Here is a 72089-nt window from a genome sequence, read left to right as displayed (position 1 = left end):
GAGCTGGAAAAATGCAGAAAAGGGCAACTAAAATGATCAAGGGGCTGGAGCATCTCCCCTATGAGAGAAGGTTACAACAGCTGGGATTGTTTAGCTTGGAGAAAAGGAGGGTAAGAGGAGACATGACAGAGGTCTACAAAATTATGCATGGTGTGGAGAATGTGGATAGGCAGACATTTTTCTCCCTCTATCAAAATACTAGAACCCAGGGACATCCTATGAAGCTGATTCGTGGGAGATTCGGGACAGATAAAAGGAATCACGCTATGGAATTCACTACCACAGGAAGTAGTGATGGCCACCAGTTTGGATGGCTTTAAAAGGGGGTTAGACAAATTCCTGGAGGAAAAGGCTATCAATGGCTATTAGTCTTGATGGCTATGTCCTACCTCCAGCATTAGAGGCAATGAGCCTATGCACACCAGTTGCTTGGGAACATGGGTGGGAGGGTGCTGTTGTGCTCATGTCCTGCTTGTGGGTTCCTGGTCGACAACCGGTTGGCTACTGTGTGAACAGAATGCTGGACTAGATGGACCCTTGGTTGATCCAGCATGGCTCTCCTTATGTTCTTATGTTCTTACCTTACAACTATTGCCCAATATTCTTGGTGCTGATCCATTGATTCCTCCCCACATTATTTATATCTGCACAGTATGTGATGTCCATAAGCTTCAAACCAGGCAGGCAAATCATCATGAGATCAGCATGCCAATCAGAAACCCATCTCCCTCTGTTCGTAATTACTGTGAACACAGTTGCTTGGGGGACAACTGATGTTTAATCATTAGCTATTAAAGTATTAGAAGTAGCCTTCCACCAAGGGAAGGAATTACTGCCCAGTGTGAACAAGTCTTAAGATTAATGATTCATTTAGGAATTAAAAAGTAACTCTCTTTTGAAAATACCTTTGTCCTTTTTTGATAGAACATGGAAGGATATATTTTCCTTTCCTTTCTTTATTTCCTTATTTCCATGGACATTTCTACACCACCCTTCTAGTGCCTATGAACTACTCAGGGGGGCTTACAACAATTTAAAATAGCTTTATAATAGAAAACAATACATTCAATAAATATACAATAGAGGGAAAGACCACAGATAAAAGACCATCTTTAAATCAGCCTTTCCCAACCTGGTGCCCTCCAGTACACATAATCCCATGTCCTACAAGACCAGGGATGTACAGATTTTCTAAAATCCATCCCATCAGCATTTCACTGATTGTCAGGCACCTTTCATTCCATCATCCGCTCATTGATGAAATTGGATTTTTTCCCCAATTTCCCGAATTTGCACAAATTTCCCTGTGCACAAATTTGCACTTGCAAAAATGCACAAACCCACCCACACCCTCAAATGCTCATTTTCATGCTTTAGCCTCTGGAGGGAAATGAGCATTTGCAGCCAGTGCTTTTTTATTTACGCATTTTTCTATGACTAAATTTGTGTAAAATTCTGGAAAGTAAGAAAAAGAAAGAAAAAAAAAAGGTGCACAAGTCCATGGTATCTGTGCAACTTGGGAAAAGCTGGTCCTCTGTGGAATCCATGGGTTGGATTCATAGAAATCCAAACTCATTTGATTCTGTTGTGGATTTCTCTGACATCCCTATACAAGACTGAGGTTCAGCCGTGACATTGGGGACTGTATCTGAATAATTTAGAGGTCCACCATAGAATGACCATCTCTTTCTATCCTAAGCAATATGCAAGAGGACTCTGGAGCAGAGGAATAAAATCTCTCTCTCTCTCTCTCTCTCTCTCTGTCATACACACACACACACACACACACACACATGCACACTTTTGAGTATTTGTATAAGAGAACTGCATCAGTGACAGAGCAAGCTGTTAGTCTACCACTAATTAGCCAACAGCTGAACTGGCTTGGCAAATGGTGCTACATCCATCCACACACACAGTGTTTTTCAGCAGCATTTGGAAGCAACATTTGCATCCCATCAACTTTTTGGGAACAGCTGCATTTCTCCTTTTATTCTCTAGAGGCTGTCTCCACAATCCCTTGCCTTTGGACACCCCCCCCCCCAACACCCCTACTAAAATATAATTGGCTGCTGCTATCAGGACAAAAATATTTCCCTTTGTGGGGCTAATTAATGCCTCTTGGATGGACCTCACAGCGCACTTGCTCAGAACTCCCAGTGGAGTTTGTGGGACTGTCATGTGAAAAGGAATTTGCTGAAGCCAGCAATCCCATTTCCAGCCATAGTTTTCTTTGTACTACTTCATGGTTTTTATTATTTGCAAGAAGTCGTTTGGATGAGCTGAGAGAAAACTAGCCTGAAACCAACGCAGCGCTAACACAGTCAGACTCACTGCTAGGAACCGAGAGGAGTGTTACACTCGACCTATTTTCAGTGAATAAAGCCATGGTTGGTTCGTATCCTGGCTTGCATTGCAGCAAAATGTCAGCAAACTGGCATCACAGCAAATAGGTTAAGCCAGTGTTTAGTTTGCAGATTGGCAAACAGATGAAGATCACTGGTATTTCAATTATTGGTGATCCAATGGGCCCCTGTGGATATGAAAGAAGCAGAAATGTGTTCAGGCTTGGAAAGCACAGTGGCATTATAACATTTGCTTGGAATGATTTCATGTTTGAAAGGATTTGTGATGGAAATGAAGTTGGCAAATATCACCCTACCATTTTTCCCCCCATGGTCCTTGTAGCCTCTTTGATTTTTCGTAAGGCCTGTATGGGCCAAAGGGGACTTAAAAGTCACCTAGCTTATCCCCCTGCACTCAGGTGGGATCATCTGTTCATCTACACATCTAGCAGAATGCTTTGTATCATCCTGTATTATTGTATACCAGAAGCAAAGAGCAGAGACGAGCCTGGGAAGAAGCCATTGTCCTACACACTTAAAATTGTGATGAAGTATATCACACTCTTAAAAACTATATTTATCTAAATCAGGGATAGGCAAACATTATGGGCCTGTGGGCGCATTTGAGAATTTGACGAACAGCCCTGGGCACTACCACATAATGGGTGTGCTGCAGGTAAAAGCATCAGCCACCTTCTATCTTCATTTCCTATGGATGGATGCCAATCATCCATCGTTTAGCTATGTGTGATATGTTTCCCTGTGCTTGAGTAAGCACACATGGCCCCTATTCAGACTGGAATCATGGAGATCTGGGGGGGGGGGTAAACCTTTGTCCCCACCTATTCCTCCCACCTATTCCCCTCAGAATGCCACCCTCCTGCAAGGAGGTTAAAAATATACGGTCAGGGCCAGAAATATTGGAACAAAGATAACTGTTTTGGCAGTTGGCCTCTGTATACCACCACACTGAAGTTGAAAGGAAACACACCCAGATGGGAGCGAAGTCAGGACTTTCAACTGTAATTCAAGGGGTTTGACAAAAGTGGGGCACTAACCATTCAGGAAGGATAGCCAGTGGCATACACACACACCTATCGTTGGTGGCTCATAAGTAATGGAATGAATGGCTGACAAGCAGCTGCATGGCCAGGTGTGGCCTGTTTCCTGGGTACCCCATGGCCAATCAAGCAGAGAAAAGGCCTGGAGGTGGTTCTGAGTGTTACATTTGCATTTGGTAGCTGTTCACTGGAACTCCCAACATGAGGTCCAAAGAGGTGTCCATGTGAGTGAAGGAGGCCATCATTAGGCTGAGGAAACAACATAAACCCATTAGAGAGATAGCAAAAACAGTGGGAGTGGCCAATACAACAGTTTGGAACTAGGGGTGGACGAAAGTCACTTACCTGTCCTCGAAGCTTGTTCGCGGTGGGGGGGAGGTGCTTCGCTGCTCCCCCTGCGAAGTTCAGGCCAGGGGGGGAGGCTTCCCGCCTCGCCCGGCCGAAATTCAGGCCGGGGAGGAGGCGCCTCGCCTCGCCCGGCCGCAAACTCAAAAGTTTTTTTTTTTTTTTTAAACGCCCCCGTGATAGGCTACGTGACGATTAACGTAGCCTATCACGGCTAGATCTGCAAAGTCAGCCGTGATAGGCTACGTTAATCATCACGTAGCCTATCACGGGTGACTTTAAAAAAAAAAAAAAGCGCGTACGCAAATGGCGGCCCACATAGGGAACCGCCATTCGCGTTCCTTATTTGGTCGCTGTAGTCTACGTAAATCTTTACGTAGACTACAGCGACCAAATAAGGAACGGGAATGGCGGCTCCCTATGGGGGCCGCCATTATCCGTACGCGCTTTTTTTTTTTTTTTAAGTCACCCGTGATAGGCTACGTGACAATTTACGTAGCCTATCATGGCTGACTTTGCAAATCTAGCCACGATAGGCTACGTTAATCATCACGTAGCCTATCACGGGGGTGTTTTTGTTTTTTTTTCTTTGATTGGAATGGCGGCGGCGGCAGCCAGTCGAAAGACCGGCTGCCACTCCCGCCCCGGACGAACACCCGCTGAACCGCCGGCCGGACCCGCTGCCGGGAGGGACATTCACCAAAGGTAAGTCCCGTCCCGGGGGGGGGTGCGGGGTGCAGGGGGTGTGTGGATAATTTCTCCCCGAAACTTGTTCGGGGGGCCGAACATGTTGGCGCTCGGCCCCCCGAAGTTTCGGGGAGAAATTCTCCGCCATCCCTATTTGGAACATCCTGAAAAAGAAGGAATTAACTGGCAAGCTCAGCAACAGCAAAAGGCCTGGAAGACCATGGAAGACACCTAAAGTGGATGACTGAAGAATTCTGCTCATGGTGAAGAGGAACCCTTTCACAACATCTAGCCAGGTCAAGAATGCTCTTGAGGAGGTATGTCATTGTCAACATCTACAGTCAAGAGACAACTTCATGAATGTAAATACAGAGGCTTCACAAGAAGGTGCAAACCACTGGTAATGCTCAAGAACAGAAAGGCCAGATTAGCCTTTGCCAGCAAACACCTAAAAAAGCCTGCCCAGTTTTGGAATAAGATTCTTTGGACTGATGAAACTCAGATTAACATGTACCAAAATGATGGGAAGAGAAAAGTATGGAGATAGAAAGGAACAGCTCATGATCCAAAGCATACCACATCATCTGTCAAACATGGTGGAGCGGCAGTGTTATGGCATGGGCATGTATGGCTGACAATGGAACTGGGTCACTGGCGTTTATTGATGACCTGCCTGCTGATAACAGCAGCAGGACGAATTCTGAAGTGTACAGGGCTATACTTTCTGCTCAGATTCAGCTGAATGCTGCCAAACTGATAGGATGCCACTTCATATTGCAGATGGATAATGACCCAAAATATACAGCAAAAGCTACCCAAGAGTTTCTCAAGGCAAAAAAGTGGGATGTTCTTCAATGGCCAGGTTAGTCACCTGATCTCAACTCAATAGAGCATGCTTTTCACTTACTGAAGACAAGACTGAAGGCAGAAAGACCCACAAACAGGCAACAGCTGAAGGCAGCTGCAGTAAAGGCCTGTTAAAGCATCTCGAGGGAGGGAACTCAGCATTCGGTCATGTCCATGGGTTCCAGACTTCAGGCAGTCATTTACTGCGAAGGATTTTCATCCAGGTATTAAAGGCGATCCTTAAGTTTGGAACGATGTTGGTTTGTTCCATTACTTATGTGCCACCAATGATGGGTGTGTGTGTATGCCACTGGCTGTCCTTCCTGAATGGTTAGTGCCCCACTTTTGTCAAACCCCTTGAATTACAGCTGAAAGTCCTGACTTCGCTCCTATCTGGGTGTGTTTCCTTTCAACTTCAATGTGGTGGTGTACAGAGGCCAACTGCCAAAGCAGTTATCCTTGTTCCAATATTTCTGGCCCTGACTGTATGTGTGTGTGTGTGTGGGGGGGGGAATCAACTGGAGTCAATGGAAACTTCTCCTGGTTGGACTTGATGGTCTTATAGGCCCCTTCCAATCCTCCTCTTCTATGATTCTATGATTCTACGATTCTTTTCCTTTTTTTAACCCTTCCTTCTGAGGAGGGGGTGGAATTTCAGGAAAAAAAATGAATGAGAGAAAATGTTTAATCCTTCTTCCCAGATCGCTGTGGTCCTGATGTAAATTGGGGCCATGCACACTTACGCCAGAGTAAACAAACCATATCACATAGCTAAACTATGGTTACCAGAATATGTCATTTGGCTCAGAGGCACTGTCAGTAGGTAGTTCCTAACTCCGGATGAGTTGTATTTAACCTGTGTTGGAGGCTTGATCTCTCGAATCTGATCTCAGTTTTGATCAGGTCACCTCCCTTGTGGACTGTGGGAATGCTGTGGACATAATATACCTCAACTTCAGCAAAGCTTTTGACAAAGTGCTTTGTCAAAAGGGCCTTTTCCATGGTGACCCTCTTGGTTAGGGAATGTTCTCCTCAGAGAGCTCATTCATGCCCAAATTGTTGCCCTACTGGCAGCAGTCTAAGACTTTATTCTTCCCCTAGACCTTTTAAGATCTTTTCATTTTAGTCCCCTTGTTTCTGATGGTGGTTTTAGCTCCTGTACTTGCTGGTTGCATTTAATTCCTGTGATTTGTATTATTATTATTATTATTATTATTATTATTATTATTATTATTATTATTATTTAGTTTACTGCATTGGTATTGTGTGTTTGGGTTTTGCTGCTAGATTGGATTTTTTAATGTGCAATTGCTGTCTTTTAATTGACTTTGCATGATGCTACAAAGCCTGTTATATAAAGCATTAAGTAAATACATACATACATATGCATACCTACATAATCACCTTTGAGTCAGAAGGACGAGAGCCTCGTGTGGTGCAGAGTGGTAGGTGGCAGTATTGCAGCTGAAACTCTCCTCACGACCTGAGTCCAATCCCAGCGGAAGCCGGGTCTCGGGTAGCCGGCTCAGGTCAACTCAGCCTTCCATCCTTCCGAGGTCGGTAAAATGAGTACCCAGCTTGCTGGGGGGAAAGGTATTCACAACTGGGGAACGCAATGGCAAACTACCCCGCTATAATCTGCCATGAAAACGCCAGCGCAAGTGGCGTCCCTCTAGGAGTCAGCAACGACTCAGTCCTTGCACAGGAAGAACCTTTCCTTTTCCAGAAGGACGAACCATTCCAGCGTAGTGTGCTCCAGCACCTATGCATTCCTAGCAGCACTTCACACGTACATTGACATTTCCCATGGCAGCTGAAGTTCTGAACCAGTGCGGAGAGGAATGTGCTCAGTGGAGGCTGGTGACTCTGATTTCAGTCGGGCTGTGGATCCATTCCAAGTTTCAGTGAGAACCAGACAGAACTCTAAAGGAGCTACCCAAGGTGCCAAACCCTATCCCCCAAATAGGTCCAACACCTTGGAAAGCTCCTTTAGAGTTCCGACTGAAACCCAGAGCAGATTCATACCTCCGCCAAATTGGAGCCACCAGCCTGCACTATTTGTCTTTGGATAGCTTTCTTGCTTCTGTTAGGCACGGGAGAACAAGTGATGATCGATCTTGTCAAGGCTCTCCTTTTCCCATCTTGATATTAGTTTTGCCTTGTTCTCACCCCCTAACGCGAGTGTGGTTTGTTCTTTGTTTTTTCCAAACATGAAAACTGTGTGCTTTCAAGTAGGAAAAATGCAAATTTTTCCAAGCATGCATCCAAATTTGCACTTTCCCCCCATTGAGTAAACATGAAAATGCATTGTTTTTGGAAATGTGACTTTAAAACGCACATTTTTCAAAACGCATACTTTTTCTGAATGTGATCACCAACTTGAGAATGTGCAAACCTTTCCTGAAAAATGAGATTGCTTTTGTGTGATTGCATTCATTTGGAGTTGAAAGTCAGGCATTTTTGTCTACTTTTCGATCAATGAAATTCTTTTGGTGGGAACTGGGAATGTGGGTGGGAGGATGCTGTTGCACTCGTGTCCTGCTTGTGAGTTCCTGGTTGACAGCTGGTTGGCCAGTGTGTGAACAGAATGCTGGTCTAGATGGACCCTTGGTCTGATCCAGCATAGCTCATCTTTCATTTTTATGTTCCTGTGTCCTTTGCTCCCTTTTGTACATGGCAGGAACAGAAGTGAAATGCAAATTACACAAATTATATATGCTAACATAGTAACTCTTATATGCAAATCTGATTTGCATAATTTGCAAATCTGATTTGCATAATTTGCGAATCTGATTTGCATAATTTGCAAATCTAAGAGCTGCAGCTCATTGCAGGAAAACAACAAGAGACAGGAGGGACAACCCCTCTACCCCTAATATCGAGATGCTTACTTTGCTCCTGATTGCTTGTGCTGAATCACCATTGGGACTACACATTGGGCAACGTATACACAACCAAGTTGCGAAGCTGCATAGAAATAGTTGCACATTTTCAGGGTTTTAATCCTCCATTACAATATGTTTTCTGTTTGAAACTTCAAATATTCTGGTGATCTGCACCCTGGAAAGTGTTTCACCTTACTTGACAGCACGACAGACAAGCACATTGATGCTCTTATCAGAGCATATGAATTCATTAAGTGAACTTGACAACTGGTCTCCTTGTCAGATGGCTGTTCTGTTTTCACACTGAGCTGCGGTAGAGTTGAAGTGGGCAACGCTACCGAGGAAACGCGAGACGAGTGTCTGATGGGCTACAGGAGTGGAATTTGAGGACTGCTACAGTGTCCAACATATGTCAATGTCTCTCTCTCACACACACACACACTCACACGCACACACTCCTGACAATCAATTGTAAGAGAGTAGCTACACGCAAGTATTATGTAGCTGTATTGTGCCAACAAAGCTCAAGAAACCAAACTGATGACCTGGAAAGAACATTGTATATTGATATAGGCCGTGATTCAGCAGAGGTTGAGGAGTACTTAAGAACTCTGATGGATTGAATTAATGTGACTTGTTCACAACCCATAGACAGCAGAATATATTCCCTGCTGAGTTGTACCTTTAGGCCCAACAATCTATAGGGTGGGCAGTCACCTTCGCCAACCCCATGTGAGTATTCTTCAGGAGCAGCTGCAGATCTGGCAGGGTTACTCAAGGTACACAGTGATGATGGTTGTAAACCATTAAATTGGCCTAACTTCTAGATACACACGCTAAAGGTGCACACATTCTGTTGTTTCCAAACAACAAAAAAAGGTTTGTTCTGTGTTCATTATATTTATTGTGAAGTATAAAATGAAAATAATCACTATAAATGCTCTTGAGATACACTACTGTTCTTGCAATGTAACCTTGAGGGCTTTTGGACTTTGCTGAAACTCTCACCCCTCCCCACCATAACGTTTTTGAACGCAGTCAGACACACTCCTCCCAAAATCTGAAATGTTTCTTCATTATAGTCCCACTGAATTCAGTGCAATGTAAACGCATGCAAGAATGAACAGGGTTGTAGCTTCAATTTAGAAGAGCAGTGCTAATAATACATTTACCTTCCTCATTTAGTACACTAAAGGAGCAATCCTATGGCTGCTAGACAGTGTCTGGACAGCCCTAGGATTTTTCGGTTTCTGGAAACTGAGCTGGGAGCCAGGGTTCCAAGCTCAGTTCCCAAAATCCTCACTCCCCATCTCCTCCCCCCTCACCCCATAGGCAGTGCCGTTCATCCCCATCTCTGTGCTCGTAAGTGCGGTGTGGTGCAGGCAAAAAGGGTGCGTTCTGGGGGGCGGGAATGGGGGGAAACTGCAGAAGCCTCATTACGATGCTTCGTATATGTCGTCTGGCCTCCCCCATGCCGCTCTGACACGCCCCGGCTGGACAGCTGAAATCAGCTGCCTAACCGCAAATGAAGGGCAGCCACAGCATGGAGGAGAAGATCCCCTCTTTGCTCCACCTGCCCTGCACTGGGTAGTCAGGCTTGTTGTTCAGAGGCAGCCGACCATCCCTATAGGATTGTGTCCTTAGGGTGCATCCTATGCATGTATAGACTGATAAAAGTCCTACAACTCTCAGCATGCCACAGCCAGCAATGCTGACTGGGGTATGCTGGGAATTATAGGACTTTTCTTCTGTCTAAATGCATGTAGGATTATGCCCTGAGTTATGCATGGACTGGGTGGGAAGCTTTAGCTATATCTCTCTCATTCTTTGTTTGTCTTCTATAGAATGGGGATATTTTTTACATACTACAAAGCTGTTGTAGGGAATGTGTTGTGCATTCAAATTGTTTTCATAAATGACTGAAAACCATAAGTAAGCACTGTCTCAGTTTGTCTCTGGAAAATTCTAATTTAGCATTGAAGTGCATAATTTCTACTACCTATTTTGAAACTGCATGATGAGGAGAATTTCTCTTTATTAAAAAAAATACAATTCATATTTATTCTTTTTACAGCAACTGTTCTTCAGTCAAAGAAGTACAAAGCTGAAATTTAAATTGAGGAAAAAAATATCTCTGGAAATTGATTCCTTTCTGCTTATGTTGTACAAGAAATCTCTCATGGTTTTCAGTACTCAGGGCCTTAAAATGGGGGGTTGTAAGGGGATATCTCCCCAGATTTTTCTTTTATCATCTCTCCAATATAGGGCTGCCAACCCCACAGCCAAATTGCTACTACTGTTCATTTTGTCTTTTTAAAGGGTCAGGTAACTTCCTCCCAATCTGAAATCCTTGCCATTTATTACCTTGGAAACAGCACAGCTCCGTTTTCTACCTGGGTTTTTGACAAAAGTCATAATATAAGCGTCCCTAGAAAAGGAAAATCTTTTAGAAATTTGAGGGATGAAGTAAATCTCCCCCCGCCCTGATAAATATTAATCAACTCACTTGCAAAATCAGATGGAGAACTAGATTAGCAGCTGATATTATGTACGCTGAGAGGAAAAACTATGGGGAATTTAAAACTTGGCAGTGCCGATATTGTAACGTTTAAGTGCCAACTCAATTACTGTTAGGATTCAACTGCAACTCTCTGCAACACTTCATATTTAATTATTCCAAAGTGCAGTAGGAGTGAGAGAAATCTTTATATTTCCATTCAGTACGCAAACTCATTTTCCCCCTGTTGTGGGCCCACTGATTCCACTTTCTTTTAACTGTCATACTGTGTCAATGCTGAAAATGAAATGAAGAACATTGGCAGCTCTGGGTATTCATTATCAGGAGGTTTTGTTCTCTACAAACCACTCTTCATTGTAGAAGTTGTGGTACATCACAAACCGCTTAATAGCACAAGCCTATGCAATGCATGTCAACTCAAAATTAAGTCTTACTGAAAGCAAGAGGTGTTTCTCCATGGTAAGTGTGTATAGGATTGCGGCCTTAATGACAGAGGGTCACGGCACCTGGCTGGTCTAGTGGAGTGGCTAAAGACATACTGTAGGAAGACCCAGCTCAAACCTTATTTAGGACATTAATTTTCTAGGATGTCTCGGGCAAGTCACTATCTTCTGAGCTTCAATCCACCATCTGCAATATGGGAATAACAAGTGAGACTGCAAAAAAAATGTTGCAGGGTGAATTGCACCTGTTCAGTATTCCAGTCAGCCAGCCATACCCTCCCCCATGATACACCATCCCTTCCCACCTGATTTTCTGGTCTCCACCACCACCACCCCTACTGAGCATATTTAATCCTCATTGGGCTGTTGTGGGTGTCCTTCCTAGGGGTTTCTCCTAAATAGTTTTTGTACTTCTGCAAACCTTGGGGCCAACCGAACTTTCCGATACCTCCCTCTTTTGTATTTTGGCTACATAAAGATCAGCCCTTGCTATGGAACTTTAGAAATACAGCCAATGCTGTTGTATAGTATAGAGAGATGATGTATACATGTAAAGCACTTTGAGCACTTGAGAGACACTGATATTGTTATTGTTAATAACAATAACAACAACTATGTACACTACATGGAGACTGCTTTAAACTGTTCTACGTAACAACTGTTATCATGTAGCAAGCCATTTGTATGGTTAGAGCAATTTTCTCCATCTGAGCATAATCCTTTCCTTCCTTTCAGATATTTGTGCTGATGTGAACTAAATTGTCCCCAAGTGAGAACAGCAGCCATGTAAGAACTAGTTATGTTGCCGAAGTTTGGAACAACTCATAATGTTCCAGATGCATTATCAATCAAGCATCGTTTCTTGCCTGAAAAGTTCTTTGTGCTTCAGAATGCAAACACGACATTCTTCACATGTATTCGGTGCACTTCGAGTCTATTTTTTGTCCATGTTCCGGACACTAGAGATATCAGAGAAATCCACAATGGATTCAAATGAGCTTGGATTTCTATGAATACGAATTGCAGATTCTACAGCAAGTTGGCTTTTTCAGAGTCATACAGACTTTTTTTACGGGGGGGGGATTTGCACTGATGTGCACTTGTGCTGATGTGCATTAGCACAAATGTGCATTTGCTCAAGTGGAACGAAATTCTCCTACATCCCTAAAAAAGATACGATTCCATCAATGAGCAGATGATGGAAGGAAAGACACTTGACAACCCACAAAACACAGACAGAACGGATTTACCAAAATCAGTACAGCCCTACTGAGCACTAATCACACCTTAAACAGAGCTGAACAAACAGCCCCAAATGGAGATTCTGAAGGCTCCAGGGAACTGTGGACAAGCTGAGAGAAGCTCCAGAGCTTTGGGAACAAGGGCACTGTGCAATCTCCAGGCTTGTATAATCAAGCATGGGGCTTGACCCAAATGATCTGCAGCTTAGAGCTTCAGTCAAAGAATCTAATTTGAGTCTTGGTGCAAGTAGGGTGATCATGTGTTCTGTTTGAAGGGCTGTTCAGTCGGAGAGTGGGTTAAAGATAAAGAACCAGAATGTCCTACTCTGCACCAAGTCTTGGCTCTTTGCAAGCAAATACAGAAAGCGATGCAATAGAATAGTCAAGTTGGCAAACAGATGGTCAAACAGACAGGTTTCAGTCCAAAGAGGTTTAGGCTAAGGCAGGAGCGGTCAAAATCCAGGCAGAGGTCGGAAGAACACAGTCAGTCAGTCAGTGAGGATCAGGTGGCAGCAGCAGCAGTCAAGGTAACAAGAAGAGGTCAAGCACACAGTAAATCAGTCAGGTACATTACACAGTCCAGAAGCTGGGTTGTTAGGCAGTCCGGAAGGTCAGTAAACTGAGCACCAACCACAGAGCACGATTCAGGAGGCAAGGTCCACAGCAGAGGCTGGACAGATCAAGTTGTTCCATGGATCAGGTTGTTCCAAACTGGCTGGGTTTCTAGCTGGACCCTACCCAGAGCTCAGCTGTAGTAAGCAGAGCTCCCTTTCCAGAGCCTTACTCCTGAGGATTCACTTTCTCCAGAGGAGACCTTTTCTGTAGGCGAGCATTCCTTCACACAGGAGCCCCACCAGCCTGTTGCTTGAGGCAACAACCCTGTTGGGGGTCAGGAATGTGGTGAGTTTGGTTGAAAACAAGGTGCAAGATCCAGGTTGGAATCTCCCATCATATAACCCCCTGCCAGTTATCAATAGAATAGTAAGTCCCAACCTGCTCACATTTCTCCACTCTGCAAGATGCATTTCATAAAACCCACTATAGCAGCATTAAAATCACCTCCTAAAAATAAAAGTTCTAAGAAGCCCAATGAAATTTTGTGGGCACTTGAAACTGGCAAGCCAATATGATAAGGCTGGGAGAAAACTTTCAGGAAGAAAGAGCTTAGGGGTGGGGGGTACAGTTCCCTGAGCCTACTCCAACTTGAGCAGGGGGTGGGGGTGGTTGTCCATCATGAATAAGAATTGCTTCCAAAGGGATTGGGTTTTGAGCAGGGGTGAGCAACATTTGGAGGTTGGAGGCTGCATTGGCCCCCTGGGACAATTTGCTGCCAAACCTGTGGCAGCATGGAGGTAGCAAAAATGTGGGTTGTTTGAAAACAAGGTGCACAGGAAGTGTGTGCCTTGTCTGGAAGCAAAATGGGAGCAGGATTCTGCTTGCAAAAAAGGCACACGCTTCCCACATACCTTGTTTTCAAGCAAAATTGCCACATTTTTGCTGCTACAGCAAATGTTACTGCTACAGCACCAAATTTGATGGCAGCGGCAGTGGGGGGAGGCAGTGAGGCCTGACAAAAGGCTAGGGGGTGGGTGGGATGCAACCCATGGCCCATGTGGTACCTACCCCTGGTTTCTAGCAACATCCACATGTATGACATGTAATCAAATTCCGATTTGCTTCTGTGTAACCCATGTTACATCCCATCAAGATGTACCTAGGAGATGTTAATAGTGAAAGTGATCCATATGGGGTTAGCTGACTTCTAGGAAAATGTCCAATTTTGAGCCAGAAGGGGGGGGAAATCTTCTTGATTGAATCCTGAAGCAGCAGAGTTTATTTATACCACAAGATTTAAGTTTCACTTCTAGAGCAGAAACAAGGGAATTAAATGCTGAAAGCACAATTTTAGTAGATTGGGAAGATAAAATGCCATGGCAACGAGGAAATGAAGTTCCTGCAGGGATGTGTGAATCCCAGGTTAGAAAAGAAGTGGAACAAAATGAGGCATAATGAACAATGTAGGTGTGGGATGTTGATTCTGATGGAATATCTCCAAGGACACAAAGACTAAGAAAGCAGTCCTAAGGTATGAACTGGTGCATTCTCCACCATTTCCAAAGCCCTTCCAGCCAGTGCCAGCTAGGGCAAATGGTGGTGGACTTAGATTTTGTTTCCTTCTGGCTGTTCTTCTTCCCTCCTGTTGCTTTCAGTGGGAGAGGAAATGCCTACGCAAGCATGAGACTGGCATAGGCCAGGAGCCCAACTTGGAGGCCTTCTGGGAGTAATGGAATGGCTTTCGACTGACTGATTCCGAATTAGGGATGGCAGACAGAGTGGGGGGAGAAATGTGTTTGGTTTACATTTTAATATAATCCAATCTAATTTACACTTTCCAAACTTGTACAGAAACTGGAATGTGATTATCCTTCAGTTTTGCACTTCCCCAAATTCTGTGATGCCAGTCTTTGATGAGAAAATGCATACAAAAATGCATACATTTGGGGAAATTGTGTACAAAAGTGTATATTAGGGGAAAGTGCTTTTTTTTAAAAAAAGCATGTACTAAGGAAAATGTGTACCAGTTTCCATATACGTATACAAATATTCATGTGGTCTTTAATATATAAACCTACATTGGAGGAAACATGTGCTTGACAAAACGTGATTATAGAAATTAGGGATGTCAGCCATGTGGGAATCCAGCCCTAGGGCCCATCGGATTCCCTTGCTGCCCCTAGCTCAGCTTGCCCTTGTGAGCCAAGCCAGGGGTCCGCCCCTGAAATCCAGGAACTTGCCTGGGTTTTCTTCCCCCCCACAACCCAGAATGTCTGCACATTCCAGGTTGGGGGCAGGGAAACCCAAGTTTCTGCCTCTGCTGCCACAGCACAGTGGCCCCTCATACTCTTCCGCTGCCATAGCAGGGTAGAGGGAATGTTGTGGCAGCAGCAGAAGAGCAAGGGGGGAACACTCCCCTCATACTATTCTGCTGCATAGTGCAACATTCCCTCTGTCCCCGCTTGTGGAGTTGGCAGCAGCACAGCAAAAGAGCAAGAGGGGAACATTCTCTTCATACTCTTCCACCACCATGGTGCAGCACGATGTTCCCTCTGGAGAGCCATCCAAGGGAGTTGGAATTGCTCTCAAAGGAGGATATCAACAAAATATCTGGATCATGTACATAACCTATTAAATAGCACAGTTGTCAAAAAGGTGTGGAAAGGGGGGAACTCCAGCAACCACACTAGCCTAGTATCTATAAGGATGCAATGTGTCACTGCCATCAGAGAAGGGTTTACTGGTTGTGATTGTTGGGACACCTGTATTTAGTGGACAGGTAATTGACTTATGTTATATTTAAGATAGGTGACTATCGATTACTTTTGTCACTTTTAAAAGCAAAAGGGGGGAGACAGAGAGAGAGTTATGGGAGTTGGCTAGAGTTAGCTTGTAACAAAGAGCAAGGAGGCCATGGAGTACTGAAGATTTGTCAGTTCTACAGGTTGCTATACTCAGAGCAACATGCTGCATTTATAAATGTTTGAGCTGCAAGTTAATTATTTCTAAATTATGATGTAGTTCACCATGTCGAACCATCTAATGCCTCTGTAAATTTCCTAAAGCAATTTCATGGCTTCATTGAAAGGGGAGCCATGCTGTAGAGGTGTAAAAGACACTGTTAGCGTTCAGGCCTGGGAGACATTTCACCCAGTATTTTGTATGACAGGATACTGTCACTTTAAGAAGTTCAGCCTGGCACCCCATATAGAGATGGGCCTGTTGCATCTCTGGCTTGATGGGACAGTTTGCATCTCTGGCTGGATGGGATAAGCACTGAGCAAGCAATCTTGTCTTGAGGGCATTAGTATTGGGTCATGTACCCAGGATGGAAATTGAGCTCCATGATTCAATCTGCCACACTAGATCGACTGCCTCACAATTAGATTAGGCACAGTAATCAGAAACTAGGCATGAATACATGCCAGGCACAGAGTGGAAAGTTGGGTACTTGCTGTGAAATTCCATTCCAGTTTGGTTCGCAGGAGACATCCATCATGGGTTAACTCCTCCCGTTGCCCAAGACAGGCATGGAACACATGAGTAGGATTTTTGCCTTGAGCCTGGCTCTGTGGCTTCTCCCAGCCAGTTCTTTTCTAGCTGAACTTTTAGATGGAGTAGTGATTGAAGAGCTGGAAACAAAGAAGGCAGAAAATGCAAAAACAACTGAAGAGACAGAACAAAAACACACACATCTCTGCGGATTCTGTTCATGGTAGGGGGGAGGCATTCTGTCCCTCCCCCCGGAATCCTCGATGGGGGGGAGGCGATCCGGTCCTCCCCCCTGGAATCCTCGATGGCTGGCTGTGATCCACGACGGATCTGTGGAGCAGCTGGCCAGGCCCAGGCCAGGGCTGTCCGCAGCCGGATTTCCAGCTGTGGAGGGCTCTGGGTAAAAAAAAAATGTATATTTTTTATAGGTAATGCCAGCTGCCTAAAACGATAGAAAAATACTGTTTTTGCTAGGGATGGGGGAGAATTTCTCCCCGAAACTTCGGGGGGCCGAGTGCCAATGCATTCGGCATCCCGAAATCGGTGGTGAAATTCTCCCCCCCACCCCGGGATGGGACTTACCTTTGACGAATGTCCCTCCCGGCGGCGGGTCCCGGCGGTGGTTCGGCGGGTTTTCGTCAGGGGCGGCAGCCGGTCTTTCGACCGGCTGCTTCCGCCGCTATTACAAGTGAAGTAAAAAACAAACAAACCCCGTGATAGGCTACATAACAATTAACGTAGCCTATCACGGCTAGATTTCCAAAGTCAGCCATGATAGGCTACGTTAATTGTTATGTAGCCTATCATGGGTGACTTTGAAAAAAAAAAAGCACGTACGCAAATGGCGGCCCCCATGGGGTGCCGCCATTTGCGTTCCTTATTTGGTCCCTGTAGTCTACGTAAAGATGCTTTACGTAGACTACAGGGACCAAATAAAGACTACCAAAGAGTAAAGACTACCAAAGAGGAGGGTTCTGTGTTCAGTTCTTTTTTTGGGGGGGGGGTCCCTGTTTTGCATAGCTCCAAGTTTTGCTAATAGATTTTTTGCTAGTTTGGGGGCCTTTGGGCCATAGTTTGCATGTTTGTCTTCTTTTGGGGAGAACAAATAAGTACTTGCTTTGACCATGTCTCTTCTTCAGTTTTTAGTACTGCAGCTAGCCATTGTTTCTGAATTAGGTTTTGGGGGCTAGAGGCCTGGCTCCTAAACAGCTTGATTCAGCTTTCTCCAACTGTTTTATTTACTCACTGATGAGGCTCAGACTTCAGAACATTCTCTCCACTGCCTACCTGAATTAGTTTTCCTATCTGGACTTGGCTGAGTCCTACATAGGGATGGGTGGATTCTCTACCTGTCATTCCAGGGGGGAATCCGCTCATGGGGGAAGTGATCTGCCCCTCCCCCCCGGAATCCTCTTGAGCCAGCACCGCTCTGCGGCGATTCTGCAGAGCTGGCCACTGGCTCTGTATCGCCAGCAATATGGCCAGCCGCCATTGCCGTTCTGTATCGCTAGGTTAAGGGCGGACTCTGGCCGCAAATCGCGTCCACTACACCATTTGCGGCCATAAAGCTCTTTGGCTAAGATAAATGCAGCTGTAAATATTGATATCCTAACATTGTTTTCTAACAGGCTTTAGCGAGAGTTAAACTGTAGTGTATTTTGCATAGTGTACACATGTATTTTCTGTGTAATTGTTGCATGTTTTACATTCTACTTCTGTATGTGATGTTCATTTGCATTTACTTTTCTCTATCACCCATTCATATCTTAAGACTTCCTGTGTGGCATGTTTCATTTGTTTAACAAGTTGAAAGAGTATTCACTATTTTCCTAGTTAAGTTTTCAAACATATTGAAAAGGAGGGCTTTTTCTGTTGTGGCACCCCGGCTCTGGAATGAGCTCCCTAGTGAGGTTCGCCTGGCGCCTACATTGTACTCCTTTCGGCGCCAGGTGAAGACCTTTTTATTTTCCCAGGCATTTTAGCTTTCTAAATTTTTATCTTTGCTGTTTTAAATCTGTATTTTAAACTCCTGCACTACTGCTAGGTTTTACTGCGGTTGTATTGTTATATTGTGGTTTTAATGTTCTATATATTTTAAATTGTTTTATTGTGTGTTGTTTGGTTTTAGTTTTTGTGAACCGCCCAGAGAGCTTCGGCTATTGGGCGGTATAGAAATGAAATGAATGAATAAATAAATAAATAAACTTTTAAATAGCATTACGTCAGTTCTGGTTGCACTCTCTTGCCATTGGGGCAAGGTCAGAACCTCATTTTCAAGGGGGAGTGGAGCATATCTGTGACCTCTGCTGATGGAGCTAAATGTGTGGCAGTCGGTTCTTGAGAGGGGAGGTGAAGAGGTCAACCTGGAGTAGGCTGAAACGATGGAAAGCTGCTAAAACAAAATCTTCAGAGTCCATCCCTTGGATTGAGGCACTGTTAGGCATGGCGGAGAATTCTGCCATGGATCTCGGTGAGGCCGAATGCCAGCGCATTCAACCCCCTGAAATCCGTGGTGGAACGAAGCCCCCCGTCCCCCCACCCCGTGAAATGGGCCTGGAACGGAGCCTACCTTGGTCGGCCGTTCCGGTGCTCCTCGAATGGCGGCCATGTCTGCAGCCGCCATTCACGTCTTTCGAATGGCCATGATAGGCTACGTAAATACTTCAGTAGCCTATCACAGCTAAAAAAGGGAACGCAAATGGCAGCCGCCGTAGCCGCCGCCATTTGCGTTCCCTTTTTTTTTGCTGTGATAGGCTACGTAAATATTTACATAGCCTATTATGGCTAAAGCGGGAACGCAAATGGCGTAGGGGATGCCATTTGCATCCCTGCTTTAGCCGTGATAGGCTACGTAAATATTTACGTAGCCTATCACGGGCCGGCGTAGGGACGCAAATGGCGTCCCCTACACAGGACGCCATTTGCGTCCGCACCAGCCCGGCAGCGGCTGGAGGCCCTGCTGCGGGTTGGCCCGGCCAGCGGCTCCGTGGCCTGGCTGCGAAGCGGAGCCAGCTGGGCAGGATTCCGGGGGGGGGGAGGAATGGATCTCCTCCCCCCCCGTCGAGGATTCCGGGGGGAGGAATGGATCACCTCCCCCCACCTACAGAACCCGGCGGAGCCAGGTAAGCGGGGTTTCGTACACCCCTAGGCACTGTTGGCTTAGAAAGCTGTCCTCTGTACTGAGGGTGCCATGAATGTGCTGTGCTTTGCCCAGACGAGGAAGGAGGAGGCCTCTCTCTGATGATTTAAGTGCTAAGGCTGCCGTGTTGTCTTTTCTGACAAAAAATGGGTGGAGCCTATGTGCAGAGCAAACTGTTTGATGGAGAGATGAATTGCTCAGAACTCCAACCAGTTTATACTCTGGCAAGCCAGAGACTCTGGATGGGATGGCCCTGGCAATGAGCCTCCATCCTCCAGGCTGGCATCTGTGAAGTAAGGCACTTTTCCCTAGATTATTTAAGAGGGCTGTCCCTGTCCTTGGGATTCATGGCTCCCGAGGGTAAGGCTGCCACAGGAGCATTAACCAAAGGGCACCTTAAGTTCTTCTATAACTCTCTGTAAAGAATAGTATCTCTGTGCTATGTTGGAGCCTTTCCTGCTTTGGAGAGGGGCATTCCATTCAGCTTTAACCGGTTTTTCAAAAGATGAAGGAAAAGGAACCTCGTGATTAGCTGGCTTCTGCTCTAGAAACAAGACAACACTACTAGAAGGAGGCTTGGCTGGTTCTTGAGTGAAGGAATGAAACAACCTTACATTATTCCATTGAACCTGAATCAGACTATTCCTAACTGTGCTTCTGCATCTGACAAAACAGGTGAATCTGAGTCTGAAAGGCGCTCATGTGAAACCCTGTTAGTCTTACAATGCTTCCTTTTAGTGGCGTTTTTGGTAAGCCGAAGGTCTTGAAAGATGCCTTATGACAATTCAGACCACTGGTCCATCCAGCTCAGGATTATCTACCCAGAGTGGCAGCAGCTTTCCAGGGGGTCAGGCAGAAAAGGGTCTTTCCCAGCCCTACTTGGAGGAACCGGGAATTGAACCCAGGACCTTTTGCATGCAAAGCATGTGCTCTGCCACTGAGCTGTGGGCCTTCCCCTGATCTTGGGATGGGGTCCTTGCCTAGCCATTTGCCTTGAGGAAGCGGAATGGGCATCTGAAGAGGCCTGCTGTATCTCTGTTTCCTCCCCCAGGGTTGGCTGAGTATGCTTGAGAACACAAGCATTACAGGCTGGGAAAATGAAGGTGATTTTTGGCAGGAAATGGATGGGCCAAACACAGCCTCTTGCCACTCTGAGGGGCCCCAGAATTGCTTACATGCCCTGTTGAGGACCTCTGGGTTGATGTCTGGATCAGTCTTAGGTGAGGCAGGAACAGAGGAGAGGAGCAGAACCCCACATCTTCCCATTCCACAGGGAATCTGCTGTGATCAGCCTCCATTTCCTGCATTGCATGAGGGTTGGTTGCTGTAATGGCATTGGCCTAAGCGGGGCACAGGTGTTAGTTTTTGCCTGGACACAACACCCCCCCCCCCCGCATAGAATCCTCATGATCTGAAGAAGTGGTGACCAGCAACTCTTCTGATTCAAGTGGGGGAGATGCTTTATGAGCAGCAGTTTTGGTCCAGTCAACTCTAATGTGAGTTACTTACCTTACTTTTTCCTTTCCAGATTTGGAGCTTTTCTTGTTTGTTGGAGCCATCTTGTAGCAAAAGAAGAAAAAGCCAAGAGAAGGAAAAATTAAAAGTTCTCTCTCTTGTTCTCTCTCTCTCTCTCGTGGAGAACAGAACAACAGGAAAAGGAGAGAAGACAAACTCAAAGGTTTGTAGAGATAAGCAATAGGAAAAGAGAATAAGATAGTAAGAGGCCTGAGTAGAGAGCGTGTTGAAAGAGAAACTAGAACAAGGTCTGTCCTGGTGGATGCAAGGAACAAACTGAGAGAAGCCACAGAGGCTGAGAGACCAAGGCAAAAAGCCTGGTCACATGTTCCTTACCTGTCCTGGATAGTGGGGGGAGTTAACCCATGATGGATGTCTTCTCACACTGGATGGGAATAGCATACCTCCAAGGTGTTGCATAATTAGTTATAGGTATGATGATCAGTCAGAGGTTCCCTCCCATTATGCATCACAATCTCAGAGAAGTACTGCCTTGATTAGATTTAGCCTGTCCTGAGCAGATAATTGGGAAAAAGAATCCATCCAATTGAAATGGCTGTTTGCTGTGCTCAAGAATCTTCTCTCCCACTTTTTTCTTATCTACGTTGCATGGCAAATCTTTGTTGTTTTGCATTTGTTAAATCCTTATGGTCACCTAGAGCTTCGACACTTGGTGATCCTGGCCTTTTCATGAAGTCTGGCAACACTTTGCTAAAATCACTCATGAAATGACTTGGTTCCTGGCCTACCCTGACATCTGGTACCATAGGCTCCTGGTGCATGGCAAGTTCCATTGTTCTGTGGCCTCATGGAGGGTCGATACCCCACACTTCCATTGCTTGAGAAGTGCAGGGTCCTGGTTACATTCATTGGCCCAATGAAATCACTTTTAAGCCACGGAACCGGGAGTTCTGTCCCAGTCTTGTCAGACCTTTTCCCCTAGAGCATCCACACTTGCCACCTAGGTCCCTGCTGTAGCTGGTGGCTAGGCTTTTTCTGCAGATCTCCCATTTTGTGCAAATGGCAGCTGTAAATAGGGCCATTTACACAAAATTACAGCCATAATTGTTCTAATTAGCCCATTTACACCCGTACGTTAGCATAATTGGCCCTACTGATGGCCACTATTTGTGCAAAATGGGGGATTTGCAGAATGAGGATAGCAGCCAGCATTTTGTGCAAAATGGTTGTTGCCGGACTTTCCGTCACCACCTGCCAACCCCTCGTTCTCTCCTTGGAAGAAAAGTGAGTATGAGGGGTTTGCAGGTGGCAGCAGGAAGAGTCCCCATCACTGCCCACCAACTTCTCATTCTCTCCTTGCAAGGAGAGTGCGAGGGTTGGTGGGTGGTGGAAAACGGCGAGTTTGCCCAACTTGGTGTGTGCCGAGTTGGGCAGGCTTGGGAGTCCGTGAGCTGGTGTCCAGGGGGCCAAGGTGGTGGTAATGTGCCAAGCTTGAGCCCCAACTGGACTCCGCCACCATCCCTTTTCTCCATACCACATCACAAACTGTCTTGTTAGGCCTGTGTGTCCCACACACAATCTGTAGTTCATCAGAGACAGCAGTGGTCCACATGGCCACACGAGTTTTGAGCACACTGAATAAGCACATTGACCCCTATCCTCAGCTCCAGTAGATGCAGTGTGCCCAAAGAGAAAGCCTTGCTGACCTCATAAATCAGGTCATGCACACAAATGAAGCATTTACCAACTCCTACACTATCATCAAACTTATAATCTTTTTTAAAAGCTTCCCATCTCTATGCTTTTGACTACTGGCAAATTAATTTGTTAATGATATTGTGGAGTTGCCATTGAAAAATAATTTCCAGTAGTGGGGCTCCACACTGTATTGGTAATACATGGAAGCTCCAGTCACATAGGTTGCAGGAGTACATGATAGTTTCCCATGACAACATGAGTAATCCTGATGGAAGGATAACTGATGCTGGTGATGGAAGTAAGTAAGTAACAATGATATGGGTTACCAATCTGATATGGAGCATGGAGGCTCATGAATGTATGAAACTGCCCAGAACGTCTGTTCCATAACAAGGTCTCACTGTGTTCTGACATAAGGCTGGTGAGTATCTGGAAGAGGGTCATTTTGGTTGTGGTTTCCAAGGTTTGGAATAGAATCCCAAAAGAATGTTATTTGACCCCCTTGCTGGCTGCTTTTAAGTGGGTGGTGAAGACAGGTCTTTTTTTAGGTTCCTGATTTTTGTGGTGTCTGCTGCTGTTTATAACTGCTGTTTGCTTTATTGTTGTTGACTGTTCTAAATTAGACTGTTTAGGCTGTTCATATTTATATAAACCATCTTAAATACAGTTGTAAAAGGCCAAGATAGCAACAACAAGAAAGACAGATATTTCAGCATCATTATTCTGTATAGCTAATTTATTAATTGGGCCACTATCTCTTCCTTGTCTCCTCTTATTCCATGTCTTCTCCCTCAGCTATTGACACTTCCCCATTATTTCCCGCTTCCATTTTCATTTCTTCTGCCATAGCCATTGTTCTTTTTGCCTCCTTTCTATTTGCCAAGCCATTTCTCTCCCTTCCTTCTCAATATGTACTTCTTTAATACAGTGTTTTTTTAAAAACACACGCACACTATTGTAGCCTCACATGCTTCCCTAGACCTTCTTCTCCTACAGCCTTATCTTCATATTTCCTCCCCAGTACTCATTGTGGATCTCCAGCCTCTTTCTTATCTTCTCCATCTAATGTGGAGTCTACATTCTATAGGTCAAACCTGTGCCATGTCTTGGTGACTATTACTGTTATCACTATAGGACTACTACTGACAGTTATAGTAGACATAGTAGACACCGCATTGAGTTTCAAGTTCTAGGATCCTACAGACCCAAACTCTATGCCAATCCCTCCCCCTGTAAATAAAGTTAGAGATCATTTTCCTACTTCTTAAAGAGTTTGCCTCTTAAGTTGATCTGTAACTTATGCTGAATGGATTAATTTATTTGGTACTGAGTTTTAACACATCAATTTGGTTTTGAACTTCCCTCTAGAGACCTGATTTTCTTCTGGTATATTAGAAAAGATCCCCTCCATTTTCAGAAGCAAATGAAAAGGATTATGGCTTTAGTGGGGCTATTAAAACAAATGGCCATAAAACTCCCAGAATTACAAACATAATACAACACATATTTCCCTGGTATCAGGATACAGAATTAATTACATCAAAACCACTGAGGTCCCTACTTAGTAATAAAAAAGATGAAATAGTGATTCCTATAGGAGTTAGTTCCAAATATTGCATAATTTAATCACCCACTAGGAAAAAAAGAGAGATGTTACTGCAACACAAATTAATACTTGTCTCCAAATGACTGATAAATAAAATGAAGCAATTCAAACTATACTTAGGGTTTTTTCTTCATTATACATATTAATTATATGCACCAAAGATGTTGGCAAGAGCGATCAACATCCAACTCGAGCAACTTGAATGCCAACTTCACAGAGTAATCAGGGTCTGGTGGGATGTATTATAAAATATGCCAGACTGGGTCATTATAATGTACTTTTGAAGGAATTATACATATTCATTCTCCTCATTTAGCAACTGAATGACAACAAGCAGGTGAGAACATCAGTGTGATACATCAAGCAAGACAGTTGCCATTATGAACAAAACATAAAAGAGTGTGACAAGGGCTGAAAAATGGTAAGACTGTTCCGTTCATCCCTCCCAGGCATTGTTATTCTTTGATAGTTAAATGAAGCTTGCTGGGGAGAGGGGTATGTCTTATTGTCATCACAGCTAACACTTTCCTGACAAATTACATGGAGTACACATTTTCTTATAAAATTCACCACAAGGGTTTTTTGTTTTTTTTTTAAAGGAAAGGTATTGTAAAGGTAGGAAACCTACCCGTTTTCTTCCAAGTGCCTTTGTTATATGCCAGAGATCTTTTCTGTGAAATGGAGAGCTTGATTAATCACTAATGAACTCCAAACCACCACTTTCTCTTCAAATAATGAAAGGTAAAATTACATCATGACATTGCTGAGTGACAAAAAATCAACCCTCTTACCTAATTGTATAATGTGCTCTTGGATGGCAAGTGATGCTTTATAGCAAGACAATAGATAGCTAAAAGGTATTTTATGAATCTTACCTTTCTTCCCCCCACCCCTCCTCTGTGTTCCTCCGAAGTGTAATATTGACAAGATGTTGTTTGCCATTCCTAAAGCCATGGTCTATCACAATGACAAATCATATCCAGCCATCACTCAAAACAAAGAGGACTGCCTTTTTGAAATTAAGACTTATTGCTTTATAACAAGAATAAATGTGTTAGACTCAGAGGCAGGGATGAAGGTTCACAAAATGTTCAACATAGGACAGCAGATAAAGGAAATTTTAAGGAGTATCTGGGGTGAAATCATTGACATTTCTCATATAGGAAGATATGCCTTGTATCATGTAGAGGTGACCAGCTTGAGGAAAACACAGATGGCTAAACTAAGATATATAATAGCAGCTCTCCTCAGTTTACAGAGCCAGCCAGAGATTCTTATAAACATCAGATACAGGAAAGGACAGATTATGCACTTAATCTAGAACGATACTTTTGGAGAAATGCTAAAGCATGCAAGATTTTGAATGACCTTCCAGGTCGGCTTGGAGCCCCAAACTTACTGTTTATTTTCTTCCCGACATCCTTTCTATCCTCTTGTCAGCATGGGCTGCCCAATACCACCTGTAAAGACCTTCCATCTCTGAAGTACTCAGAGATGGGACACTTAAGTCATCTTTATAGGGATGGCTTTACCTTGTCTCCAAGAAACAAAATAAATGCAAAAACTAAACAAAAGCAACGAACGGAGGAAGCAAAGTCTGCCTAGAGTTCTCAGCTAACCTGCACCCAGGACTGGCCCTGCCTTTAGGCAGTGAAGCACCCATTCCAGGCAGCAGATGCTGGGGGCAGCTGAGCAGTGGGAAGATATTGGACTACAGAGGCGCGTGTGCCATGTGGCTCATCCTGCACCTTCTACATTAGGCTCCTTCACTCAGGTGCACCAGAGGATGCTGTCCAGTCCCACTGTCAGTGCTGAGCGGGGTGGCAATCTTCTTATTGCTAGAAAAGATGATTTGCATTACCCAAACAGTGGACACTAATTTCCGTATACTAATATATATGTAGAGGTGCAAATTTATAATTTGTTGTTGTTGTTGTTCAGTCGTTAAGTCGTGTCTGACTCTTCATGACCCCATGGACCATAGCACGCCAGGCCTTCCTGTCCTCCGCTGTCTCCCGGAGTGTGCTCAAGTTCATATTCATTGCATTGGTGATGCTATCTAGCCATCTCATCCCCTGCCGTCCCCTTCTCCTTTTGCCTTCGATCTTTCCCACCATCAGGGTCTTTTCCAGTGACTTTTCTCTTCGCATTAGGTGGCCAAAATATTTGAGCTTCAGTTTCAGTATCTGTCCTTCCAATGAGCAGTCAGGGTTGATTTCCTTTAGGATGGACTGATTTGACTTCCTTGCAGTCCAGGGGACTTGTAAGAGTCTTCTCCAGCACCACAGTTCAAAAGCATCAATTCTTCGGCGCTCAGCCTTCCTTATAGTCCAGCTCTCACAGCCATACATTACTACTGGGAAAACCATAGCTTTGATTATACGGACTCTTTTTGGCAAGGTGATGGCTCTGCTTTGTACTGTGCTGTCTAGGTTTGCCATAGCTTTCCTCCCAAGGAGCAAGCGTCTTTTAATTTCATGGCTACAGTCACCGTCTGCGGTGATCTTGGAGCCCAAGAAAATAAAATCTGTCACTGCTTCCATTTCTTCCCCTTCTATATGCCAGGAAGTGATGGGGCCAGATGCCATGATCTTAGTTTTTTTAATGATGAGTTTCAAACCAGCTTTTGCACTCTCCTCTTTCACCCTCAACAAGAGGCTCTTGAGATCCTCTTCGCTTTCTGCCATTAGGGTGGTATCGTCTGCGTATCTGAGGTTGTTGATAATTCTCCCGGCAATCTTAATTCCGACCTGTGATTCATCCAACCCGGCGTTTCTCATGATGTACTCTGCATATAAGTTAAATAAGCAGGGTGATAATATGCAGCCTTGTCATACTCCTTTCCCAATTTTGAACCAATCGGTTGTTCCATGTCCAGTTCTTACAGTTGCTTCTTGACCCTCGTACAGGTTTCTCAGGAGACAGGTAAGGTGGTCTGGTACTCCCATCTCTTTAAGAATTTGCCACAGTTTGTTGTGATCCATGCAATCAAAGTCTTTAGTGTAGTCAATGAAGCAGAAATAGATGTTTTTCCGGAATTCTCTTGTTTTCTCTTACAGACCAGTCAGTCTGACATCAATCCCTGGGAAAATTCTGGAGCAGATGATAAAGGAATCCATATGGAAGCACCTTGACAACAATGCCGTGATTACTCAAAGCCAACATGGATTTGTCAAAAACAAGTCCTGCCAGACAAATCTGATCTCATTTTTTGATCAAGTAACCTCCCTTGTAGAACGTGGGAATGCTGTAGACATCATATACCTCGACTTCAGCAAAGCTTTCAACAAAGTGCCCCATGATATCCTGATTAGCAAACTACCTCAAAGTGGGCTAGATGAAACAACAGTGGATCCACAGTTGGCTACAGAATTGGACTCAAAGAGTGCTTATCAATGGGACCTTCTCAAACTGGGGAGAGGTAACAAGTGGGGTACAGCAGGGCTCAGTCCTGGGCACAGTACTGTTCAACATTTTTATTAATGACTTGGAGGAGGAGGTGCAGGGAATGCTGCTGATCAAATTTGCAGATGACACAAAATTGGGTGGGATAGCTAATACTTTGGAAGACAGAAACAAAATTCAAAGTGATCTGGATAGACTGGAGTGCTGGGCAGAAAACAACAGAATGACATTTAATAGGGATAAATGCCAAGTTCTGCACCTAGGAAAAAGAAAGCAAATGCACAGTTACAAGATGGGGGATATGTGGCTCAACCACACTACAAGCGAGAAGGATCTTGGAATTGTTGTCGATCACAAGCTGAATATGAGCCAACAATGTGATGTGGCTGCAAAAAAGGCAAATGCTATTTTGGGCTGCATTCATAGAAGCATCGCTTCCAAATCCCGGGAAGTACTAGTTCCCCTCTACTCAGCACTGGTTAGGCCTCATCTGGAGTACTGTGTCCAGTTCTGGGCACCACACTTTAAGAAGGATGCAAACAAACTGGAGAGGGTTCAGAGGAGGGCAACAAAGATGATCAGGGGACTGGAAACAAAGCCCTATGAAGAGAGACTGAAAGAACTGGGCATGTTTAGCCTTGAGAAGAGAAGACTGAGGGGAGATATGATAGTACTCTTCAAGTACTTGAAAGGTTGTCACAGAGAAGAAGGCCAGGATCTCTTCTTGATCATCTCAGAGTGCAGGACATTATTATTCCGTAATAATGGGCTGAAGTTACAGGAAGCCAGATTCCGGCTGAACATCAGGAAAAACTGCCTGACTGTAAGAGCAATACGACAATGGAACCAATTACCTGGGGAGGTGGTGGGCTCTCCCACACTGGAGGCCTTCAAGACGAGGCTGGACAGCCATTTGTCAGGGATGCTCTGACTTGGATTCCTGCATTGAGCAGGGGGTTGGACTCGATGGCCTTGTAGGCCCCTTCCAACCCTACTATTCTATGATTCTATGATTTTATGATTCTCCATGATCCAGCGAATGTTGGCGATTTGCTCTCTAGTTCCTCTGCCTCGTCGGAACCCAGCTTGTACTTCCGGTAGTTCTCGGTTCACATACTGCTGAAGCCTAGCTTGTAGGATTTTGAGCATACCCTTGCTGGCATGTGAAATGAGCACAATTGTACGGTAGTTTGAACACTCTTTGGCATTGCCCTTCTTTGGAACTGGAATGTAAACTGACCTTTTCCAGTCTTGTGGCCACTGTTGAGTGTTCCACATTTGTTGGCATATTGAGTGCAGCACTTCAACAGCATCATCTTTTAGGATTTTAAATAGCTCAGCTGGAATACTGTCATCTCCGCTAGCTTTGTTGTTAGTAATGCTTCCTAAGGCCCACTTGACTTCACTCTCAAGGATGTCCGACTCAAGTTCAGTGACTGCACTATCATGGCTAACAGGGACATTCAGATCTTTCCTGTATAGTTCTTCTGTGTATTCTTTCCACCTCTTCTTAATCTCATCTGCTTCCGCTAGGTCCCTGCCTTCTTTGTCCTTTATCATGCCCGTCTTTGCACAAAAAGTACTCTTGAGATCTCCGATTTTCTTGAAAAGATCTCTAGTCTTCCCCATTCTATTGTTTTCCTCGATTTCTTTGCATTGTTCATTTAAGAAGGCCTTCTTGTCTCTCCTTGCTATTCTCTGGAACTCTGCATTCAGTTGGATATATCTTCCCCATTCTCCCTTGCTTTTTGCTTCTGTTCTTTCCTCAGCTACTTGTAAAGCCTCATCAGAAAGCCACTTTGCTTTCTTGCATTTCTTTTTCTTTGGGATGGATTTCATTGCTGCCTCCTGAACAATGTTATGGACCTCCGTCCATAGTTCCTCAGGCACTCTGTCTATCAGGTCTAATCCCTTAAATCTATTCCTCACCTCCACTGTATAGCCATAAGGGATATGATTGAGGTCATACCTGAATGGTTTAGTGGTTATCCCTACGTTCTTCAATTTCAGCTGAAATTTTGCAAGAAGCTGCTCATGATCTGAGCCACAGTCAGCTCCAGGTCTTGTTTTGACTGACTGTATAGCGCTTCTCCATCTTTGGCTGCAAAGGACATAATCAATCTGATTTCGATATTGACCATCTGGTGATGTCCATGTGCAGAGTCACCTCTTGTGCTGTTGAAAAAGAGTGTTTGCTATGATCAGCGTGTTCTCTTGGCAAAACTCTATTAGCTTTTGTCCTGCTTCATTTTGTACACCAAGGCCATGCTTGCCTGTTATCCCGGTGATTTCTTGACTTCCTACTTTAGCATTCCAATCCCCTATGATGAAGAGGGCATCTTTTTTTGGTGTTAGTTCTAGAAGGTGTTGTCGGTCTGCATAGAACCGATCAACCTCAGCTTCTTCGGCCACAGTGGTTGGGGCATAGACTTGAATTACTGTGATGTTGAATGGTTTGCCTTGGATTCGTACTGAGATCACTCTATCATTTTTAAGATTGTACCCCAGTACTGCTTTTCCCACCCTTTTGTTGACTATGAGTGCTACTCCATTTCTTCTAAGGGATTCTTACCCACAGTAGTAGATATGATGGTCACCTGAATTAAATTTGCCCATGCCTGTCCATTTTAGTTCGCTGATTCCCAAGATGTCGATGTTCAATCTTGCCATCTCATGTTTGACTACCTCCAGCTTACCTTGATTCATTGATCTTACATTCCAGGTTCCTAAACAATATTGTTCTTTACAGCATCGGACTTTCTTTTCACCACCAGACACATCCACAGCTCAGTGGAGTGTCCTTTTGTCTTTGGCCCAGCCGCTTCACTCTTTCTGGCCCTACTTGGAAAATCCCTCTGCTCTTCCCCAGTAGTATATTCGACACCTTCCGCCCTGAGGGGCTCATCTTCTGGCATCATATCTTTTAGCCTTGTGATACGTTCCATGGGGTTTTCTTGGCAAGAATCCTGGAGTGGGTTGCCATTTCCTTCTCCAGTGGACCACATTTTGTCAGAACTCTCCGCCATGACCTGTCCATCTTGGGTGGCCCTACATGGCATAGCTTATGGCTTCACTGATTTACGCAAGCCCCTCCGCCACAACAAGGCAGTGATCCATGAAGGGGAAAATTTATAATTACCATAATTTAAATAAAAAATAGGATCCAAACCCAAGGCCAGACACACATATTTAGTATAAATTGCAATATATCCTATGCACATTCCCCTACACCCTCAACCCCACATCCTTGATGCTTTTCTTCGTTCTCCCTGTCACTCTCTGACTCTCTTACACTCCATTCATACACATGCATGCATGCGGGCACACACACACACATATCCATCTGCTACTGGCTTGCTGCCCAGATGACCCCAGGACAGGCACATATGGCAAGATTTGGGTGGGGGGAACATTGCCACCATTATTGCAAGTGAACAATCACTATTCTGCCCTTACACTTCTTTTAATTGTCTTCTCTTAATTGTCAGCTAGAAGGTCCCTGCACCACTTCCCCTTCCAGTGCTTGTTGGGATTTGTATTTTGGTTAGGACAAAGAAAGATACTGGGGAAGAGGGAGAGAAGTCCAGCTTCCAGAATGTAGTGTGCTCTGTTCCAGTCATATCTAAATCCACAGAGACAGAAAACATGTAGAGGAGAGAAAAAATAAAAGCATCCCTCTGGAATCTTGGAATCTTAGAGAATGGATTTGGAACCAGACAGAACCTGTACAGAACTTTAAAATAGAGGGCTGCCCAGGGCAAAAGAGGACTGCTGGCTAGCAATGGAGAGAAATTTGTTTGGTTTGCATTTTAATATAAACATGCATAATGTTTGCACTTTCAAACCTATACACAAACCAAAATTCAATTATCTGTCAGAATTCGCAGTCGAAACTCACCTTCCACATGTAGAGGGTGACAAAACACAATGATGGAAGGGCTGGCGCTAGCACGCTCGCTCTTCTTGTGTGTTTATTCTACACAGAATCAGAATGCCTGAATAAGGCTCAAGAGAAACCCAGACAGAACCTCCATAACCAGATCTCACATCCAGGAAGTTGCTTCTTCACAATGTAGCAGAGCAAGATTACAGGTTATGATTGTCACTGACTGGAACTTCGTTGAATCTTTTAGGTCTGCAAGCAGTTCTTTCCATTCAGAAAGGCCCTAAGAGCTGCTATACCATTTTTCTCTAACTTGCAAAATTCCCTTCAAAGAAAAGTCTGTGAAGCAGAGTGCATGAAACTTTGTAATAAAGGTCTCCCTTTACATACAACCCTTTGCAGTATATGATCTATGGCAGGGGTAGGCAACATGGTGCCCATGGGCATAAATGTGCCCCTAGACACCTTCCTTGGTGCCCCCTGAAAAACCCTATTCCTCCCAATTTATAATGAAAAATATGTTTATATTTTCTTATTGGCAATTGGGGTGCTTTAAAATGAAGAGGGAGCCTTTAGCTGCTGCCATCTTAATTTTCCATGAATCTCTCTGGGCAAGTTACTTGGCCTTTGTATCTAGCCATGCCCACCCATGGCAGCCATTTTATGCTTTTGCCCAGGACAGATTCTCACATTTCCAAATTTGCTCATTGGCCCAAAAGGTTGCCTATCCCTGATCTATGATTTGATTCATGACATAGAGAACATAGTGCCCAGTCCCCTGTCCCCCTATGGCAGAGACTGAAGTAGAGGGCACAATGATTCTTCAGTGCATTAAATACTTCCACTTCATCCACCTGTCCAAAAGTTTTAGAGACACCAGAGTTTCCCAATATTCAGCAAAAAGGTGAAGGCTTTCTTCATGGTTTACCTGATGCTCTAACAAGCCCACTCACTGACATTCTTTAGTTCTGTAGGCAAGCCCTAATCTCTATATACGTGAAGAACTGTGTTCTTGGCTGCTATGTCATCCATTTTTGTTACCTAAAATCCTAGAACCAAGAAAATATCAGGCAGATATGGCTATATTTCAAAGGTCTTTTACGGCACAATCCTATGGCCGCTAGTCAGTGGCTAGACGGCCAGAGGACAGGTTGGTTCCCGGGAACCGACCTCCACCCCCTCCTGCTCTGCCTCGTAGGCACAACGGATCGGCCCTGTGCTCCACACTCAATAAAAGGAGTGCGGAGCAGCAAAAACCAGGCATTTCTGGGGCTGGGCTGGGGCAGGGATGGCGACGTACCTTTCTGATGCTTCCTATGCGTCGTCCGGCATCCGCCCCCCCCCCCCCCCGTTCTGACTTCCCACAGCTAGACAGCCGAAATCGGCTGTCTAGCCGCAAATGCAGGGCAGATCCCCTCTGCATTGCTGCTGCCCTGCACTGGATAGGCAGTCACTTACCCTGATAGGATTGTGCCCTCCCAGATATAGTAGCTTTTTTATTAGAATAATATCTTTACACACCACAGTTGCTATCTACAGTGCTCTTTGCCAGCTGTTAGACCCAAGTACAGGCATATTCTGGGGGTGGGGGGAGTAATTCAGCAACACCAGCTGGGAGCCAGACTTAACCGAGACATAGAGGGAAGATACACATTTAAAAACAACCTTAAATCAGTGATATCCATGAAAATTAGAGACTTTTGAAAAGAATGTTGTCCAGTATTTTGTAAGCCATTCATATACATGAATGGCATGCAACAGGGAACATCTGTTATTGGGCTGATTAAAAATATCATTAGTAAATAAAAATAAAATACAGGAGGATGAATTCTGCATCTTGACCTCCCATTTTATGAACTGTTTACTGCCCTAGTTTTTATTTGGAATGTGTCTGGGTTTGTTTTTTTATTGACATTTTTAAAAACATGTACGCACATGGTTTTTAACAATGCTTATTCTGTGCTTGCTCTGTCTCCTCCTCCTCCCCCACATATAAACAACTTAATAATTACTGATATAGGAACATGTTCCTCTCTGTTGTATATTAATAAGGGTTAATTTAATGGGTTAAAATAGTTAATTACTATTAATTAAAGAGAATGCCTCCTCTAATTTAGACAATACCTTTCTTTCATTTAAGTAAATAGTAACTGAGATATTTTGCTATTTTAGTAATTAGGATACGGAGCTTCATTGACGTTTTGATGTCCTTTTTTTTTTTTTTTAAGCACCACTTCAAATTAGGGATGTACGAAAGGTACTTACCTTTCCATGGATTATGCTGATGCTGGGGGGGAGGCGTTCCGTCCCTCCCCCTGGAATTCTCGCCGCAGGGGAGGCGCTTCGTTCCTCCCCCCCCGGAATCCTGGCCAGCCGGCTCCGCGCCGCAGGGATTCTGCGGAGCTGCCGGCCGGCTCCGCCAGCAGCCGGACATCTGGCTGCTGGCTAGCAGGGATGCAAATGGCGGCAGCCGTAGCCACTGCCGTTTGCGTCCCTGCAGTCAGCCGTGATAGGCTACGTAAATGTTTACGTATCCTATCACAGCTGATTAAAAAAAAACCAAAAAAACCTCACGTACAGAAATGGCGGCGCCCATGGGCGCCACTATTTGCGTTCCTTATTTTGGCACGTCTTAGTCTACGTAAACATTTATGTAGACTAAAACTGCAAAAATAAGGGGAACGCAAATAGCATACACTATTTGCGTTCCCCTTATTTTCGCCGTCTTAGTCTATGTAAATGTTTACGTAGACTAAGACGTGCCAAAATAAGGAATGCAAATGGTGGCGCCCATGGGCGCCGCCATTTGCGTACGCGCGTTTGTTTGTTTTTTTAATCAGCCATGATAGGCTACGTAAACATTTACGTAGCCTATCATGGTGTTTTTTAAAAATCTAGCCGTGATAGGCTACGTAAATCTTTATGTAGCCTATCACATTTTTTTTGTTTTTTTGTTTTTTTTACCTGGAAATGGCGGCGGTGGCAGCCGGTCGGAATACCAGCCGCCATAGGCGCTGCCGCCGAACCGCCGCCGGAGCCGCCGCCAGAGCCGCTGCCACCAGGAAGATCCGCCTAAGGTAAGTCCCGTCCCGGGGAGGGGGCAGGGGGCCGTTCCACCACTGATTTTGGGGGGCCGAATGCGCTAGCATCCGGCCTCCCCGAGATCCGTGGCGGAACTTTCCTACATCCCTACTTCAAATTCAGTTTAGTTCATATACACTATTGGCTATCACTGTAAGCAAACACTTACTCTGATATTATGCAGTTGTTGGTTGTGTTACAGTATTACTTATGGCAAGAGAAAGTACTGAAAGTAATGAAGAAAGTACTGTTGAGGCCAAAGAGAAGGGGGTCACTCTAATGGAGTGAGTAGATTTGAAAATGGCGGGGGGGGGGTTTCACTGGAATACTTTTGGGGCACATCCTCCAAGCATGTAAGGCATGTACTAAATGCCTTCTTTCTGGAGTCAGTTCATTCCTCCTTCTCTTAGTGATCAGTGGACTCACCTTTGTCCGGGCCTGTCAGTCACTCGCTGAGCCACTGCTGCTACCCACATCTGCTTGCCTTGCCATGCGAGCCCCTCAATGGCCCCGCAAGTGACTGACAAACACCATGGACCTGCCTGCTCCTTCTCCGAGCCGCCATTATGTGCAACAGTGGAAGCTTGGGTATTTCCGGGAAGGAATTTTGCATAGATTGCGGCCATAAAGGGCAAACTACTCAACATTACAGGCATGAACGGCCCATTCGCGCCTGTAATGTTGTGTAAATCTCCCTTAATGGCTGCAACTTATGCAATATTCCCTTCCTGGAAATGCCCAAGCTGCCATTGCTGCACAGAATGGCAGCTTGGGGAAGGAGCAGGTGGGCTGCTGGACACTCGTGGACCATGTTGTGCTCACCGATGGGTTCAGTGGGTGCCGTGCCATCTGCAAATGGGGGTCTGGAAGGCCAAGTGGGGCAGAGAGGGTCCGTCAGACTCCACCTCCATATCGGGCACCCACAACATCTCTACCTTCTCTTGCTTTCACTTAACCAAAGACCTAGAAAGATTCTTTCTCAGGAGGCAAGAAGGATTCTGTTGTGTCTTTTATAAAACACAAGCCATGCTCCAACTGTGCAACTTCAGTGCTTGCTTTGGATGAAGAAACCCCACCATATGCTATTTTAAAATTTTTATGTATCTATTTTATTTATAAATTTGTGAGTTGCCTTTTGGCCCAGATAGGACTTTTGGCCTAAAAGTGACTTAGTGTCCCTAAGGTGACTTTTGTACATGTTCTTCATTTGAATGTCAGAAAAAAGAAAATTGCTACTTTGCTAGCATGGAAGGAATGAAACAAAACACAAAGGAGGTGCTTTTTTTTTTTTAATGTTGAGCTAGTTTAAAAGCAAATAGGCACACAAGGCCCAGGTGTAAGTGAGAATTGCAAAAACCACAAGGAAACATGGCTGGAAGAGCATGAATTGCTTCACCACATCACTAGAGGATGTGCTAAAGGGTTTGGCAAACAGTCTGTATGTGTGAATGGGTAATGAAAGCATTGGGCAGGAAACAAATTGCTGCTGACTGTCATGAGACAAAGCAACCTAATCAACTGGCCATGTTTTGTGGACAGACGGGAAAAAAGTGGTTTTGAAGTCAGTTGCATAGAACCTAGGGGCTACTGAAGTTATAGATTCACATAATGGGAATACTGCAGGTGGCTCCTTTTTGCAGCCAAATACAAAGGATAGGAAACAAACAACAAAATGCCAAAGAAGCAATGTTCTGGCGCTGGGAGCCTGAATGCTACTGCAATAGATTTGAATTAATTATAATTAACTATAGAAAGATGAACATTGCATACAATTTTTTTGCTCATATGTAGCACTAGATATGTGTTTGTATACTGTGTGTGTACCTCCTAGGATACAAAGAGGTCATTTCATACACCTAGCAGGACTTTTGGCCTTAAACAAACAAGCAGACAAACAAAACAGAATGCTTTCCTCTACAGTTAATTATTTTCTTTCAGCTTTTCTATATGAAGCATTTATTGGGTACTCATCATTCCTCACAGTTGTTTTGGGGGTCTTTAGACAATGTCATGACCCTCCAGTTTCACTTCTGTTTTTCAAAAGAAGTTTTGCAGGGGGCTTAGAGAGGGGCAAATGGAGTATTATTGGTGAAAGCAAAAGAAAACATCTTCCTACTTGTGGAAACTGTGTTATTCTGCTATAGCATAGCACCTCCTTGAGGTTATGTAGCAGAAAAGCAGGAAAGGGAAAGCTCTTTGTGTGGAGCTTGAATCTCAGTTCTCTGGTAGAACCAGAAGTAGATACAGTGAGTTAATAGTGTCATGTAGAAAAGCTCTTAAATCTCCTGGCATTGTGCAAATATTGCAATCAGGACAACACTGGATTGTGATCCAGCTAATTCTTCTCCCCCAAAGAGCTTATGCTAGTCTAGCCTGTCTGATTTCTTCAGTTTCAGGGCACTTGCCAGGAAAGCAAAAGGAGAAGCCATGGGAACTACAATTCCCATTGTTCCCTGTGCCCCAGCACATTGTTACGCAGTGCACCATGGTGATGGAGGGAGAGGGGAAATTCCTTCCTCTCTTCTCCTCATGAACTTCTGCCACTGTTCTTGCCACCCCCACCACACCTTCAAGATAGAAACAAGGAAGGTAGGGTGTGTTCAGAGGGCATGGGCTGGCGGGGGCAGGTTTTAAGGATGGGGAGGGCTGCAAAGATAGGCAGGCAAATGTCCTGAGCCCTTGGACTGGCTCAGAAAATTTTTTCCTGGTCTTTTTATTTTTTGAGAAAAAACTGGGTGATTTCCTAGTTAATCTGAGGCTCTTCAAAGAGCCTTCCCAGTTCCCACCTCTAGTGTTGAATGGGACTTAGGCATTCAACAGCTAAGAGCAACAAAAAGGCATTCTTCAGATACGTGCATAGTAAAAGAGAGAGGAAAGAAATGGTGGTTCAGCTATTAAATGAGGATGGCAAAATGATGACAGATGACTAGGGATGTACGAATCCCTTACCTCCGGGTCCAGCGGGGCAGTCCGCAGGGGGGGAGGTGATCCGTCCCTCCCCCCCGGAATCTGTCTGGGCCAGCTCCACTCTGTAACAATCCTGTGGAGCCAGCCGCTGGCTCCGCTTTGCTGGCGATATGGCCGGCTGCCATTGCTGTGCTGTATTGCTGGGGTAGGGTAAGTGAGTCTCCAGACGCAAATGGTGTAGTGGGCACCATTTGCGGCTGTAAAGCTGGTAGATTATTTATTTATTTATTTATTTATTTATTACATTTATATCCTGCCTTTTTTCCTCCAAGGAACTCAAGGTGGCGTACATAATCCTCCTCCTCTCCATTTTATCCTCACAACAACAATCCTGTGAGGTAGGTTGGGCTGAGAGTATGTGACTGGCCCAAAGTCACCCAGTGAGCTTCCATGGCCGAGTGGGGACTAGAACCCGGATCTCCTGACTCCCAGTCCAGCACTCTAGCCACTACACCATGCTGGCCTAAATGCAGCCATTTACAGCTGCATTTAGGCTAATCTACCAGCTTTACGGCCGCAAATGGCATCCACTATGCTGGTGTGTGTGTGTGTGTGTGTGTAGCATCTCCCCCAGTCCAGCTGTTTCCCTGGAAACCCCCTCCCCCCCATTCACCCAAGGGTCTCCTGAGATAACTAACAGGAGGTTTGATAATGAGCTGGATGTGGAAATACAAAGCTGAGATGGGGGCAAGTGGGGTGCTGACATGTGTAGGAGTAAGTCACATTGAACTCAATGAGACTTACTTCTGAGTAGACATGCACAGAGTTGGTTTTCCTCTCCATTTTAGCCTCATAATGTCAACAACAATGCTGCATGTGGAAATATAAAGCTTAGCGTGGAAATATAAAGCTTAGCAGGGAGAATAATACCTCGTGCAGGGCTCCAGGACAGGCATGATCATTTTAAAAGGTTCTTTCTTTCTTTCTTTCTTTCTTTCTTTCTTTCTTTCTTTTTCTTTCTTTCAAACAGCATTGCTCTAAACAAAGAGCTCAGGCACACCTAAGACAGCCTTCTTTTGGGAAGCCCCTACAAGGAAGAGGAAGTGTTTTGGCTGAAAGTAATTACTGCATCTCAGGGCAGGGGGAAAAAATAGGTAAATATTTATGAAACATAGCGATTCTTACAGAAGTTATTCAGACTCACGGAGATGGCTGGGCTCTGGAATTATGGTTGTCGGTACGAATTTATCGTAATTTTCGGAGTGGAAAAAAAAGAGAGGAGAATTCTGGGGTCTTATGAATGGCGGAATGGAGCACTGGCTGCAAACTGCGGAAGTCAAGCAGCACCGAAGGTACACAATTTGTACATCCCTAGCTGGAGCACTGGGCAGAAAACAACAAATTTAATAGGGATAAATGCCATGTTCTGCCCCTAGGAAAAAGAAACCAAATGCACAGTTACAAGATAGGGGATACTTGGCTCAACCACAATACAAGGATCTTGGAATTGTTGTCGATCACAAGCTGAATATGAGCCAATAATGTGATGTGGCTGCAAAAAAGGCAAATGCTATTTTGGGCTGCATTAATAGAAGCATCACTTCCAAATCCTGGGAAGTACTAGTCCCCCTCTACTCAGAACTGGTTAGGCCTCGTCTGGAGTACTGTGTCCAGTTCTGGGCAACACACTTTAAGAAGGATGCAGACAAACTGGGGAGAGTTCAGAAGAGGGCAGCAAAGATGGTCAGGGGCTGGAAACAAAGCCCTATGAGAAGAGACTGAAAGAACTGGGCCTGTTTAGCCTTGAGAAGAGAAGACTGAGGGGAGATATGATAATGCTCTTCAAGTATTTGAAAGGTTGCCACAGAGAGGAAGGCCAGGATCTCTTCTTGATCATCCCAGAATGCAGGACACGGAATAATGCAGGATTCCAGCTGAACATCAGGAAAAACATCCTGACTGTTAGAGCAATAAGACAATGGAACCAATTACCTAGGGAGGTAGTGGGCTCTCTGACACTGGAGGCCTTCAAGACAAGGCTGGACAGCCATCTGTCAGGGATGCTCTGACTTGGATTCCTGAATTGAACTGGGGGTTGGACTCGATGGCCTTGTAGGCCCCTTCCAACTCTACTATTCTATGATTCTATGACCCCCATGTAAGTTTATATAGGATTGCAGCCTTAGCCATCTTCCATTGGCTCTAGGAACAAACATCCTGATTTACTTGTACTCAAAGCCCTTGCCCTTTTTCACTGCTCTTTTTGCTCCATTTTCTTGCATTCCTGACCTTCAGAAATGCATACCATCAGGATATATTTTAAAGCAGAAGTGTCATAATAAAACTTTCCCCCCTGCTGACATTCATCTTATGCAAATGAGACTGCATGACTTTTTAATCAGGTTCTTCAGAAGTCCTTTTAACATAGTTGAAGTTGTACCTATTGGTTTTCATTAAGTCTATCCTCATTGTCTGACTCATCTCTAGGCCACCCTTTCATTACGGAATGGCTCCAATATGTTATGTAAAGCAATGCATGCCTAGATTGTGACTATAAATAAACAGTGAAGGTTGCTGGCTCAGCCATTTTGTAGAGCGAGGCTGATAAGCGTAACCACCTGTAGCTTGGCTGTAGTTTTTGTCAGCTTCCTTTTCAAGTTGCACAGCAAGTCAGAGCCATTTCCTTGCCATTAATCTAGGATCCCGAGACACCATGTCATTCTGACATTGAGGGCAATTAAGTATTTGTTGTCAGCCCTCCTGTTAGCATTCCTCATTCCCAGTAGTAGGATCACTGTAACAATTCAAGCATATATTTACTGACTAGCCCAGCAAGACATTACAGGTGGTCTTTGCCAATGGGAAAAAGTGTGTCTCCAACCACTGGGCATTTATAATTTTCACTCAGCATGGTCTGGCCACACATTCTGACTTGAAATCGTTGAATTGCCATTTCTTGTTGGAATTGGGAATTTAGGACACTGCCACTCCCCTGCCCACAGCATTTGGGTGAGGACAAGTTTGCTCCTGCCTGCTCTTTAGAAAGAAAACTCGAAGGCAGGGGATAATTTACTTCTTTTGCTGCATTTTAAAGAACGACCACAGCGGCCTTCCTGTTGCGGTTTCTCGTGTAGTTGAGAGGCACAGCTTGGTCTATTCCCCTTTTTGGAGGAACTGTCTTGCTCTGTCATACTCTAGTATTTTATTTTACCTCCAAGAAGCTTTGTGAATACTTTTTCATTGAAGCTTTGTGTTGACATCCCATCAAATATGTCACATGGTTGCCTCAATTCCATGAAAATGGATGATCCCTGTTGCCCTTGCCATCATGCTGTTTGACACAAGGGCAGGAATTTTCTTTTGTTCACACATATGAACAGGAATTGGAAAAGAGAATTCTGATAGCACTATTAATTATTTTTAATTATTATTGATGGCTGTGAATTTATTTCAGCTTAGGGATGGTTTACACTAAAAGTTGGCTTGAATCTTTAAATAAAGAAGCAAATAAGGGAGCAAGCCTATGGCCGCAAGACAGCCGCTAGACGGCCATAGGATATGCTGTTTTCCAGGAACCAACCTCAGAGTCTGAGGTCAGTTCCTGGAGAACCGAACTCCCCACACTTCCACACTGCCTCAGAGGCAGTGCGGAACAGCCCTGTCCTCCATGCTCGCAAGAGGAGTGTGGAGCGGCCGGAAAGGGGAGTGGCTGGGGGTGTTCTGGGGCAGCGAAATTGTAACTGCCTGTACGACACATCCTATGTGTCGTACAGCAGCCTCCCTCCCCACTCCATGCTTCCGTGGCTATACAGCCACAATCGGCTGTCTAGCCGAAAAAGCAAGGCAGGAGGAGCATGGAGGGAATGATCCCCTCCGTGCTTCTGCCCTGCTTTGGATAGGTGGTCGCCTCTGAGTTCGGAGGCAGCTGCCTACCTGGATAGGACTGCACCGTTAATAAATAAATGAGTACCCTAAAATTAAATATCTATGCTCTTTAATGAACAACAAACCACTCCATATATGCTTATGCCAGCAAAACAACACATTACATAAGGCTGTAGGATAGCTCTGTTCCTCTAACATCAAAACAAGGGGCATTGTGCTGACCAAACTCAGCATCCTGACTGAAATAGTTCTCAGGATATTTGTTTCTGCCCAGGGTCTGGTTATCACAGGAAGCACCAACAGGTTTGAGGCCCCCCAGACAAGGTACTTTTGTGGCGGGAGAGGGGCTCTCCCTGGCCAGCCTCTCTCTGCCTTCCTGCCAGCCAGCCAGCCAGCCAGCTTAGTTCAGTTTTATTTTATTTTTTTACTTGGTGGTGGGGGGAGGTGGCAGCAGCAGCTCCTCCTCCTTCTGCCGAAAGGAAGTGCTGTAGCATCCAGCCAGTTACTTTGCATCTGTGATCCGAGCTGCAGGTCTGTTCCCCACACTCCAGGAACTTCTTTGTGCGCTTTGCGGGGAAGGTTCTGTAATCTGTGCAGATATCTGAGCAATTTGCACGAATTACAGCCAGATTTGCACAAATTACTTAAATTCAGCCGTAGCTCCTGCAAATTGCTCAGAAATTTGTACAAATTGCAGAACCTCCCCTCCCCAATGTGCAAAATTCTCAGAAAATCTGCAAACTGGCCCGACTCACCGCAGATTGAGTCAGGTGTTGCAGCGGGAACCAACATGAAGTCCATGGGTCTTAGCCTAGGAAGACTCCCCCAACTCCACTCCCCAAACAGATTTTTCCAACATCCCTAGGCAGAAGGCAAACAGCATCCTTCATGTGATGTGTCACTGAGTGACAGTTCTCATGGCTGCTGATGGCATTTCTGTACATTTCAAGCTGCCTGCCATTCATGACGGGGCATAACTCAGTCTCCCTCCCTTTTCAGATACAGCACCAAAAAAGTCATGTGGACCATTTGAGATCATGTGAGTTGAAAGGAAAGCTGAAATGCTTTGGACTTCTGAGTGCAGATTTCTAGCTGCTTGCGCAACTGGCACATTCCTTCCCAGGGGGTAGTGCTGCACATTCATCACCCCAGTCAGATGATCTGTGATAGCCCTAGGAGCAGGAGGGATGACTCTATCCCAGTTTCCCCCCTTTCACCCTCAAACCTGTTGTTGGTAGCATCACTGACAATGTGCTGGAGGCTGTGTATGAGCCTGTATCGTGTTTTTTTCAGCCTTGGGTAATGCAAAGGGTAAATTAAAACCAACACAAGGGTTGAAACGTGCGTGTGTGTGTGTGCATACACTGAGAGAGAGAGAGAGAGAGAGAGACCCAGTTTGTATGATCACAATAAGTCACAGTGGCTTATTTCCCCCCCACACACACACATGCTGGATCCATTGCCGATGGATTAATATAATTACTCTCAGCAGTGCAACTTGTTGCGTCATGCGAACCTGGCCAGGGTGGCTCGTTGCCATGGGTAACAAGCCACCCAGAACCCATAGACTGTTACAGGGTTCTGGATGACTTGTTACCCATGACAACGAGCCACCCTGGCCAGGTTCGCATGACGCAACAAGTTGTGCTGCTGAGAGTAACTACTCTAATCCCCCAGCACTCGACCAGCACATACAGGGTAGTTAACAAGCCACTGTGGCTTGTTAGCCACCCAGTGATTATATGAACCAGGGCAGAGAGATGCCCGTGGCATTCCCAAGGAGGGTTGGAAAAATTCCAGTCAGTCAGCAATGTCAGCTGCTGCCAATCAGTGTCAACAATACTGGGCTAGATGACCAATTGTCTGACTCAGTATAAGGCAGCTTCCTATGATTGATAGATAGATAGATAGATAGATAGATAGATAGATAGATAGATAGATAGATAGATGATAGATAGATAGATGATAGATAGATAGATAGATAGATGATAGATAGATAGATAGATAGATAGATAGATAGATAGATGATAGATAGATGATAGATAGATGATAGATAGATAGATAGATAGATAGATGATAGATAGATAGATAGATGATAGATAGATAGATGATAGATAGATAGATAGATAGATGATAGATAGATGATAGATAGATAGATGATAGATAGATAGATAGATAGATAGATGATAGATAGATAGATAGATAGATAGATAGATGATAGATAGATAGATAGATGATAGATAGATAGATAGATAGATAGATGATAGATAGATGATAGATAGATAGATGATAGATAGATAGATAGATGATAGATAGATAGATAGATAGATAGATAGATAGATAGACAGACAGAGGCAGACACACAGAGACCCCTATTGGGGTGGTCCTCTTTCCCTCATGCCATATTCAGCTGTTATTGGAGTCTAAATGCACATCCTTACTATTGACCAATACTTGCTATATATGCTTTGGGTAGCATTATCTCAGAACTCTGTCATTGATATTCTTGTCTTTTATACAGTATCTAGACTGAAAATTTAGAATATTGTGCTTTGACACGTACACAGTTGCCTAGGAGCTATATTTGTAGATGGCATTAGCAAGTAGGGATGTCAGAGAATTCCGCCATGGATCTCGGTGAGGCCAAATACCAGTGCATTCGGCCCCCCGAAATTCATGGCAGAACGAATCCCCCCACCCCCCCATGAAAGGCACGCAAAATGGAGCACTTACCTGCTGCCATCCGTGCTGACTTGCAAATGGCAGCCACGTCTGCGGCTGCCATTTGCTTCCTCATTATAGCCATGGTAGTCTACGTAAATAATTACGTAGCCTATCACGGCTAACGCAGGGATGCCATTTGCGTCCCTGTGGAGGCCGTGATAGGCTACGTAAGTATTTTCGTAGCCTATCACGGCAAAAAAAAAAAAAGCGTACCCAAATGGCGGCAGCTACAGCGGCCGCCATTTGCGTTCCCCTTTTTTTTGGTCGTTTTAGCCTATGTAAATATTTACGTAGGCTAAAACAGAAAAAAAAAGGGAACGCAAATGGCGGCCGCTGTAGCTGCTGCCATTTGCGTCCTCTATATTTTTTTGCCATGATAGGCTATGTAAATATTTACGTAGCCTATCTCGGCAAACTACAGGGATGCAAATGGCAGCAGCTACGGCTGCCGCCATTTGCGTCCCTGCAGGCTACCCAGCGGCCGGATGTCCAGCTGCGGGCAGTCCCAGCCGGTGGATCTGCGGAATATCCGCGGAGCAGAGCCGGCCAGAGAGAATTTCAGGGGAGGGACGGAGTGCCTCCTCCCCACCGCGAATGTCACCCTTCGAAAAGGTAAGTGACTTTCGTACATCCCTATTAGCAAGAGACCTGTGTTTACTACAGTATTGGAAATCATTTCTGTGATCCTACTGAGAAAAAGAAAAGAAAAATAACCTTGCATCAAATGCCATACAATATGTATAGTTTAGTGACTTCAGTAGTTCTTCACCTTTCATTACTGATTCTTTTATTGTTGTTGTTGCTGTTGTTCCCCTTGCATGGAAGAGAAATGGTTATACATATACTACTCTTCACCAAGCAACAGATCTGCATATGTTAGAAATGAGAGCTTTTTTAAAAAAAATATATGCAAAAATATGGATCACCTTGAAGATGAATTATATTGCTGCAAAAAAAAGATTTACATTTTAATAACTTATCTCTCCTTTCACCTAATTTTAAAGTAAGCTTTATTCTTTCGCAACTAATCTCCCAAACTTATGGACTAGTTTTGATCATATTTGTGCAATAAAATTGAAAATTTCAGCTATGGTAGGTAATCAATTTTAGTCACCTCATCTGTGTTTCCAATCTCATTACAGATTGCAATTTTCAGTGCAGATTACATGATGACCCATCAGTGACTTTGTTGTTTCTGAATTACTGATTCCTCGCCTACTGCCAGATAAGAACAAAGCCTATGCATCAGTCTGACAGCTTGCAAACAGAAAATGGGCTTGTAGGATTGGATTTAAATCCCAGGTGTAGGGGATAATTACCACATCAGTCATGCAGTAACTGAAAAATGGTATTTCAACAAGAAAAATTACATTCCTTTTATAGTGCCAACAGAAATCATTATTTGAGGCTTCATACTGATTCAGTATATCATTACATGTGCACTATACTCATTAAATATAATGTTTGTTGCAACATAAAAAGTTATTGTTTCAGATACTTTTTGTGAAACAGGTAGCTTAAATTTAAGGGTTAGCAAACCTTGAAAATGTAGAGGTCATTTTAGCTATAATATATATCATGCTGCTGGAATAACACCATAACACTGGGGCTTTCAAGACATCATCTGTTCCTGACTGGGCAAGGCACGAAGGAGATAGGGAGGGCTGCCTGGTGAAGGATAAATTCTGCTTGTAAGAAATCCTATGGATTAAAGCCTTTGGTGGAGGCTTTTGATTTTTTAAAACTAGTGTGGATTTGAAACAGTAGACAGGCGAGTGTGTTTTGTAAACTTTCTGTCCCCTTGTAAAACAAACCTCCCTTTTCCACCTAGATTTGCAAAATGGTATGAAATTGCAAGTGACTGGGGATTCGGGAAAGAGGAAACAATTGTCACTATAACAGCAACTGAATCCTCGGTCCTCTTCTGGATCCAGCTGACTCGGTGGTAGGGATGACTGAATCAGTCAGTTTCACTTTTTCCCAGACTTTTTCTTTCTGTTCCGTTTGTTAAGAGATTGGTGGATGGTGGTAAATTCTTATCAAAAACAAATAGAAACGGAGTTCTCATCTGATATCTACCCAGGCCAAATGCAATTGGAAAAGTTATTCCCAGCATGGAGAACACTATTTTGTACCTTCCTGTCATGTAGCTGGTAAGGATGCCATCAAAAAAAAAGGGAGCAATCCTAATTCAGCATCCCAAACATGACAATATACAGAGATTCAAACTCAGGCTTTTAAGAGCTAAGCACACAAAGGCCTCTGCCTAGATGAACGAATCTGTCAGTTCCAGTTTCTCCCATATTTGAAATGTTCAAATCTCAAGTTCTTTCCATCCCATTTATGAAGAAATTTGCAAGTTTGGTAAGTTCTTGTCAAAAAATGAACAACATCTCACCCCATTCGGTTGGTCCTTCAGTCCTCCATGTAGCATTTTCAGTGCTGGAGAAGCTGCAATAGGGAGAATGGGGCAAGGAAGCCTGCTTCTGCCAACCCAGCTGCACATGCCTAAATCTGGATCCAACTCTGTATCTATACCTGTGTGTGTTTTGTCTGGCCTATCTTGATGTATACAGTACGTTACCAATAAATTGTTGCTGAGCATTTTCTAATACAATGTACAGACCGCAAGCACTGGGGCCCTGCTTTCCAGGAGCCCCATTTTTGTGCCGGGGGGAGGGGGGGAAGGAATCCTCCTTCTTCTTTGGTGCATGGCTGGCAGCATTTTGACTTGCTCCTAACTGTTGACTATGTTGCACTTCAGGCTTTGCCTGGAGAGCCAATTGGTTGGGACAACTGGCTTTGGGTGGCAGCCGACTGTGCAGGTGGACTGGAGAGAGAATTGTCTCCTGCACATAGGCCATAAATTAGAGGCTTGGAGTGTGGCCTCACCATTGTCATTTCTGAGTTTAGTGCTCTTTCTATTGCTATGGAGAGAGGTTAGCCAATGGTTAATGGGGCTGGGAAGGAATGTTACCCACATTCATGACTGCTATTCACAATTAATATTACTGTGTTAGGTGGGGGTAGAGTTGCCTTACTTATAGCAATAACATGTTTTAATTATGTAGTTTTATGACTATGCCACAACTTTACATGGCAGGCACTGGAGACATTGGCCAGATCCATATCTCGGTCAGTGGGGGTCGGGCTTCCTGTTCCCCACTGGGGATCTCCATAATGGGTCTTGGCATATCACTTCAAGGATCCAGATGAGCTTGGTAGCTGGCATGTTTGCTACTCACCCAAATTGCCCATGTTATCATGGGATGGGGCCCATATTATTGGGGCACGCCATCATGGGCCTGAGATTCCTGCCCCACTCCCAAAACGTTACTCCAGCACATGGGCTGGGATGGTGTTGTCAGCCAGTAATCAGGGTCCTTTGGAAGAGATCCTTGCCCTACACAACCCTCAAACTTGAGCTGCGCACAATAAAAGTTGTGGCCATTTTTAACCCATCTCTGCCCATGTGTAGTTATTCCATTTGTACCTGACCCCCTTCCACCACTCTAATTTGCTGGCAAATCCCATTTTGCTTTTTAATTAGTTTGTTTTTGTTAACGCTCTTCATGTCATGGACTCCAGTCTGGCCATTGATGAGATAATATTGTTCTTGGAGAAAGCTAAGAAGCTTTCCTAGGGCTATTATTTATCTCATACCTCATTAATGAGAAGTGGCCAGTGCTGTTCCATAACACTGGGTTTCAATCTGAATTCTCCAGGAAGCTTTAGAAAAACCGCTGTCTATCAGGCTCATTTCTCCATCGCTAAAATAGGATGAATGATCACAGGCAGTTGTGAGAACAAATAACAGGAAGACTATAAATTTAGCATAAATCTGTTCGCTAATTCCTCAAACTCAGTTGCTTGGAAGAACATGCCATCAATGTGCTAGCATCCTGATCCTTCCTGTCTGAGTGCTTGCAGGACTTCAGACCAGATTGCTTTGACCCACACAGCAGACAGAAGCAACTGACAATGCCAACATCATCTGTGCAGTTGACTCAACTCAAGGTGTGATGCTAGGTCAAGGAACCCCATTGTCGCACAGTACTATATTGTAAATATTACAATTTTTATTTGTACCATTGTACAGGGCCTTTCTCTTAAATCTGTGGGTTGGTGTCAATGAATATCAAGATATTCAGTCTTGACCATGGGATAGCACAACTGAGTACAGTTAATGCATCACAGTAACAGATCTACAGACCTAATCGCTTGTAATGACTCCTGCAAGTGAGCCAAGCCATGCGCTAACAAGAGAAGGCGTTAAAAAAAAATCAAAGGTCAAAGTCCTATCTACCATACTGTATGAAATTTAAATAGTGTGAAGAAAACAGAAGCAAAGTGCCAGCTGTGAAATATGTTGGTTTTCAGAATGCTATGAATTTAGCACATAATTTATAATCCCCAATTCAGATATGCATTGACCCCACAATTTATCCATGAGATCTATGGCACTGATCACACTCATTCAGTTAAATTCTATTCTCCATCTGGCACTGCTTATTTATCTATCTATCTATCTATCTATCTATCTATCTATCTATCTATCTATCAATCATCTATCTATCTATCTATCAATCATCTATCTATCATCTATCTATCTATCTATCTATCTATCTATCTATCTAATCTTTGGTTTTATAGGTAAATATGAATATGTGAGATACAAGACCTGTGAAAGAAGGGGCAACTTGTAGCCAGCTACAATAGGTCCTCTAGATTCTCCAACCAGGGAGCAAATTTTTAGAGGAGTCATGGTTTATTCCAGATGTGTCTTTTATGGCACTATTGCCCTGCCTCACTCACGGAATGTTATTGGGGGTCCAGACTTCACCATCTTCCACTTGTAACCATCCTGTGTTTCCCCTCCACTTTGTCTTTTTGCTTACCACAGAAAATCTGTTAAGGAAGAAAAGACAGGATGGATGTGCAATGCCTTTGAATTGTTAGCATTAGGACTGTGATAGGGTCTGGAAGCACCCTATCACAGGACCCCCCTCTGGCATACTGAGGCTACCTTGATAGTGTGGCCACAACTTCATGATGGTGCACTTATGTGATTAGTGCTTGCACCCTCTCAGATCACAGGTTGACAATGAAGTCTGGACCCCCAGTAACATTCCGTGAGAGAGGCAGGATAATAGTGCCATAAAAGACACATCTGGAATAAACCATAATCCCTGATTCCTCTTAAAAAACTTGCTCACTGGTTGGAGAATCTAGGGGACCTATTGTAGGTGGCTACAAACTGCCCCTTCTTTCACAGGAGTTTTATCTCACATATTAATATTCACCTATGAAAATCATATATATATATATATATATATATATGTGTGTGTGTGTGTGTGTGTGTGTGTGTGTGTTCGGTGCTCTGAACAGTGCCAGATGGAGAATAGAGTTTAACTGCATGAGTGCTATCAGCACTGTAGATGTCACAGATAAATTGTGGGGTCGATGCATAGCTGAATTGGGGATTGTAAATTATGTGCTAAATTCATAGCATTCTGAAAACCAACATATTTCACAGCCTGCACTTTGCTTCTGCTTTCATCATAGAATTATCCATACTCAATCACTTACCCTAAACAATGGCACCCAGTCCCTTTGTCTCAGTTCTACATGAACTGAAACACAGGAATAATTTATTCCTAAAAACAAACACAACCCCCCCCCCCTATGCTCTATCAACCAAAGCAATGTTCAGTTTCTACAAAATGCTTTCTCTGCCTAGATAAATGCTTCTGCATTGTTGAGGAATTGGAGGACAGTATTGGAAATGGCACAGAATAAGGGTACTTGATAAATATTCTATGAGATAAACATTGCCACACTGCAGTGTAAAAAAAAAAAAAAACCAGGAGAAAGAACGCAGTATTTTTTCCATTCCACTCACAATTAATATGCTATCTTCTGCTTTGACTCTTTTGTTTATATCCTTAGGGCCACAATTTTCAAACACAGGCAGCTAACTCAAACCTCCAAAATATAAACATAGCAAACAGGTAAATGTGCATGCAAGAACAACAATTTACACTTGCAAAACAGGTAATTTCACGCACTAGCAGTAGCCTGCACATGCAATTACTCATTTTTGTTCATGCATATGCAAGATTCTAGAGCACAATTACCTGCTTGAAGATGTGCATATATTTTTCAGGCAGAAAGGCTGTGTGTTAATGTTTTGTCCTTAAAACAACTTTATGTGTGCATAAAACTTTTGCTGGCACCTTCAAGGATGATTCAATGCACCCCTCTGGGAGTTTTTTGGGTGGGTGGGGGTGTTGTCTTGATTGTTACACTTAGGGCAAAGACTAAATTTTGGGGAAGGTCAGTTCTAGAAGACTAGAATTCCAAAACTCTCTGCCATGGTTTCTATCATAACTATACTCAACAAAACATCTGAACCAGACCTTAGAACCATGCACTAGGGAAACTAAAATGAGGGGCTGGAGCAACTCCCCTATGAGAGAAGGTTAAAACAGCTGGGATTGTTTAGCTTGGAAAAGAAGGAGGCTATGGGGAGACATGATAGAGGTGTACAAAATTAAGCATGGTGTGGAGAATGTGGATAGGAGACTTTTTCCCCTTTCTCATAATACTAGAATTCGGGATCAACCCATGAAGCTGATTGGTGGGAGATTCGGGACAGATAAAAGGAAGTACTTCTTCACACAGCACATAGTTAAACTATGGAATTCGCTACCACAAGATGTCATGATAGCCACCAATTTGGATGGCTTTAAAAGCGGGTTAGACGTATTCCTGAGGAAGGCTAACAATGGCTACCAGTCCTGATGGCTATATGCTACTTCCAGTAGCATAGGTAGTATGCCCATGTATGCCAGTTGCTAGGGAACATGGGTGGTAGGGTGCTGTTGCACTCATGTCTTGCTTATGGGTCTGTTGTTGGCAGCTGGTTGGCCACAGTGTGAACAGAATGCTGGACTTCGTGGACTCTTGGTCTGATCCAGCATAGCTCTCCTTATGTTCATATGTACTGTTGCAGGAAAGCCAAAGGAGAAAATCTATTAGGAATCAGTCTGTCTTTTGGAACAGAGCCAGTGGATGGGGCAATTTTCAACAGGAGAAGGAAAGTGTGGTCATCCTGCCAGACAGGATGAATGAATTAGATAGAACTGCTGGATGGGATGAGTTACAAGATGTGGATGATATGTGGCACAGGGTATAAAAGCCTTGGAAAATATCCCAGGCAGGGCAGCGAGAACATAAGAGGTCCATCGGGGTAGGAAAAACACCAAAAGTTCCATCTAACCCAGTGTCCTATTTGTCCCTCTTATACTTAGGGATACAGACAGCCCTTCATTGGTTTATGTCTCCAGCAACTAGTGTTCTAAAGTACACTGCCTCTGAACAGGAAGGCTCCATTTCATAACCAGAGAGTTTGGGAGAATTTGTGATGGGGTGGCAATGTAGCCACAGAGGAGTGAGAGGACAGCCCTAAAGAGTGGCCTGCTCCAGAAGGCAGTGAGGTCAGTTGGTTGCTGGGGCTCCATAACAGGGAAAGGGCTCCTTGCCCCAGCACCATGGCCATTCTCATTTTGCACTGAACATTCAAGGAAATGAGAAACATCAGAGAAGTCAAAGTTTGTGTGCACCTTGTTGGCTTACAAAATAAGCCTGTGGATGCCCTTTCTATGGGTCCCCAAATCTTTGAGCCCTAGAGAGTATTGCCCTATAGGGTATTGGGCTATAGTTCTCTCTGTCAGGAGAGAGGGGAGGAGATGGGCAAGGTAAATGCTGTCAGCCTTCTTCAAATTCTAGTCTGAGGCCAGAAAAATACAACTGGGGAGTAAACTGAACGAGGGACTTCAGAACGCTCAAGAACCCTACAAAAGCACTGTCAATCTATCCCAAAGTACTTACTAGTGAATGCTCATTCTGGTATTTCATAAAATAAACAAGTTACTCTGATGAAGGTGAAAACTAGGATGGCTTTCTACACAGTCTGCATCTCAGAGCAATGCTCCCAACTTCCTTCTGCTGAAATGGCAACCATCAGAAAACATACTGCAGAGGAGTGACATCTGGCTCCTTCGCACACACTGCAGGCTCCAGTGTTAATGACTTTGATGATGGGTCTGGGAGTGTAACGGAGTTGCATTGGCTTGCTGCTGTACATTCGCCCCCAGCTCTTTGCAGTCCACTCTCCCATTTGTCCTTTTACTAACACCAGATAGACTGAAATATTTGCAAAGCCTGAAGTGAAGTCCTTGCTATGTATTTTCGGCGGCTGCTGTACATCTTAGCAGACGTTTGAGAGCACAGCATTATAGCCAATTCTATCTCTATCTAGCAGGGTTGAACAACATGTGGCCTGCAGGCTCCATGCGCCCCCCACTGCCCCTCCCCAGTGTGGGCTCCTGCTGCCCCATTGCCCCCCCCCAAATGGCAAAAAAAGAATCCATGTTTTGCGACTGAAATTTGGTGGCAAACCCCTGTGGAGGATTCCTAAGGACATATTGACATTGAAAATAAGCAAATTTGTCCTTAGGAAGCTTCCATAAAGCTCCATAGTGTTTCTCCTCTCTTTTTTCCTTCCTCCATACAATGTCCACCTCTTTTTTGCCACTGCTGCTCCTGTGTAGCCTCTTGGGGGTCCAGAGAGGGAACTGGCTGCTGGACCACCCAAAGTTGCTCACCTTGCTATATAGGGAGATGGTTTTGCTGCCTCCAAGGGCCTGATTGGCTACTGCAAAAGTTTTAGAAGACCACACTCAACTCTTCCTGTGAACAGACCCTACAAAGAAATACAATTTAGATTGTAATCTATTTAGTGTTCAAAGCAGGAAACTGTCTTTTGCTTAGGTTGCTCTGTAAATTGCCATGGACACATTAATAATCCATTAATAATAACATCATTGGATATTTGTGTTGTACATCTGGCATAGTGGTATCTAGAGTATCATTAGTCGTAAAAGTAAGGGTAAAAGTTGGTTATGGCACAATAAAAACTATCTCTCTCAAAAAGAGCAAAGCAGCCATTTTGATATTAAAACAAACTCGTAATCTCAAATAGCTTTTGCTGAGTCAGCCTTTCTGTTAAATTCAAAGGTGGACTGGAGGGTTCTAGCATCTTTAACAACAGCACAGTATAGTGCCACTGCCAACATGCTATGATGTCAGCAATACCGGCAAGTGCCCCTGCCCAAAGTGTTTCCAGTATTACTTTACTTAAAATGTCTTTTGCACTGTTTCTTTTACCGTTCTCGTTCAATTTGATAGAAAAAAAATGCTTAAAAAAATTATAGGGTGAAGAAAATTTGAGTGAAAGTCTTGTGATCAGGGTTGCCATAACTTGCCTTAGTTACGAAGTTGCTGAGGGGTGTGTGTGAGTATCCAGAAGATGTAGGGATCGCCATCAAATTGGGTGGCTTTAAGAGGGGATTGGACAAATTCCTGGAGGAAAAGGCTATTAATGGCTACTAGTCCTGACCATTATATGCTGCCTTCAGTATCAGAGGGAGTATGCCTATGTACACCAGTTGTTGGGGAACATGGGAGGGAGGGCGCTGTTGCAGTCATGTCCTGCTTGTTAGTTTCCAGTGGGCAGCTGTTTGGCCACTGCGTGAACAGGATGCTGGACTAGAAAGACCCTTGGTCAAGCCAGCATGGCTCTTACGTTCTTATCTTATCTTGCCTTTCATTGCTGATTCCCCCTTCCCAGGTTAGCCCCACACCATCTAACATGCTGTCCAGAGGAGCATAGGAAGCTGCCTTATACTGAGTCAGTCCATTGGTCCATCTAGGCCAGCAATGTCAACAGTGACCGGCAGAAGCTTGCCAGGCTTTCAGGCAGGAGTTTTTCCAGCCCTACCTGTACATGCTGGGGATTGAACCCAGGACCTTCTGCATGCAAAGCAGGTGCTCTACCACTGAACCATGGGCCTTCTCCTAAAGGATTCCTGACTCTCTGCAACAGCTTTAGAGGGCAGAGTAGGCTACAGGAGATAGGGGGAAATTGTGAAAATCACCTCCCCTTTCCTCTTGCAGGGGCATTCCACCAGATGCAAGTCCTGACAGGGCTACTGCACTTTTAATAGGTGCCCTTTATTTGTATTTGGAGCCCAGTTGTCTTTTGCACCTGGCCACCAAACTCACAGGTAGTCTGGATCGAACCTTTTGTCTAGCACAGGGGTCGGGAGGCGTGCGGGCCCAATTTTGTTTTTGTTTGTTTGTTTGTTTACCAGATCCTCAAGATCCACCACCCAAGCCTGGTACAAAAGACATTCTGAGCCCAGGAACTTATTCTGATACTAGAACTGGGTGGAGCTAACAGTGCTTCCACGCAATTCTGCCTACATCCTCTTCCCCAGTTGAGCTTTCTTTGTTTCAACAATATAATTTAGGGCAGGGGCAAGTCATTTTATTGTTGTTATTAGTGAACAAATGGGAGTGAGAAGTCCTTGCTTATCTACTGTTAATCACCCACAGATCTACCAGTAGATCTTGATCTACCTTCAAGATCAAGGTAGATCTTCTGTCCACCCCTGTTCTAGAGGAAACTTCCTCAGTCTAGTGCCCTGCAGATGTTTGGGCTACAACTCTGATCAGCTGTAACCTGCATGGCTAATACCCAGGGATTACAGGAGCTGTAGTTGTGAAGGGCTCATCTCAAATGTTGCTTTATTTTGAAACACTATAAATGCAAATTGGTCTATTAAACTCCCAAGACAAATTATAATTGCTAGTTTGGAAAATCTAATTTAACATTTAAATTAAAAGGAACCTAGAACATAATTCTATGTGTAGAATCCTGGTGATTCCACCAAGGCCCTAGTCTCACTGTGGAACAGTGAGATGTGGAGGGCCATTGATTCCACCTGAATGCCCGCTCCAGTGCTGTAGAGCCTGCTCTGCTCCTTGCTATACTGGGGAGCTGTGGTCAGTGAAAAAGGCAGGATGTTGGCTAGAGCGCAAATGGCATAATGATAAGACCCTAAGTGAAGATGACCGAGCACGCTCTAGAGCACATAATCATGCCTATTGTGCAGCGGTGCAGGCAGCAAAGAGGGCTTACTTTGCTGCCTCCGTTGCATCCTCAAGTAGCTCTCCAGCAGAGCTCTTTTGGGAGATCTGGGGGCTGTTAACACTCTCCCCAGCAAATGGTGGGCATGGCCTTCCAGGTCCCCTCAAGGTCCCCTCAAGGCCCCGCTTTGACACTTTTGCATTGCACTTCGGGGACAAAATCACTAGTCTCCTCAGTGAACCTGATGCTGTTGCTAGCACAGCTCCAGTCAATGTGTCTGATGCCACCATCTGCCTGACTTTGTGAGATCAATTTCAGTTGCTAGGGCCTGATGATGTGGAGAAGGTGCTTCCAGCAGTGTGACTGGCCACATGCCCTCTTGATCTTTGCCCCTCCTGGCTCATAAAAGCTAGCCAAGAGGGTATGACCAGGGTGTCCAGGGAATGGTAAATGCATCTCTGTGCAAAGGAGTGGTTCCTTGGAGGATCCTAATTATGTAGACCCATTCCAGCCTGGGTCGCAACCTGGTTATGGGAGTGAATCAGCCTTAGGTGCCCTGATGGATGAACTTTATTGAGAGAGAGACGGGGAGAGTGCAATCCTGTTAATTCTGTTCAGTCTCTCTTCTGCCTTTGATACCATTCACCATGATATCCTTCTGGATCGACTCCGTAGACTGGGCATTGGAGGCACTGTGGTACAGTGGTTCTGGTCCTAACTGCAGGGTTGATTTCAGAGGGTAACATTAGGTGATCATTCCTTGGCCCCTTGGCAATTGAGCTATGGGGTCCCTGGGAGTGTCCCCAATGTTGTTCTACATCTATATGAAGATGCCGGGAGTTAGGGGATTAGGGGATTTGGAGCCAAGTGCCATCAGTATGCTGATGACACACCACTCTATGTCCCTGTGACATCTGAATCAAGTAATGCTGTGCAAATCCTGGTTCAGTGCCTAGACTCATTGAAGGGCTGCCTGGATGAGGGCCAATAAGCTGAAGCTGAATCCAGGCAAGACAGAAGCCATGTGAGTATATCCCGTGTCTGGGAGATAGACTCATTGCCATTTCTGGATGGGGTTGCTCTCCCTTTGAAATGGGGTACCTGGGGGTACTCCTAGATCCATCGTTGTTGCTGGAGGTCCAAGTGCCCATGGCAGCTTGGAGTGCCTTTTACCAGCTTTTAGGGATGTGCAAACTCACCCACGTCCGGGTTCTCCGGATTCCTGCCCAGCCACTGGCCCTGCTTGCCTGTCCCAGACTACGCTTGAGCCCCTCCCACTCTCAGCAAGCAGCCTGTACTCACCCCAGCGGCCTCGTCAAACTCCGCAGTCGCCATTTCTAAGAAAAGAAAATGGCAATCGCAAAAATGTGAATTTTTTGTATGTGCGAAAATGTGCATTTTTGTGAATGTGCATATTATCATGCGTTAAATGCAGTTTTGCAAAGGCACACATTCATGTGTATACAAAAATGTGATTTTTTGTAAAATACCCAGTTTTGCACATATGCAAATATGCGATTCGCAAAATATGCATCTCCACCTACGCAAATATGCGCATTCACAAAAATGAATGTGTATTTTTGCATATGCACAAATTTGCACATTTTTGCTAGGGATGTACGAAAGGGACTTACCTTGTCCCACAGCTTTTTTCGCGGTGGGGGGGAGGCGCTTCGCTTCTCCCCCTGAAGTTCATGCGAGCGGGGGGTGTCTTCCCACCTCGCCCGGCTGAAATTCAGGCTGGGGGGGAGGCTTCCCGCCTCGCCCCCGGCCAAAATTCAGGCCGGGGAGAAGCGCCCCGTCTCCCCAGCCGCGAACTTCAACAGAAAAGTAAAAAAAAAAAAAAAACGCCCCGTGATAGGCTATGTAACGATTTACGTAGCCTATCACGGCTAGATCTGCAAAGTCAGCCATGATGGGCTACGTTAATCGTCACGTAGCCTATCACGGGTGACTTAAAAAAAAAAAGCGCGTACGCAAATGGTGGCACCCATAGGGAGCCGCCATTTGCGTTCCTTATTTGGAAAAGATTTATTAATCTTTACGTAGACTACAGCGACCAAATAAGGAACGCGAATGGTGGCTCCCTATGGGGGCCGCCATTAGCCGTACGCGCTTTTTTTTTTTAAAGTCACCCGTGATAGGCTACGTGACGATTTACGTAGCCTATCACGGCTGACTTTGCAAATCTAGCCGTGATAGGCTACGTTAATCGTCACGTAGCCTATCACGGGGGTGGTTTTTTTTTTTTACTTTTCTTGGAATGGCAGCGGCGGCAGCCAGTCGAAAGACTGGCTGCCACCCCCGCCCCTGTCGAAGCCCTGCCGAACCGCTGCTGCGACCCGCCACCGGGAGCGACATTCGGGAAAGGTAAGTCCCATCCCGGGGGGGGGGGAATTTCTCCCCGAAACTACTTCGGGGGGCTGAATACGTTGGCACTCGGCCCCCCGAAGTTTCAGCGAGAAATTCTCTGACACCCCTAATTTTTGCAATCACCATTTTATAGGGATGTACAAATCCCTTACCTGGTTCCAGTCTGGGGTTTTGGCGGTGTGGGGGAGGCGATCTGTCCCTCCCCCCAGAATCCTCCCCAGCCGGTTCCGCGGAACTGCCAGCCGGGGTCAGCTGCAGCCAGACGGCCGCTGCCAGGCTGCTGCAGCCACAAATGGCAGCCATCGTAGTGGCTTAATGCGGCCTGCATTAAGCCATCATAGGCTATGTAAGTATTTATGTAGCCTATCACGGCAAAAGGCAGGGACGCAAATGGCGGCCGCTACACCATTTGCATCCCTGCCTTTTGCTGAGATAGGCTACGTAAGCCTATTTATGTAGCCTATTACAGCAAAGAGCAGGGGTGCAAATGGCATAGCGGCCGCCATTTATGCCCCTGCTTTTTGCTGTGATTGGCTACATAAGTATTTACACGCAAATGGCAGCCGCAGCAGCCTGGCAGCAGCTGGAAGATGAGCTGGAGCCGCCGCCGCTGTATCCGCTGCCACTGTATCCGCCGCCGCATCTGCCACCAGGTAGGTCCATTCCAGGGGGGATTTCAGGGGGGGAGGGGGGAGGCTGTTCCCCCACAGACTCACTGGAGTCCGTGGCGGAATTCTCCAACATCCCTACCATTTTATTTCTCAGCTCGACAAGGCTGCCGGGGTGAGTGCAGGTCATTCGCCAAGTGCGGGCAGTGGGCAAGAAGGGGCAGGGGCTCGGTGAGAGGGGCTCGGGGGTGTGGGCAGGAGCAGGTCCCCCAGATTCCAGGACTGAATCGGGCGCCCGTGCCATAGCTACCAGCTTTAGCTGGTTTGCCTGCTACGGCCTCTCCTGGACAGGGATAGCTTGGTCACAGTGGTACAGGCACCAGTAACCTCAAGACTGGATTACTGCAATGTGCTATATGTGGGGCTGCCCTTGTCAGGACACTGGAGCTAATGCAGCAGCTTGGCTGTTGTCGGGAGCTGCCCCTTTCCAGCATGCAACTCCTTTGCTGAGGGAACTGCACTGGCTGCCATTTTGCTACCAGGCCAAGTTTAAGGTTTTGGTATTAGTGTATAAAACCCTAAAGAACCTGGGACCAGGATATCTGAGGGAGTGTTTTCTCCCTTCCTAATCTTCCTGGTCACTGAGGTCATCAGAAGGCATGCTCCTGGTGGTTCTTCATGGACCTATGCCCCGACTGGAGTCCACCTGGAGAAGAGCCTTCAGTGTGGTGGCTCACTTTCTATGCAACTCCCTGCCTCTGGAGGTCAGGCAGGCACCAATATTGTGATGCTATCGGTACCTCCTGAAAACATCTTTATTTCAAGTACACTTCCTTGATTGACCAGACACTGTTGTTATTGATACTCTTGTTTTAAAAGCATTTTGAATGTGGTGTTTTATTATTTTTATCTGTTAATCTATTATTGTTCATCGCTCCAGAATCTGTATAGATGTGGGGCAGAATATAAATGTTGTAAATGAAATAAATACAATAAAATAAAATCCAAATACATTCCTGAAATGCCATCCAAAGACTTTTTTATGGATACGTAGTTCACCATAGTTATGTACATAAATGCATGCACATAAAATATGATCTGAAGGACTGTCAATAAAGTATAGTAGTACTGAAATAAAATTATATAATAGATGGCCAGTGTGGTGTAGCTGTTAGAGCACTGGACAGGGACTCAGGGGATCTGGGTTCTTGCCATGAAGCTCACCAGATGACTTTGGGCCAGCCACTTACTCACAGCCTAACTTACCTCACAGCACAGGGTGGTTGTGAGGATAAAATGGAGAGGAGGAGGTTCGTGTAAGCTGCCTTGGGTTCCTTGCAAGGAGGGAAAAAAGATGGGATATAAATGTAATGATAAGTAAATAGCATAACAGTACTTAAATAAAATTATATAATATATTTTACACATACATTTATCTATGCCTGCATATCCCTACTGTCATTGACTAAAATTTCATAAGCAATTATGGGGTTTGCTTGTTTTTTCTATACTGGCTGCTTTCAAGAGATCTGCTAATAAGCACAATATAGGTATTACAGGGTAGGTGAAATGTCTTTCAGCTATGAATTATTCTCAGTGCTAACAGTGAATCTTCCTTTTCCAAAGTTGTCAGTCTCTTGGTGAATTCTCTCATGCCTCACTTATTGCAGAACTTCAACCCTGATAAGAAAATCAATGCTGCCAGCAAAGGTGTGAACAGATGTTTTATCTCCACATTGTGTGCATAAATGCAAGCGTCTGATGTAAATTGATCAGGCTGTAGAAACAAATCATTTAAGATTTGTGCAGTGATTAATAACTGAGGCCAGTAATCAAATCTCCCTGCCACCACCACATCTGTTAGAGAGACTTTCTAGTTTGCCCTATTATGCAAATGTGCAATAAAATAAATACATTACTTGTTTTAGCAGCTGGTTGGAAAACATTGTTTTAGGTGATTATTTTTAATGCATTGTTTTTACCACTGATGGCTGCTAATGTGAACTAATTCACTTTTGTTCATGTGAAGGATCATGTATTTGAAAGGAGGAAAACCCGACAAGTACGGCTTTCTTATGCTTAGCAGCCACTATACAATTTTTTGGATTGTAGGTACACAGTTCGTTATACAGCACAGATAATGCAGAATGATTATGCTTTTATCTCAGGGCCAAAACCTAATGTTTGGTGGAATTTTGATATACATAGAGAAGTGTATATAAACAAGGAACTTTTCATCCTTTCGAATGCCCAAATGTTTCACTGAGCTTTCCAGAGAGAGAATTCATTCTGCATTATTTTCCAATGCAATTTATTCTGAATGCACAAACTGATTTTTTCTCTGGGGGCAGAATTTGTACATCTGATAGTTTATTCTTTGTACCTGGCAAGTAAAGCATCATTAGCTCCCTTGACCACCACCTCCTACTCCTTCATAATCATCTTTTGCTGTCAGTGAGTAAGGACTATTTGACTATTAATCAGCATTTCACAGTCTGTGTGTGGACTTCTCAGATGAAACTCTAAATAGCAATTAAAGGTCTTTGATAGGAACATCGACATGTGCTGTTGAACGTTATTTTAATGGGCCTGGTTTAACATCTTTGGTTCTTAGAAAGTGCTATTCAGCTGTCACACTTTATTTCAAACATGGTGCCCAGCTGGATGGAAATTTGGGCTCAAAATCTAGATGGTGAGCTGCATTCATGGTGCACACTGGGTGGTATAAATTTATGCATCAGGAAACCACGATTTGTTCTACCACCTTGTCTGAAAAAAGATCTCTTCAGTACCTGTCTTCGGCCATGAAGGGATTTTTTTCCTACCTCATGTGTCCTCCCCACACCCCTTACAGTAGCCCTTGGGAAAACTACCTTCCCCAGGTGTTACTGCATAGCACCATGCCACACTGGATGGCAAATGGGAAAAGAGCTCCCTCCCTTCCATCTTCCCTCCCATTTTTTGCATTCATGTCATCATTAGCACCCCGGTACAGTGGTAAGAGGAAAAGCAGGGAGGGCCATGGATTGTAGGTGGGTGAGGATTTAGAGGATGGCAGGGCTGGAGGGAGAAGGAAGGAGTAGAATTATTCTAGGGCTCAGAACTGAATCCAAACCTGAGAAGAATGTGGAAGGTTGTAACATTAGGCCTGTATCTGAGGCAAGCATTGAGCACCCTTATTTCTAGGCAAGTCTCGGGGCCAAAACAGACACTACTTGAAATCCATAAGAACTTAAGAAGAGCCCTGCTGGATCAGACCAAAGTCCATCTAGTCCAGCATTCTGTTCACACAATGGCCACCCAGCTGTCAACCAGGAACCCACAAGCAGGACATGAGTGCAATAGCACCCTCCCACCCATGCTCTTCCCACCCAGGTCTTATCAGATGTCATTTTGCCCTCCTTGATGTTATTTGTATGCTGTATATAGCAGAATTCTCAAAATCTGCCTCAAAATCTTGCTTTGGTGAAATTCAGCAGAATCTCCAATTAGGGATGGGTGAACTTACCCATTCCACGCCATGTGCTGCTCATCAGATCCCTGCTGGCTGCTTAACCCTGCTCGCGTGCCAGGCAGTCCACGGGTGCCCGCTCAGTGGCACGTGGCATCTCACTCCTCTGCCGAGCTGCCATTCTGTGCAAAATGGTGGCTCGGCCTTTTCCGTAAAGGCCAATTTTGCATAAATGACAGCCATAAAGAGGCCCATTGACACAATACTACAGACATAAATGGTCTAAATACACCATTCATAGAATAGAATAGTAAGGTTGGAAGGGGCCTACAAGACCCTTGAGTCCAACCCCCTGTAATGTTGCATGAATGGACCTCTGCTAAGGCTGCAATTTACATATACTCAGCCTCTACGGAAAAGGCTGAGCCTCCATTTTGCGCAGAATGGTGGCTCGGCAGAGCAGCTCGGCCCACTATGCCTGCCTGGCTCTGGCAAACACGGAGGTCTGCGGACTCCAGCCTGCGGGGCGGGGATGAGCTAGCAGTAATTTGCTGAGCTCGAGCCTGCAGCTGGACTCCACCACCATCCCTATCTCTAATTCTGGAAGTTCGTATCATCATCATCATCCCCTGAACTTCTCCTCTGGGTATTGATCTGTATGTAGCAAAAACGGTATCATCCATGCACAAGGGGGAGGTATGTCAAAAGGCTTGGAGAAACTCTAAGGTTTGCAGAAGTACAAGAAACCTTTAGGAAAACACCACCCTAAAGGGGAAGGACAACAACAGCTGAAAGGGGGATTTTCAGCATGCTCAGTGGCCATGGAATACTGGCTGAGTGCTGGGAGAAAATGGAATGGAGTATCCTGAAAGGGCATTTTGTCTGGTTGGCTTGAATCCTGAGCAAGAGTAGTCCACACTGCAAATATTTTGTTGTAGGTCCCACTTGTCATACTTTTATAATAAACTGAAAAACACTCTGAATTTCCACTAGCTTAATAGTATTAGATTTATTTATTTTTATTCTGAACAATATTAATTCATCCTTAATTCTATTGCCCACAGTCATAACAGTTTATTGTACTTCCACTGCTGTTTTTAAGGTTGTCTGAAGCCAGCACATACTCTCATTAAACTCCACTTCTTGGTGTTTGATGGTTATCACCAAGTAGATAAAGCTAGTTTATAAAACTATTCAAAACAGGCCTACAGGTTTTGACTGGGTTTAACCAATGCCATTTTGATACATTTATCTTGCTATCTCTCTAAAAGTCCAGAGCAGACAAATAATAAGATAGCTGAATTTGTTCATTATGCAAGAGTCTTGAGGGAACACCGATTTTTCAAAACCATTTGTGAAACACTGTTGTAGTTGAAAATGAATTGAGCTGTAGAGAAGAAGTGGGGGGAAGCACATATTTCACAGATAGCTGGGTAGAACAATCATTCTGAGCCTTGCTTAACACAAATTTGGTCAAAATCAATATGTTTTGCAGATGTAGAAAAGAAAGAAAAAACCCACCACCGTCCTGACCTTCTGCCTCATGGATGGGGAGTACAGGTGTGCTGCTGCTTCCCAACCTCATCTCAGTTCAAGCAAGGGATGCTGGTGGAGGGCTATGGGAATACCAGGCCAGCAGAGAACTTCAGCCTTCCATCATTAGCTCTCCATCTTTGAGACTCAAGAAGCTGAAGACACAATATCAGCACACAATATAGGGATGGGGAACCTGTGGCCCTTCAGATGCTGTTCGACTGCAGTTCCTGCTATGCCCAGCCAATGGTCATGCTGGCTGGGGATGATGGGAACTGGAGTCCAACAAAATCTGGAGGGCTTCAGATTTCCCCACCCCTTGTATAAACCACACACACAGCATGCGCACACGCACACGCACGCACACACACACCCCCCCCCTCAGAGGTATACAGAGGTATAATGGATTGCTCTGGCTATACTGTATACTGGAGGCATACAGGGATAGACTGCATTGCTCTGGCTGTAGTTTTACATTTTCTTACTCTTTCAGAGAATCATCCTTTGCTTTCATTTGGGAAAGTAAATGAAAATAAAGGGCATAGTTGTTAGTCCCACAGATTTCAACAGGGCAATTCAATATATACCCAGCTATCTGTATTTGCAATCAAACTACCTAACTCCAAGATGGCAGGATTGGGTGCAGATTGATGAGTACTTCAATTTGCATATGTTAATGTTTTGTAGCCTTTGCATTTATCAAGCCAAGGTTGTCTAGTTCCCAGTAGAAAACAGGAAACTCCACAAATCGTTGATTAATAAGGTTTATAAGCTGCTTTTGAGCTGAAGTTTCCAAAGTCACGTGCAAACAATAAAGATATCAACATTTTTAAAAGAAACCATTTAAAATAAACCCATTCTTAAACAAAAAACATGCACATACCAGCTACCAAATAAACCACAATCATCAGCAAATATCATATAAGGGTTAATCCCCCAAAGCACAACAGAGCAAAGCTGTTTTCACCTGCCCCATACATGTCATTAAAAAAGGGAGACACATGAACAGTACATGGGAGAGCATTCCAAAATTCTGGCGCTACAATGGAAAAAGTGCTGCTTATTGTTGATGTGAATCAGGCCTCCATATAGAACTTGAATCAGGGCCTCTTTAGCTGGTCTTAATGATTTAAATGACCATGAAATTTCACAGATATGTATTTTTTTTTTTTTTTACCAAAGTGCTTTCACAAATATTACACAGTCACCATGATTCATCAGTTCCTTAAGTGTAGGAGCACTGACGGAACTTTCCTGTATACAAATGATTCATTTGTATATATTTCAATATCATTTAAATATCAGGAGCAGTTCCATGCATGCAAAGCAATATACATGTGTGCTATTCTGCTCCTGCTCCTTTAATGTAGTTGGGGAAGCCTCATGCTTGCATTGGAGTATATGCAGAGCACCACTGGCTATAATCCAGAACCTTGTATGAAACAGAGCTCAGATTCAGTGCTACCCTTTAGAAAAGGCTGTCACCCTTCATGTTTTAAACCAGGGGTGGGCAGAAAGATCTACTGGTAGATCGCTGGCTTAGTTGAGTAGATTGGCAAGGATTCCTAACTCTCAGCTATCTAAGCATTTGTTGTTTATTCGCTCAGTCGCTTCTGACTCTTCGTGACTTCATGGACCAGCCCACGCCAGAGCTTCCTGTCGGCCGTCTCCACCCCCAGCTCCCCCAAGGTTGAGTCTGTATATATGTAGCCTATCACGGCTAAAGACACCGACGCAAATGGCGGCGGCTACGGCAGCTGCCATTTGCGTTCCTTCCTATTGCTGTGATAGGCTATGTATATATTTACGTATATATTTACATAGCCTATCACAGCCTCCGCAGGGACGCAAACAGTGTCCCTGCATTAGCCGTGATAGGCTACATAAATACTTACCCTATCACAGCCTTTTGAAACAGGCGAATGGCAGCTGCAGACGCAGACACCATTCAAGGAGCACCGGAATGGCTGACAAAGCTAGGCTCCATTCCAGGCCCATTTTGCGGGGTGGTGGGGTGGGTGGCTTCATTCTGCCATGGATTCTGGGGGCCGAATGTGCTGACATTTGGCCTCCCTGAAATCTGTGGTGGAATTCTCCAACATCCCTACATTAAACGAAAATCAGCAGCAACTTTGCATGACAGCCATTAACTACCTGTGTCACTGAATATATATGGGATCTATTGAGGAAAAACTGCATAAGATCTAAAAATGGTTATAACCAGCCTGAAGGGCAATGCAGCAAAACAATCCCCACCACACGTTCTCTGTGTGTGTGTGTGTGTGTGTGTGTGTGCTTTAATCCAATAAGGAAAAAAGCTTGCTGGAAAAGAATAAGAGGGAAGAGAGAGAAGAATTCAGCACTTTCTTGATGCAGGAACAAAGTCACTATATGACAGCTAGAGCAGGAATAAGCAGCTCAAAAATTAATATTAAGACAAAATTAGTGAAGCTGGAAATGAAATCACCACAGAACACTATGAATAATCCTGTGAGGATGAGCAATATTAGGAGAAATGAATAAAACATGTTGGTACACAGCTGCAGCAGATCCTTTTCAAGTCAGTGTGTAACCGAAGAGGGCAGCAGGACCATAAAAATGGCCACCAGAGTCCATGGTAATAGGAGTTCTAAACGAAACAGTAAAAATGAAATACACTTATAGTACTCATGTGAAACAAGCAGATTAGTGCGAGATTGGAGTGCACCGTCCTCAAACAAAACAATGATTTCTGCCCTCAGCTGCTTGTTTTCAACGTCATGCACATGCACAAGTGTACATGGGGAGTTGCACACTGTTTATTAAGCAAACGAATAAACAAAAACCTTGCCTGCCTGCCTCTTGGGGCCAAAATAAACCTTACTTTAAATCTAAGAACGTGGGAACAATGGGAGCTGCCTCATACTGAATCAGACAATTGGTGCATCTAGGCCAGTGTTGTCAGAACTGATGTAGCTGCTAGACACAGATTTAAAGTCATTTCTGTTTTGACCCATATAGTGCATAGGATAGTGGTGTAGAGACTAGGTATGCTGGAGAAATCCAGGACAGACTAAAATGAGGTCAGGTTTCTAAGGGTGCAATCCTGCCGAGATAGTTGCCAAGCTCCAAACCTGGATGCTGCTGACTATCCTATGTGGGGCAGCTGCAGCACACAGGAAAGGATCCCCTCCATGCTCTAGCCACCTGCATTTTTGCCTGGATGGGCGATTTCGCTTGGGGAGGGAGTGGCGCCTGGATGGGCGATTTCCTTTGGGGAGGGCGATTTCCTTTGGGCAGGGGGAGGGAGGGGGCCTGGAAACCCAATAGGAAGCTGTCTAAAGCAGCATCTGCAGTCTCTGACCCTCCCCAGCTCTGGGGCCACCCCCTTTTCACCCTCTCCGCACTCCATTTACTAATGCAGAGAGGGCGGTAGGGATGTACAGACTGTGTAAAATCCGCTCTGCCTGTGTTTCGCAGATTGTCAGGCACCTTTCGTTCCATCATCCACCCACAGATGGATGCAAATATTTTTTCATCATGTGGAAAAATGCAGAAATAATTACGTAAGTATTTATGTAAGTATTTACATAATTTACCTTCGTACACAACATTTAGTGTATTGTTCCCCATTCCATTCAACGTTTCCTCAGCAGAAACTTAGTAGGTATTTTCTTACAAATTTATATGCGTACATTTCGAGAAAGTAAAAAAATCATCCGAAAGTCCACGGACTCCACACAGCCTTAGGGGGGCACTCTGCAGCGGATTCCACAGGTCGGATTCTTAGAAATACAAGCTCATTGTAGTCCATCTTGAATTTCTCCAGCATCCTTAGAGGGTGGTGGCATGGAAAGAACCACACCAGATATGACGGGGTGGGGAAGGGGGTGGTGAGCTCGGTTTGTGGCAACCGAGCTAGGATCACTGGCTCTGACCTTGGTTGACAGAAACCAAAAAATCCTATGGCTGTCTAGACAGCATCTAGTAGTGGCCATAGGATTGCTCTCTAAGAATCCCACCAGTGGAATCTGGTCTGCAGCGACCAGCCTCCTTGGGCCACACAGAGTCTGTGGACTTTCAGATCTTTTCCTTTACTTCCCTGAAATTTTTGCAGATTTATTTGTAGGAAAATGTTCAAGTTTCTGCTGAGACATATGGCATGCTGGAAAATATGGATGGAGAAAAGTTGAATGGAATGGGGGACAGAATGCTAAATGTTATGTACTAACATAAATTACGTAAATTGTCACAAAATCCAGACATCCCTAATAGAGACTGAGTTGTGTTTTAGGATGTGTCAGTTTCAAAACTCAAAATAAATTCCCTATGTGGTCTCAGGAAAGCTGTTTTCTGCTCATTTGGGGCCCCTATCTTCAATATGCTGACATCAGTTGTAATTTGTGATCCAGCATGGGATCCTTGTCAGTGATGGATGCAAAATCCTGCTTTGCACATAATATCATAGGGGGTCACCAAAACTGGCACTCATGTTCAACAAATAGCCCCCAAGTCTCCCCATTTCAGCTATCAGATCTCTACTAATGCATGAAGGGTCTCCACATAATTAAAGGAGACCAGTGTACTCATGGAAGCTTAGGATCCCGACATGAAGGAACCTCTATGAACTGAACCATTTCCACCATCAGACCTTCACTCAACTCATGGAGGTTGGGTGCACCCATGAGGATGGGAATGGCATCAGGAGTGGGGCCAGCAACATGGCCTCAATCCCTTTTAATCACATGGAGCCCCTTAAAGTGAGTAGTGCATGAAGGGGACTATAGTGTGGACATGGGAAAACCTATAGAAGAAATAAGAGAAGAAGGTCTCATTCATATCTTGGGTGTCGGGCTTATTTAGGCTGCATTGTGTGTGGCCTTCACAATTCTGAACCCAAACCCTCACATTCCAAGCCTGGGAGAATCCGTATTTATTTAAAAGCTGATGGAGAAGAGAGAAGAACGGTTGTATTGATCCTGATGTTGACTGAATTATTTCGTTTGTTCTTTGGTGGAAAGAGAATCATAATTGACTGAGTCTGATGTTAATTGATTGGTAAGCAGTAGAATAACATAGCTAGAAGTTACTTAGAGGTAATTCATTCCAATACCCTCCCCTAAATCGAGACAGGATCCTCTGCATGATCACAGTGCATGCATATTGGTCTATCAATGGCTACTACTAGTAGCAATATATTGGCCAGGTTCAGACGATCAGCAGGAGAAACAACACAGCATCAGTCATTTCCCCCACCTCCATGCATGCCAGTTGTGTAGTTGGGATCGCTCTAATTACCCAGGCTGTGTTGTGGGTTGTTGTGTCATCTGAACCTGGCGCATGGTGAGGGCATAGTGACTCTTCACCCACCCTACAACCCTGACTGCAAGCCATGGGTGGTAGCGTGGGTGAAAAAGCCACTATGCCCACACTGCACATCGGGTTTGGACAACACGGCAACCTGCAACAAAGTGGGGGTAATTAGGGTAATCCCAGTCATGCAACCAATATTGTGTTGCTTCCCCTGCTGATCATCTGAACCTGGACATTACCTCCAGCATCAGAGGCAGTATGCTTCTCAATGCCAGTTGCTGGGGAACATGATTGGAAGGGCACTGGTACATTCATGCCTTGCTTGTGGGCTTCCCATAGGCACCCAGTTGGCTACTGCAGGAGCAGAATGCTGAACTAGATAGGCTGGATATTAAGTAATTTGAGAAAACAGCCAAACACTAGAAACTTTTACTGCTACAGCTTTGTTGGAGTTTAATTTCATACTACATATAGTGATTCTGCCCATCTATAGAAGAAGAAATCATGACCCAAGCAGTGTCACTAACAGGCTCATGATCAGTACCTGGCACCCTTGGGAAGCTACTGGGTCCTAGAGTCCCAGCAGAACCCAGAAGAACTGACATCTACCCCAGGCCTGTAAGCCACCATTTTAAATTTCCCACTGCTGGCAGAAGATAAGCTTGTGGCCAGGGGCACAGCAATGTAGGTGGGGGCTCACCAGAAGGCACTTTGCCAAAAGGCCCCCCTCAGTCCTGGAGCTGGCCCCTGTCACTAAAGTGGGAAAGATGGGGAAATGAATAATTTGTCTCTCTAGTGGGAGCAATATCAGTCTGCAAATGTGTGTCCCTGCACCTTTTCTTGCTTTTTTGTGAATGTGGGGGGTGGGGTGGGGATTTTAAAAGTGGTGCTGGGTCCAAAAGGTCCCAGGAGCCAATAATTATTTATTGCAAAACTATGGAGCATTCCCTGTCAAATGCTATGCCGCACACCAGTAATCCCTGTAGTCCCAGTAAGTGCTTTTAATACGTGTCCCCATAAGAACATAAAAAGAACCATGCTGGATCAAACCAAATGCTAGTCCAGCATTCCAGCATTCTGTTCACACAGTGGCCAACCAACTGCCCATGGGAAACCCACAAGCAGGACTTGAGTACAACAGTACCCTCCCACCCATGTTCCCCAGGAATTGGTGCACATAGGCACAGTGCCTCTGATACTGGAAGTAGCATATAGTAGGGCTGTGCAGGGATCCCCCAATCCACCTCAGAGGCCACTTCAGGACTTTTGAGGCAGGCCCAGGCTGATTTGGGGCCCCCAGCCTGCTTCAGGCTCCCCTGATGCCCCTAATGTGCCGTGTGAGCCCCCAGCTCCTTACCTGGGCCTGTGGGCCATTTGGCATGCTGGCCATTTTTAAAATGGCAGCCCTCTGTATTTTCAGAAATAAATCCTGCACAAATGGTGGCTGTCAAGCTGTCAAATATGCTACATTAATGTTGCATGCTTGATGCCCACCATTTGGACAGGACCTATTTCCAGAAATACAGGGAGTCATCATTTAAAAAATGGCAATTCCTTGGAACAAGAAGATGGCTGCCGGTGAGCATCACGAGGGCTCAGGTAAGGAGCTGGGGGCTAGGTGGTGGCACGGCCAGGCTTCAGGATCACTCCAAAGTACACTGAAGTGCTTTGGAGTGACCCAACCTGCTTCATGCAACTTCGTGCCCCCTCCACCTCACCGTAGAAGCTGCCTGAAGCAGCCTGCTTCAGCTCAGTTCAGGCTTTGGGCTGAAGCGGTGCACAGCCCTAGCATGTAGCCATCAGGACTAGTAACCATTGATAGCCGTGTCCTCCATGAATTTGTCCAATCTCCTTTTAAAGCCATCCAAATTGGTGGCCATTGCCACATCTTGTGGAAGTGAATTCCATAGTTTAACTATGTGCAGTGTGAAGAAGTACTGCCTTTTATCTGTCATGAATCTACCTCCAATTAGCTTCAATGGCCCCCTATCCACTTTGTCCACATCATGCATAATTTTGTACACCTCTATCATGTCTCCCCTTACTCTCCTTTTTTGTAAGCTAAACATTCCCAGCTGTTGTAACCTTCCCTCATGGGGGAGTTGCTCCAGCCCCTTGATCATTTTAGTTGCCCTTTTCTGCACTTCTTCCAACTCTGCAATCCTGTTCACTAACAAGATATAGATACTTCAAGTAAAGGATCAGTCTTGCACCATGATCACTTTCCACTTCTAATAGAGTTTTCCAAACTCAGATGATGTACTGATGTCAAAATAATGTTGTAGATTTTAAATAGTACCACAAACCATACAATGAGACATAACAATTAGTTCAGATTATGAATGACAGTTCATAGGGTTACACATTTAGAAGTCCTTGGTGGATAATTAAAGTCATTACTGTTCAACTACAGCTATACCGAATAGGACAAAAACACTATTATGTTGCATAAGGTGGCAATATAGCAGAGAATTAAACTCAGCTGGGACCCATATGTGCTATTTTGGACTCTGCACTAAGGTTTTAAATTAGGTCATAAATCCAGGCCTGTTATATATGTAATGACAAATGTAACTATAAGATTAGAAATATTATTGTCTTATTATCTATATCATGCTTCCCTTCTTTATTTTTTTCAAAAGATGTTTGTCACTGTTTGCATGAATATTAGTTGTTGTTGTTGTTGTTGTTGTTTTTAAAAAAGAGAGGGTAAAACATTGATAATTTATCTTCACTTACAGGTCATATTCACTTTCATGTCATACACATTTTATTTATGGTGCAATCTTATACATGTTTAGACAGAAAAAAGTCCTCCAGCTCCCAGCACAACTGCCTTGCTGGCTGGGGAATGCAGGGAATTGTAAGACTTCTGTCTAAACATGTACAGCATTCTGTCCTTTTCTGGTGACATTATGAGGCCCTTCCATTTATTCTTGCACAATACTAATTTATAGAAGCTCACAACAACCCAATCTTAAAATACACACATGCAAACGCACATTCCCTCCCCCAATCTTTTGTATTTCAAAAGGTAAGTGCCCAGGTTTTGGAAAACAAAATGTATTCTTACAGATTTGTATTCAGTGATGTTCATCCTGCCATCTGAATTTTGGTGGAAATCTATTACATTCTTTAAATACAACACTTTTCTCCAAATTGGCATGGGTGGGTGCAGGGAAATCTCCTTCGATTCGCCCCCCCAAATTCGTATGTACTAAAGATGAAACCCAATGTGATTTTGGGGGTAAATCAGCTAATGAGCAACAAAGCTTTGGCATAGGAGGGAGGGTTGCCCACCTTCAGAATTAAAGTAGATGGAGTTCTTAATCCCTTCCCTGTTAGTCACTGTTGACTAACACACTTGGTTTATTTAATCCTAGATAGGGAGCCAGTGTAGTGTAGTGGTGAGAGTGACGGACTGGGAGCCGGGAGATCCGGGTTCTAGTCCCCACTTGGCCATGGAAGCTCACTGGGTGACTTTGGGCCAGTCACAGACTCTCAGCCCAACCTACCTCACAGGGTTGTTGTTGTGAGGATACAACGGTGAGGAGGAGGATAATGTAAGCCGCCTTGAGTTCCTTGCGAGAGGGAGAAAGGCGGGGTATAAATGC

General features: G+C 44.6%; 1 long non-coding RNA gene across 1 annotated transcript; it reads left to right on the top strand.

Annotated features, from left to right (window-relative positions):
* The first annotated feature begins 13074 nt into the window (after positions 1–13074).
* LOC146357285 (uncharacterized) lies at positions 13075–46833 on the top strand. Its single transcript, XR_014786661.1, has 4 exons — positions 13075–13271; positions 21086–21235; positions 24654–24758; positions 45365–46833. It is a non-coding gene; the product is annotated as an uncharacterized LOC146357285 (long non-coding RNA).
* The last annotated feature ends 25256 nt before the right edge of the window (positions 46834–72089 follow it).

Source organism: Heloderma suspectum, chromosome 1 (genome assembly GCF_057233095.1).
Source record: "Heloderma suspectum isolate Gila_16-S chromosome 1, 16-S_ref, whole genome shotgun sequence".
NCBI lineage: Eukaryota > Metazoa > Chordata > Lepidosauria > Squamata > Helodermatidae > Heloderma > Heloderma suspectum.
The sequence above is the reverse complement of the archived record's forward strand: the minus strand, read 5'-3'. Positions and strand labels throughout refer to the sequence as shown.